This window comes from Lynx canadensis, chromosome D1 (genome assembly GCF_007474595.2).
Source record: "Lynx canadensis isolate LIC74 chromosome D1, mLynCan4.pri.v2, whole genome shotgun sequence".
Classification (NCBI taxonomy): domain Eukaryota; kingdom Metazoa; phylum Chordata; class Mammalia; order Carnivora; family Felidae; genus Lynx; species Lynx canadensis.
The window spans coordinates 101,646,310-101,718,398 of record NC_044312.2 but is presented as its reverse complement, the minus strand read 5'-3'; the positions used below and the strand labels follow the sequence as shown (position 1 = coordinate 101,718,398).

General features: G+C 36.6%; 6 protein-coding genes and 1 pseudogene across 7 annotated transcripts; all 7 read right to left on the bottom strand.

Annotated features, from left to right (window-relative positions):
* Positions 1–3,334: 3,334 nt before the first annotated feature.
* Positions 3,335–10,092, bottom strand: LOC115526395 (olfactory receptor 8K3-like). The gene is made up of 2 exons (XM_030333799.1): positions 9,168–10,092; positions 3,335–3,447 (listed from the first exon to the last, which is right to left on the bottom strand). Exons 1-2 carry the CDS (start codon positions 10,090–10,092, stop codon positions 3,335–3,337), a joined length of 1,038 nt encoding a protein of 345 aa, XP_030189659.1.
* Positions 10,093–25,246: 15,154 nt separating this feature from the next.
* LOC115525567 (olfactory receptor 8K3-like) lies at positions 25,247–26,188 on the bottom strand. Its single transcript, XM_030332803.1, has one exon. The coding sequence runs from the start codon at positions 26,186–26,188 to the stop codon at positions 25,247–25,249; it is 942 nt and encodes a 313-aa protein (XP_030188663.1).
* Positions 26,189–33,659: 7,471 nt separating this feature from the next.
* On the bottom strand, positions 33,660–34,586 carry LOC115525666 (olfactory receptor 8K3-like). Its single transcript, XM_030332955.1, has one exon. The coding sequence runs from the start codon at positions 34,584–34,586 to the stop codon at positions 33,660–33,662; it is 927 nt and encodes a 308-aa protein (XP_030188815.1).
* An 8,938-nt stretch (positions 34,587–43,524) lies between these two features.
* LOC115525745 (olfactory receptor 8K3-like) lies at positions 43,525–44,466 on the bottom strand. Its single transcript, XM_030333106.1, has one exon. It carries the CDS (start codon positions 44,464–44,466, stop codon positions 43,525–43,527), a length of 942 nt encoding a protein of 313 aa, XP_030188966.1.
* A 3,348-nt stretch (positions 44,467–47,814) lies between these two features.
* Positions 47,815–48,685, bottom strand: LOC115525995 (annotated as a pseudogene).
* A 6,454-nt stretch (positions 48,686–55,139) lies between these two features.
* LOC115525672 (olfactory receptor 8K3-like) lies at positions 55,140–56,081 on the bottom strand. The gene has a single exon (XM_030332959.1). It carries the CDS (start codon positions 56,079–56,081, stop codon positions 55,140–55,142), a length of 942 nt encoding a protein of 313 aa, XP_030188819.1.
* Positions 56,082–65,055: 8,974 nt separating this feature from the next.
* LOC115525590 (olfactory receptor 8J2-like) lies at positions 65,056–68,656 on the bottom strand. 2 transcript variants are annotated; one of them, XM_030332835.1, is made up of 2 exons: positions 68,647–68,656; positions 65,056–65,993 (listed from the first exon to the last, which is right to left on the bottom strand). In XM_030332835.1, exons 1-2 carry the CDS (start codon positions 68,654–68,656, stop codon positions 65,056–65,058), a joined length of 948 nt encoding a protein of 315 aa, XP_030188695.1. The 2 variants fall into 2 exon arrangements, with proteins under 2 accessions (XP_030188695.1, XP_030188694.1); XM_030332834.1 differs by lacking the exon at positions 68,647–68,656 and having other exon boundaries at positions 65,056–66,003.
* Positions 68,657–72,089: the final 3,433 nt, after the last annotated feature.

Sequence of the window (72,089 nt, the reverse complement as noted above, 5' to 3'; positions counted from 1 at the left end):
CTTTCTTTATACTCATGAAGGCTTGCTTCTATGCCTTAACTTTCTCTGGAGTGAATAAACCAGTTTCCTGAGTTCCCTGAGCTGCCCTAACAAATGTATCAAGCGTGAGGAATGGGGTCATTGGAACCTCTGATTTGGACTCGGTTGGTCAGAGTCACAATAAACAAACTGGTCATGGAGTTGGCATCTGAAGTGGGGGACGGGAGGGGGGTGGACAGTCTGTGGGACTGAACCCTTAACCCGGAGGATCTGACACTATATCTGGGTAGAGGGAGTCAATATTGAGTTGAATTGCAGGACTCCTCTCTGCTGTTAGAAATTTCTCGCCACTAACATCAACAGAGTTAGGCTGGCCATTGCTGCTGCGTGGACTGCAGCATAAAGAGAACAGTAGGAGGGCTAAAAGGAAAAGAGAGGAAGACAGGCAGCCAAGACTTGTTTGCGCAATGCCAGGGCCTGTTAGTTCTCACCAACACTATGCGGTGTTCTGGCTGGAAATAACATAAAGATTTAACTGAGAAAAAAAATGTGGGAAAACCACACACACACACACACACACACACACACGTGTGCATGTGCACACACACACATGCACACACTGGAATTTGGGTACAGAATCATTAGTGGTACCCCCATACAAATGTAATGAGAACTTTCCACTCCAAAGCTTGACATTTGGTCCATGTTTCTTGTTTTTCTATTTCTTAATCTCTGAAGAGGGAAGCTGGCTGCCCAATGACTACTTTTGAGATGATAACAGGAGCCTCGAGATTTCTGCTTCAGGTGTTTCAGTTCTAGTCCCCAGTGTAGGATCATTTAAAGACTAATTTAGTAGGGGTGCCTGGGTGGCTCAGGTGGCTACGCGTTTGACTTCAGCCTAGGTCATGATCTTGTTGTTCCCGAGTTCAAGCTCCGCATCGGGCTCTGTACTGACAGCTCGGAGCCTGGAGCCTGTTTCAGATTCTCTCTCTCTCTCTGTCTCTGCCCTTCCCCCACTCATGCTCTATCTCTCTCAAAAATAAATAAAACATTAAAAAATTTAAACAAGAGTAATTTAGTAAATTCAAAACCTTCTCTCTTTTTAAGTATCCTCTTTCTCTTCATTCAAGATTTAAAACAAAACAAAAATGCCAAGAAAATACTTCACATGCTGGAATCTTACAATTTAGAAAAATTCCATTGAATACATTTAAAAATCAGGTTCTGTAATTTGACATGCACTTACTGGCTTAGTTCGGTAAGTACTCAGTGATTCGATAGTTTTCCTTCATTTAATAATACCAACATTTACCATTAACAAATAAAAATAAATCTGAGGGAAACATATTTGCATTCACATTAAATTAAATTAAGTACAATTTTGTGTATTTTTGAGTTCTTTAAACATTTCTTTTTAATGTTTATTTTTTTATTTAAAAATTTTTTTACATTTATTTATTTTTTGAGAGATGGAGAGACAGAGTACAAGTTGGGGAGGGGCAGAGAGAGAGAAGGAGACACAGAATCTGAAGCAGGCTCCAGGCTCTGAGCTGTCAGCACAGAACCCAATGCAGGGCTTGAACTCACAAACCATGAGATCATGACCTGAGCCAAAGTCGGATGCTTAACTGACTGAGCCACCCAGGCACCGCAATGTGTATTTATTTTTGAGAAAAAAAGTGCAAGTGATGGAGGGACAGGGAGAAAGATGGACAGGGGATCCAAGACATGTTCTGTGCTGACAGCAGAGAGCCCAGTGCCATGTTCAAACTCATAAATTTTGAGATCATGATCTAAGACAAAGTCGGATGCTTAACCAACTAAGCCACCCAGGTTCTTCAATGTATTTTTGAGTTCTACTACTGTGAAGGTCAGTAGATGCAATCTGGGATTCTCAAAGCCCATGAGTCAGTTGAAAATATATTCCAATGATTTTATTTTTGGTAGTTCATAACTGACAAGCCAGGCATATTCAACTAGTTAACAAAAATCTCTCTACATAAACAGGGAAAAACCCCAGACATTCCTGTTGTAAAAAATACAACTGTAAAATGATCATATTTATAAACAGATTTTGGAATGTATATGATATGGATATGAATTTAAAATATATACTACAATCATTCAGAGGGATAGAAGCCATTTCTATAAAGTTATTTCCAACAATATAATAATTATCATAGTTGTAATATTATTAATAATGCATAATGTCAATGTCTATACAGAACATGCATAACTCATTGAGTTTCACTTTATTGCACTTTGCAAATCCTACTTTTTTTTTTACAACTCAAAGGTTTGTGGCAACCCTGCATCAAGCAAGTGTATTGGCACTATGTTTCCAACAGCCTCTGCTCATTTTGTGTCTGTGTTGCATTTTGGTAATCTCACAATATTTCAGACTTTTTCATTATCATTATATTTGAACTGCTGCAATCTCATAAAAAAAAGTTAATGGAGGTGAGGTGGTTTGAATAGAGAAATGTTGGCTAACTGCAGAAGGAAGAAGGACAAGGAACTGTATCCGGTCAGCATTTCCTTTTGGATTGCCTCATCCTACTACAACTCCTCCCATCCTCAGTGTTGGATGAAGAGTTGCTTCTTCTGGATGAACAAAGAAAGTGGTTTCTTGAGATGGCATCTATTCCTGGTAAAGATGTTGTGAAGATTATTGAAAGGGCAACAATGGATTTAGAATATTAGATAAATGTAGTTGATAAAGTCGGGTCAGGGTTTGAGAGGATCTACTCCAATTTTAAAGTAGTTCTACTGTGGGTAAAATGCTACCAAAAAGAATCGCATGCTACAGAGAAATTCATCTGAGAAAGAAAGAATCAATTGAGGCAGTGAATTTCATTGTCATCTTGCTTTAAAAAAATTGCCTCAGCCACCCCAGCCTTCAGCAACACCACCCCATCAGTCAGCAGCGACCAACATGGAAGCAACACTCTCCATTACCAAAAAGATTACGACTTTCTGGAAGCTCAGATGATGATGGTTAGTGCATTTTTTGAAATTGAGATATGTACATTGTCTTTTAGACATAACGCTATTGCATACTTAATAGACAATAGTATAGTGTAAACACAACTTATATAGGCCCTGGGGAATCAAACCATTCGTTTCTCTCGGTTTAGTGTGATACAGCTTTATTGTGATACTGGCTTTAATGTGGCAGTAATCTGCATTATCTCCAAGGTATGCCCGTACAATATATTGAGTGTTGTCCCAATTCATGTAAACAGCCAAAGGCTGCTGACCACAGTGATTAGACAAATAAAAGGAACAAGGTACAACTCAGGAATATCTATCAACCCCATGAAAAGAACCTTCACGGATCAACCTATACAGTTTGTCATCGAAAGAGCTGCTGAAAACCAGAGACGTCAACAGAGACCGAGTGGGGAATCTGGGCTTCTTTTTTCCCTCTGGCAGTCATGAGGCAGTTCCTCCTTCCTCTGCTAAGCACTATCAGAGAAAGGTTATTAAACAGACAAGATAAAAGATGATTCGTTGACTTGTAATATAAAACTGTTCAAGTTTCAGATCTGTGAAAGACATCAGACCGAAAGGTACACATATTGTATAAATACACTTACAGGAAATGCCCCAATGGATGAAATCAGGGAGGCAGGAAAGAGATTGTTGGTTGCTTGAGGCTGGGGTTTGGAGGTGTTGATGAAGAATGAGGAGTAACTACTAAATACTAATAGGCACGAGGTCTCTTTCTGGGGTAATGAAAATGTCCTAAAATTGATTGTGGTGTTGGTTGTACAACTCTGTGAATATCCTATAATCATTGAATTGTACACTTGGAATGGGTGAATTGTATGGCTTGTAAATTATATCTCAATGAGACTGCCATAAAAACAAAAATAGCAACAAGGGGAAGAAAGTCCATTTATGTGACTATTACTAGATCTGAAATCAGGAGGTTAATCTATGTATAATCCACCTTGCAAGACACAGAAATCACATTTATCTAATAGGTATTAAATTCTTTATGGCAGACAAAACATGTGAAAGTTTAATGACTTTGTAAAAAATTAAAACTTGAAAGAAATCTTTATAATTTTCTATTTCTAAATCAATTTTTTGAAAATAAGTCTCTAATTTTTATGGAATCAAGGTGCACTGTGATGACCAAAGAAAGATTTTATGAAGAGGTAAGTTTTAAAAACGCCAACATTTTCAGGGGTGCTTGGGTGGCTCTGTTGGTTAAACATCTGAATCTTGATTTTGGATCAGGTCATGATCTCATGGTTCATGGTTTTGTGTCTCACGTTGTGCTCTGCACTGACAGTGTGGAGCTTGCTGGGGATTATCTCTCTCCCTCTCTCTCTGTCTCTCCCCTGCTTATGGTCTCTCTCTCTCTCTCTCTCTCTCAAAATAAATAAATAAACTTTAAATAATAATAATACTACTAATAAGCTCTCTCAAAATAAATAAAAAACTTTAAATAATAATAATAACAACAACATAATAATAATAATGCTAAAATTTTCTATGACAGAATAAAATCTGAATTTTTACTTTGTCTACTCTATGGTTGACTGATTTCTATTATTTTGAGCTGTGCATTATATAAATAGGCAGATACCTCTGACCATATATTTTGTTATTATTTCATTTCATGTGCTATTTGATGAAAGTTTGTTGAGATTTAAAGAATATCATCCAAAGTATTTTAATCCTTATCATGAAGGAAACAATCAAGGTAAGACTGAGTGTAAATATAATATGAATTTCTGCTGAAATATAACACAGGAAGGAATAGGAAGGCACACCCTTTGTGCCTTCCAGGGAGTCACTCACACATACTAGAAATTAGAATAGAGTTTCTCCTGTAATATGACTTCTGAGATTTCTCTACCTCATAGCATTCCTGTTCAGCTCTCCAAGTGGTTCCTCTTTCTCCAGGGAATTCTGAGATACGCGTGGCACCAGTTGTCAATTCCCACATCCTTCTTCTTTCCCAGTGGTGCCTTTCTCTAATTAAGGAATCTTATGCAGATACAATTTGACATCTGGGAATATTATGATTATTGTAGGTCATTAGATATTTAATGAATCATAGATCATTCCTTATTCCAAATATAATATCATTTAACTTTCATATGCAAGATTCTCAGTTATCTCTCTCTCTCTCCCTCTCTCTCTTTCTCATATTTTCAGGAGCTCTTTTGATGACAAACTGTGTAGGTTGACTGATAAGGTTTTTTTTTTTCATGAGGTGGATAAAGTTATAGCTTGTTCTTTTTATCTGCATCACCACTGTGCTGAACAGCCTTTGGGTGTTAACATGAATCAGGGCAATATTCAATGTATTCTACTTCATTGGGGAGGTGTTTTTCACATCTTAGTCTATATGAATGGCACACCCGAAAATAACATGGTGCCCAACCTTCACAACTGCAGGTAATGCTCTACCTTTCTCCATTATATCATTTAGGAATGTTTTTCCCATGCATTTAATGGGTCACTCAACAGATCATGGCTCAAGAAAGAGGGCCATGTTTTTCATTAAAAAAAAAAAGTGATGGACTGTTGAACTTAACGGCTTTTCACTAGCTCTGTTGCACAACATCAGAGTCAATATATTCTCTTGTCCTTATGTTAATTTTCCAAATGGGTGAAGCTTGGATAAAATTTCAGCAAAGCCTAAGGAGTAGAAGATGATTGAGAATAAATAGTCCCCTTACAGGCCTCTCCCACCCCCCCCAACTTTTTTTTTTTTTTTTGGAAAGAGTATCTATCTCTTATAGTGTCCCTGGCAGAATTCCTACTACAAATCACTAACAATGACATTTGGCTTTTTTTTTTTTTTTTTTTTTTTTTTTTTTTTTTTTTTTTTTTTTTTTTTTTTGTAATTCTGCTTCTCCTTACCTTTTATTTCTCAAAAGGAGTCAAACTTTGAACATAAATATAAAAATATAAACCTCCTTGTTTATTTCTTTTCAGGAAGTTTCTGATAACTTAATGCTAATTCTTGCCCTCTTTCAATTTATTAGAGATTTGCTCAGGCTTTGTCCTGCATTCACTTTGTTATGGCTGTCTGAGCAAAATCACCCTTACGAGATGCCTGATTAGGAGCAACTGGGTGGCTCAATCAGTTAAACATCCAACTCTTGATTTTGGCTCAGGTCATAATCTCACAGTTTTGTGACATTGACTCCTGCATTGGGGTCTGGGCCTGACAGTGGAGACTATTGGGATTCCTTTACTTCCCCTCTCTCTGCCCCTCCCCCCTCTGTCTCTCTCTCACTCTCTCTCTCTCAAAATGAATAAACATTAAAAAAAACCCAAATGCCTGATTAATTAATTAATTACTGTGAGTCAGTTCATCTATTTGTAATTAACTGATTTTATCGTTCTTGAATTCTTTTTCTGTGCAGACGTGGCTTCCATTATTTTATGAATCTCTCTGCTATTTCTCCTTTTCTAATCTGACATCAGCTTACGGGAAATTTTACTCTCTGTCATCTCTGGGATGACATCAGTGAAGCATAAAAATGACATTAAGAGACAATAAAGGGTATGTCTTAAGGGCATGAAGCCTTAGTAATGAACTAGACCACCCAGCTTTGAAGCCTGGTTCTAACACCTAATGAGTTGTGTACTCTGACAGCTTACTTAACCCCTCTGAATCACCATTTTATAAATTAAAAAATAAAAATTCTAATACAATCTATCTCACAGAGCTGTTGTGAAGACAAAATCCAAGACGCGAAGAATGCCTGTCATACAGTACCCAAAGATGAGATAATACCTACTAGTGTTTATGACCATCACAAAGATTCCTTTTAAGGACATCAACAGTTTGATAAAATTGATCCTCACATGATACTGTATTATGCAATATAGTTTTTTTCTATTTTGAGACTTTATTTTTTATGAGAAGTTTTAGGTTTAGTGTAAACTTAAGAGGGTACAGAGATTTCTCATATATTCCCTGTCCCAACAAATGCATAGCCTCCCCATGTCCCATTATCCACATTCCCCCGTAGAGAGGTACAGTTGTTACATTTGATGAACCTATACTGATACGTCGTTTTCACTGAAACTCTATCATTTATATTACAAATCATCCTTGGGGTTGTACTTTTCTACTGCTTCGGACAAATATATAACATCTCGTATCCGCCATTATACTTTCATACAAAATAGTTTTACTGCCCTAAATTTTTTCTCTCTTTCTCTATTCATCCCTTCTTCTTCCCTAACTCCTGGCAACCACTGATCTTTGCACTGTCTCCATAGTTATGCCTTTTTTCAGAGTGTCGTAGAGCTGGAATCATACTGTGAGTAGTGTTTTCAGATTGGCTTCTTTTACTTAGCAACAGTCATTTATGGTTGCACCATATCTTTCTGTGACTTGATAGATCATTTCTTTTTAGTGCTGAATAATATTCCATTGTCTGCATGTGTCATGGTTTACTTACCCATATACTTACGGAAGGGCATCTTGATTGCTTTGCATTATGTACTTTTTCTTTTTTTTTTTTTACTTTTTAAAAATTTTGGTTCAAGTTTTTATTAAAATCCTAGCTACTTAATATATAGGGTAATATTGGTTGCAGGAGTAGAATTTAGTGATTCATCACTTACATATAACACCCAACGCTTATCACAGCAAGTGCCATGATCATGCACTTCTTAAATTTTATTCCAATGAATTATTTTATTCAATGTCCATTGGCTAAACAGAGACTTTATTGTATCATGGTGACCAAAGCAACTATCATTAACTCCTAACTTCAGTAAAATCCCAGAAATACTAAGAAGAATAAAAGTAAGCAAAGGGGAAATTAAAAATAAGCACATGGGAAAGTGTGGAATGACATAGATTACCTATGCATGAGAGGCAAGATCTGTGTGTCCTTGCCATGTATCCATCCTCATTCACCTTAGAAGTATGACAGAGTTTGGGGCTCCTGGGTGGCTCAGTCGGTTAAGCAGCCGACTTCGGCTCAGGTCATGATCTCACAGTCTGTGAGTTCGAGCCCTGCGTCGGGCTCTGTGCTGACAGTCAGAGCCTGGAGCCTGCTTCCGATTCTGTGTCTCCCTCTCTCTCTGACCCTCCCCTGCTCATGCTCTGTCTCTCTCTCTCTCTGTGTCAAAAATAAATAAACATTAAAAAAAAAAGAAGTACGACAGAGTGCAAAAACAGGATTGTTCATTTCCCTTTGCTTCCCACATGTAAGAGAATCAATCAATGCAGGTAAATGGTGATAGCCCATTAACATATGGTGCATAAAAAGTATTGATAAATTTTGGGAAACATCAATCCAAGAAAAAAGAAGCAATACAATTAATTCATTGTAGAATAGTCCTCTTACTCAAGGATACAAAAACAAGTGGAACATATTTTTTAAACATGGATAATTACTTTTCTTAAAAAAGATAAGGCAATATTATAATATACTAAACCAACAAGCCAGATTACTAAGAACAACCAGTTGAGGGAAAAAGCACAAACCAGGGAGCCCTCAAAACTTTATCTTAATTTGAATATCCTCAGATATCAACCAAAGGGGCTTTGTGAGACAAACCACGGGCCACTCAGATTGCTGGATTACCAAGTATGTTCAGCCAATAGACTCATAAATTGAGGAGAAGAAAGGGGAATCTCAATGCTTGTAATAAAGGTGTTTGAGCGCACTACTGTGACCCAATACTTCAAATCATCAGATATCACAGAAACAACCAGTATTAAAATAATTCCAAAACATACCAGGGAAGAGTTTGAAGGCTAACACAGAAGGAAAAGACTTACACACACACACACACACACACACACACACACACACACAAACATAGGCACTGCATTTTTACAATATATAGGTGAGAAAGACACAGAAATACTTGACAGTTTTGTGTTTATGTGTCTCTCTTTGTGTATATCCATCTAACACATTCTACTGTACTATAATATTTACTTGATTTACATACACAATCCACCTTTCTCTTGGAAGGAAGGTGATATTTTTTACTATTTTGTTCACAAGTCAATTTACAACAGTTAGACGTGCCTAGCATACATAAGACAATCTATAAACTGTCTTCAAATATGTTGAACGCATTTGTGTTTCCTCTTTTCTTCAGAGGCACAGAGAGAAAAATTTAAAGTCCATAAGCTAGTTTATAGGAATCTTGTTAGACAGTGCATTTTAAGAAAAAAAAATTACATATTTTTTTCCACATCCTTTGTCCTGCATATTTTACATCCTTGTTCCTCAAGCTATAGATCAAGGGATTCAACATGGGGATAACAAGGGTGTAAAATATGGACGCCACTTTATCAGTGTCAAAGGAATGACTGGACTCAGGTTGCACATACATAAATATCAGAGTCCCATAGAACACGGTGGCCACTGTCAGGTGGGACCCACAGGTGGAGAAAGCCTTGTGCCTACCCTCAGCTGAGTTCATCCTGACGATGGCTACGAGGATCAGGAGGTAAGACACAATAACTATCAAAAGGGATGAAATCAAATCAAAACCGGCTAAAATCAGAATAATCATTTCAGTTTCATGTGTATTTGAGCAAAGCAAAGATATCAAGGGGAGACTGTCACAGTAGAAATGACTAATGACATTGTAGCCACAGAAGGACGAACTAAAAATCTTTATGGTGACTATAAGAGACACAAATGTGCTGTAGAGATAGAGGATGGCCACCAGCACCTGACACACCCTTTGTGACATGATGACTGGATAGAGCAGAGGGTGACAGATGGCCACATAGCGGTCGTAGGACATTGCTGTTAGAATAAAAAGTTCACTAACAATGAACACAAGAAAGAAAGCGAGCTGTATAGCACAAAAATAATAGGAGATTGTATTTTGATCCACAACAAAGTTGACTAGCATTTTGGGTCCTACAGTTGTTGAATAACCCAGATCAGTGAGAGCCAGGTGTTTGAGGAAGAAGTACATGGGTGTTTGTAGCCTGGAGTCCATCTGGGTGAGGATGATCATGCCCAGGTTGCCCACCACTGAGATCATATAGATGATGAGGAAGAGCCCAAATAATGGAGCCTGCAGCTCAGGACGGCCTGTGATTCCCATGAGAATGAATTCATTGAGCATTGTTAGATTATGTGTTTCCATGCAGACTTATCAGGAAACCTATTCTGGATAGAGATATCAGCATGGTCAGTAGATTTCATGTGCTATCACCTGGGTGAAATTTAGTATGCAAAACTCATGTAAATAAAATACATCCAAACTTTCCAATTTCAGATATTTGAAAATGCAGCCATCTCCCCCAAGGCTAGTATAACATAAACATAGACAGTCAGTGGTCCTCAACTGGAGGTAATTTTATTGTAACTGAATGTCGTTTTATCGATATCTAGAAGACATTTTGGTTGTCACAACTGGAAGGTGGGGCTCTGTGGGCTTGTGATGATTAGAGGTCAGTTTTGTTTCTAAACAGCCTGCAATACCCAATATTCAGTTAGAAATAGCAATAATGCCAAGTTTGAGAGACCAGGATGGTATAGATAGATAAGTAGATAAATAAGAGAGAGAGAAATAGATACTAGGTAGATACAAAAACATATACGTATATAAATATAGATATAGATATAGACATAGGTACACACAGGAAAAATTTTTTTAAATCAAAACTATGTTAAAAATTTGACTGTAACACATAGAAACCATACGGTACAATGTTTTAAAGTTTTCAATTAGTCGTTGATATAATTGCAATTACACAGTGGCATTTATAAATTGTAGTTAATACTATAACTTAATATACACGTCAATATATAATCAATTATACAATTATATAATAAATACAATAAAAATTTAAAATCCCCAATTCTCAAAAATATACAGAACCCACTACTTCGATACATATTCCCATAAAATCCTTTACACCTACAGGTGATACAGGCTGACACGGTTGTCACAACTGGCACTGTGTGTGTGGGCATGTGTATAAATTAAAAAAAAACTATAATGGACTACAGCTGAGAATTATTTGTCTTTGTGGCATAAATATATGAGGTAGATTTATATAGATAAGGTCTGTTATACCTCCACTTATGGCATATATGAGGGCTACTCTGGGCCAGTAATCTAACTTAGCTAAAACTCTTTATTCTCATATACAAAACAATACTTCCTTGCGTAGGGCTCTTGAGAGGGATAAATGAAAATTGAATGATGCAATATGCCGGTGCTACTGGAAAATCATGTACGTAGTGTTTGTTTGCTTGTATTATTTTTTTAAGTTTATTTATTTATTTTGAGACAGGAAGAGATAGAGGAGGGACAGGGAGAAGAAGAGACAGAATGCCAAGGAAGCTTCATGCCATCGGACTAGAACTCTGTGTGGGGCTCAAACTCATGAACTATGAGATCATGACCTGAGCCAAGATCAACAGTTGGACACTTAACCGACTGAGCCACCCAGATGCCCCAGTTTTTTTTTTTTCTTCTTTTTTTTTTTTTTTTTTAATGGTAGCACTAACTTAGCTCAAAGCAGGTCTCATCACATATTTGTATGTAAACTCTTCTGGACTATGAAATATCTTCTTTGTCCATGCTATGAGGATGAACAGGTGCAGAATAGGTCAAGTACGATCAAATGCAGCTTAATGCAGGCCCTACCCTGAGCCCCTTCTCCATAACTACATTGACAGTCAAGGTGATATTTTAATTACTTGTCTTCTAATTTCCTTAACTGTTTTGACAAAATATAAAAATAAGTTTCTTTTGATATAAATTTTCTTAAAAAAAGTAATCTTCCCCAAGGAACATTTTCATGTCAATTATAGTCATGTACTAACATGCACATGACAAATCAAATACACTTCATCATGCGAGAACCCAAAGAGAATGAGGAAATCTGGGCCCATTGGGAGAATGAGCAGCCGTGGGCATTGTTTTCATATAATAAAGATTCATAAAAAAAACTCCCTTTGGATAAAGAGACACTGTACTTTAAAAAACTGTTTAAAGTTCCCATGGAGGTGAATTAAATGCACTAAAGATGAGATATACATGGATTCTTTGATATTCCTTTAAGTTCTTCTAGACCTTAAGGCCACAGGAACTTCTCCAAACTATAATATAACACAAAACACAGATATACATTTTAACCAAATAAAAATGTAACTAAATATCCCTAACAATATACAGATTAGGAATATAACAGTAAGAAGGGGATGGCAGATTAAGGCAAGAGAAGTATTAAATTTAAAATATTGCCAGTATGAATACTTCCTTAAGAAAAAAAAATAGAAATGATACTAGATATAATGAAACATACATTGTGACATAATCGATACATTATAATGTAGTTACATTACATACTTACAGCAGTCTCTGATCTATAAGAAAATAAAAACATACAAGTGTAAATAAAACATTAAATAAAAAATGGGTACATAAAATTTGCGCTTAACTCATTTAAAATATTGCTGCCAATATTGTGACATCCTGATAACCTGCCTTGCCTTGATGCACACACCTTTCTTCCATCATAAAGACGGAAGCATGTATCAGTCGATAGTAATTTTAGAAAAATATCTTCTGCAAATTCAATAAGGAGTGGTATCAATCTTAACTTTTGTTTGTTTTGTTTCATTTTAAAAATATGAAAGACTAAGAAAAAGCATACTTGGTATGTTCCAAGTTTTCTCTAAGGTAAGGAAAGATCAACACGTTTTGTTTTATTTTGTTTTGTTTTTCTCTAAGTTTTAGAGTTCTAGGGAAAGGACCAAATTGTTCACAGTGTAACATTTTTGTTGAATACCAATTGTTATTTTTTTTAAACTGTATTCTTTGAAATAATTATATCTGCTTCCCATTAAATTCCACTCACATTGTAGCACATGCTGAACACCTTATCATTGCCATAAAACGGGGTACCTGAAAGTCTGCAAGTCTCCAAGTAATGCTTTTCACATGTCAGCGTGAGGTAGAATACCCTCTCTCCCTTTCCTGTCTCATCAAGAGATCTGGAAAGAATCATATTTATATTTTTATTTAAATAATCACTAAATCTTAAGTTATATGGAAAGGGTCACAAAAAAGAGCCTGGGGTCACTAAATAACTAAGAGTTTGGAAGGACCTCAAAATGAAAGACGGAGCACCTGCGGCCTCTTAATTTCGCCAAGTTTTAAAAACGAGTATCTCTTTATTTACGCTTCACTTGATCTCTGTTTCTGTCTGCATTGGAGATACAATTAATTCTGTAAAATGAATATTTTGTAAGCAATAGCGTGATGTTTCCATGAATAGTTTGTCGATCCAGGTAAAAATACTCGCACAGTAGGAAGAGAAAAGGGTAGGCATCCTATTCCTGCTTAGGCATTATGGAGTAATAAAAGCAAAAATGAAAACAGAACAGAACAAAATCCCCCCAACCAAACAAAAAATACTAAAACATAAATGGCAACTTGTTGCTACAGCTTTGCTATTGAATTCAAGCCGAACTTTTCCTACGTCACTTGATCATTGTTGGTGTTGGTAACATAAGATACCCCATGAAATCTTCTATCATTTTACCTGGAATGAAGCCTCTGTCTTGACTCCCTCTGCGTTTCTTACATGGCATATTGAGAGCAATTTATGGCTTTTTTTTTTCAGCTTTTGAGACTCTCCCTGAGGAGATTATCCCAAAAGTATTTGTGAGCATAACAAAATGTCTGGAGGTTGTCCTTTAATTATCAGAGAAAATGTGTATTTATTGTCTTTTCTCTCTCTCTTTCTTTTCTTTCTTTTTGACTTCCTTTCTGAATTCCTTCCTTCCTCTCTCCCTCTCTCCTTCCTTCCTTCCTTCCTTCCTTCCTTCCTCCCTTCCTTCCTTCCTTCCTTCCTTCCTTCCTTCCTTCCTTCCATTTTTTTACTCTTGGTTACCTTTCCATTTGTATGCATGGGACTCTTGATTAAAATATCATATCTATAGGGCATCCCAGAAGGAATCTGCATTTTCACAATGGTCTCTTGAAATGAATAGCGCAGCGGAGAAGTGTTTACACACTGTCCTATGACCTTATTTTTAAGTTTTTAGGGTATCAAAAGAATACATTATGCAAATATGAGATGCTGCTTCTTTGATTGGTGGCTCTTATTGTTTTTACTTTTCCCAAAGGGACAGAAATTAGTTACTGTTATTCCTCACTTTATTGCAAATTTCCAACTGTCTGTTCATCGTTCTCTTGTATTTTTGCTTTTTTTCCTTTTACTGCATATTGCACCATTTCAGTGATTCCATTCTGTTAACCCTCAACCTTAAATAGATCTATTCCCTTGCCACAAAATTCCATTCAGCTGTCTCCTTATAGTGACACCTCCCACCTCCACTTCTGCCACTGTTACTAATTCCTGGTAACCAATGATCTCTTTTCCATCCTTATATTTTTATCTTTTATAAATATGTTTTATAAATAATATACCATTTGTGGGGTGCCTGAGGGTCTCAATCTGTTAAGGGTTCCATTCTTGATTCTGGCTTAGGTCATGATCTTTGGGTCATGGGAGGGAGCCCTGCGTGGGGCTCTGCCCAGGGCATGAAGTCTGCTTTAAGATTCTCTCTCTCCCTCTGCCCCTCTCCCACTCATGCACACTCTCATGCTCCTTCTCTAAAATAAAAAAAATCCATTTGTAATTTTGTAAAAAAATGTTCATTCATTTTTTAGAGAGAGAGAGAGAGAGAGAGAATATGTGAGGGGGGCAGAAAAAGAGGGGGCAGAGGATCCAAAGCAGGCTCTGAGCTGACAGCAGCAAGCTGGAGGCAGTGCTCGAACCCACCAACCGTGAGATCATGACCTGAGCCAAAGTTGGATGCTCAACAAACAGACCCCCAGGTGCCCCTACCATTTTTAATCTTTTTAGATTGAATTTTTTAACTCACCAGAATTCTCTTGAGATTCACTTGTATTTTGTGTATATAAATCATTTGTTCCTTTCTTGTTACTGAGCAGTATTGCACAGTATTGATTAATTTAATCATTCATTCACTGAAAGGCATTTGAGTTCTTTCCAGTTTTCAACTATTAAGAGTAAAACATCTGTAAATGTTCACTTAAACATGATTATGTGAACACAGATTTTCATTCCCTTGGGATGGGTATTCAAGAGTGAGATTTATAGGTTGTTTTAATTTGGATCAAGTCCAGTTTACCAGTACAGTAAAACCTTGGATTTCAAGTAACCTGTTCTGCGAGTGTTCTCCAAGAAGAGCAAACATTTTAAATAAATTTTCACTTGATAAATGAGTGATGTCTTGCATAACAAGTAGTACATGATGCCAAACATCACATGATCACAATTGAGCCAATGGTTCCTGTCTCTCTCTCTCTCTCTATCTCTATCTCTATCTTTATCTCTTGCTGTAGGATTGTGGGTGATCATCTTCCATGCTTGGATGTTCAATCTTAGGCCGTGGTGTTTGGCAGAACATTGGTGATTTTTCAGAACATTGGAAGGTGCCCACAACTGGCTCTAGTGCATTTATTCTCACTTCAAAGAACCTATGGGAAGTTCTTTGCTTTTCCATACAAGGGTAATCTTAGGAATGCTTTGCCTCCTTCTAGGTCAGGCTGACTGCAGACCCTTTCCTCTGCTGCCTTACTGACAGTTATATTAGATACAGTATATGACAAGAGTTTATAAATACCATACTGTAGTCAATAATTGTGCAAGAGTATACAATAGTCCCCATGCAGAAAAAGTTGAAAAGAAAGGTGGTGAGAAGAAGGAGAAGATCAAGGTGGAAGTTAAGAAGAAAATCATGGAGAAGTACAAATGAGGTATGTGAGTGGCCGAAACTACAAGATTTTATAAGTCTATGTTGACCACTTGCACAATATTAAAGAAGAAAGAAGAAACAAGGGGGCTAGATGCCACAAAAGGAGTCATGAGAATATTAAAGCAATGTCGATGTGTTCTGGAAGATGTAGAAAAGTCGCTCCTGGTTTGGATGAACAAGAAGTAACTGGCAAGTGATACTATGACTGAGAACTTTATCTGCAGGAAGGCAAAGGCCTTGTACACCAACCTCGTGAGTAAACTGCCACGCACATCAACAGAAAACAAAGAAGACTTCAAGGCAAGCAGGGGATGGTTTGGTAATTTTAGAGAGGTGGCATCCATATTGTTGTGAAGCATGGACAGGCTGTCAGTTCAGATGCTGAGGAAGCTGAGGTGTTTGCTACTGAATTCCACAGGTTCATAGTTTCTGAGTGTTACCTGCCGGGGAAAGTTTTTAACTGAAATGAGATGGGGCTTTTTTGGAAAAAGATGCCAAAGAGGACTGACCTTACAGAAGAAGAAAATACAGTGCCTGGTCACAAGCCCGTGGAAGACCATCTCACCCTCTTGCTCTGTGCTAAGGCAAGCAGGGATTTCAAAGTCAACCCCCGACTCATGTATCATTCTGAGAATCCATGAAGCTTCAAGAAATGCAAGGTGCAGAAGAGCCAGTTAAACGTGATGTGGAGGTCCAACAGCAAGGCCTGGGTCATTGCCATCTTGTTTGCTGAGTGGATCAATGAGGTCTTCAGTCCTTCAGGGAAGAAATACTTTTTAGAAAAGAATCTGCTGCTCAAAGCCTTGCTGGTTATGGATAATGCTCCTGCTCATTCTCCAGACTTGGATGATGTCTTCCTGGAGGAATTCGATTCATTAATGTCAAGTTCCTTCCTCCCAACCCCACTCCAATCCTCCAGCCCATGGATCAGCGGGTCATTTTGAACTTTAAAAAGCTTTATACCAAAGCACTATTTCAGCAGTGCTTTGAGGCGACCCAAGGAGCAAACCTAACCCTCTGAGAGTTTTGGAAAAATCATTTCCACATTGCAAACTACCTCAAGATCATCGAAAAAGCCTGGGATGGGGCCACCAAGAACCCTCAGTTCTACTTGGAGAAAACTGGCCTGATTGTGTTCTCGGACATGTCTTAGAGGGGCCTTGCTCATGAATAAGAGCCACCTGTTGTCAGTGACATTGTGTCCTTGGAGAAGACCAGGGGACTGGAGGTGAATGAGGACGATATTCAGGAGCTGGTGGAGGAACATGGCCAGGAGCTGACCACCGGCGAACTGATGGATCTGCATTGGGAGCAACCAGAAGAGGTTACGGAGGAGATCTCGTCTGCAGAGGAGGAGGAGAAAAAGGCGGAGGAATCCCTTGCTTCTAATGAGATTAGGGAGTTGGGTAAAATGTGGGAAAGGCTTCAAAATTTTGTAGAAAAGCACCACCTGAATAAGGCTGTAGCAGTGCAAGTGATGGATCTGTTTAATGACAGGGCAATGCCATATTTCCGTGAAATCCTCAAAAGGAGGCAAAAGCAAGTGTCATTGCATAGGTTCATTGTTAAAGTTGCACAAAAAGAAAAAGATTCCATTGAGCCAATAGACAGCAGGGATTCCAGCAGTGATAGGAAATGTCATCCTGCACAATAACCTTCCCCTCCCTTGTCTCCCTCACACCAGCCACAAAGGTTTTCAAAAGTAAGTACAGGTTAATTTGTTTATTTTTCTTTACATTTTGTATTTTATTATTTTGTATTATGTTACAGTATGGTAGTCATTTTTATATGAATATTTTTGGGTTCTGGAATGAGTCATCTGAGTTTCCATTATTTCTTATGGGGAAATTCACTTTGATATACAAGTGCTTTGGAATACAAGCATGTTTCCAGAAAGAATTATGCTTGCAAACCAAGGCTTTACTGTCTTTATAGTTTATGCTTTTGATGTCATGTCTATAAGCTCTTCACTGGCCTGAGGTCCCGAATACAGGTTTTCCCCTACGTTTTTATCTAAACGTTTTATAGTTTGCCATTTTCCATTTAACTTGCTATTCATTTTTTTGTTAAATTTTTGTATAAGGTTTAAGTTAACATTATTTGTTTATTTTTTGCCTCTGTATTCCCAAATACAGCACCACTATTTTTTTAAGACTATTCACTTCTTTTGAACAACCTTTGTATCTTTATAAAATTTTAGCTGAACTTTTGCATCTTTATAAAATTTTAGTTGAACTGTTTAGTTGACAGAATAGAGGTCTAGTTCTGTCCATTTATGTGAGATTCATTTATGTGGTGGTATCTCCACCAAAGTCCCACGGACTTGATTATTGTGGCTATGTAGTAAATCTCTACATGGAGTGGATTGTTTTCTTTCTCATTATGCTACATTTTATTTTATTTTATAGTTATTTTTTAAATGTTTACTTATTTTCAGAAAAAGCGAGAGGGGGGGAAGGAGGGAGAGAGAATCCTAAGCAGGCTCCATGCTGCCAGGGCAAACCTCATCGCAGGGCTCTATCTCACAAACCATGAGATCATGACCTGAGCCAAAATCAAGGGTTAGTTTCTTAACTGACTAAGCCACGCAGAAGACCCTCATTATGCTCCGTTTTAAAATGTGTTTCATCTCTGCTAGGTCCTTAAACTGTCATGTAAATTTCAGTATAAGTTGCTACTACAAAAATCTTGCTAAGTTTACATTAAATCTATAGATTGGTTTGTAAAGAATTGATATTTTTACTGTATTGAGTCTTCTAATCTCTGAACTCAATGTGCCTTCTAATTTATTCAGAACTTTTTTTGATTTCTTTAATTACTACTTTGTACTTTTCTGCATATAGATCTTGTACATGATTTGCTTGTTTCTAATTACATATTTCAGTATACGTGATGAATTTTGAATGTTTTATTTTTTATTTAGTTTGGAATATATGTAAATTATAATACTTATTGTATATAATATATAGTATTATATAATATATAATATTATATAGTATATATAATACTATATATAATATTTGTTCATTAATCATGTATCATGTTACCTTACTGAACTCACAGTTGTTTTAAACTTTTGTTTTTCAGATTCGTGGAGATTTTTTTCATTAGATAACATATCATTTGCATGTAAGGATCATTTCATTTTTTTTGTTGTTTTGATTTCCAAGTTGTAAATATTCTATGTGTTTTTCTTGCACTTTCTGGGAATTGTTTGATCTGCTTTATGTAAATATAGGTGATTTTGCATTTTTAGATTTTTTTTGTAAACGTAATTGTAAATTATTTAGCCTTTTTGTTTTGCCATCTTTTACTCAGCAGAAGTATTCTGAGATCATCCATATTTTTGGATGTACCAATAATTTATTACTTTTTAAAAAAATTTAAATGTTAGTTAGCATGCAGTGCAATATTGGTTTCAGGAGTTGAATTCAGTGATTCATCTCTTATACACAATACCCAGTACTCATCACAACAAGTGCTCTCCTTAATTCCCATCCCTCATCTAGCCCATCTCCAGCCCCCGCCCCCCCCCCCATCAATTCTTAGTTTGTTCTCTATTTTTAAGAGTCTCTTGTGGTTTGTTTCCTTCCTTCTCTTCACTGAGAGTAGCATTCACTTGCTTGGATATCCTACGGTCCATTCTCATGGACATTTGGCTTGTTTCTAGTTTGAGGCCATTACAAATAAAACTTAAAAACTGAAGGGGAAGAAAAACTTCTCGTTTACCACCTTAACGTTTCCACCTTGGCCTGAGATCTAACTGACACAAGAGATAATAGGACACAAGCATACAGATTTTGTTTAGTAAATTTTTACATGTATGTGGGAGTCTTCACAAGAAGTATGAAAACCCAGCGAACTGGCAGGATCAAGTATTTATCTACTAAGTTAAACAAAGAGTGGCATTTGTAGGGGCGGGTACCTGGGTTGCTCAGTTGGTCTGACTCTTGGTTTCAGGTCGGTCATGATCAATTGTTTGTGGATTTGAGCCCGGCATGAGGCTGCGCACTGACAGTGCGAATCTGCTTGGGATCTTCTCTCTCTCTCTCTCTCTCTCTCTCTCTCCAAATAAATAAACATTAAAAAACATAGTGGCAAGGAGTCTGGGTGGCTCAGTTGGCTGAGTGTCTGACTTCAGCTCAGGTCATGATCTCACGTCCTGTGAGTTCGAGCCCCGCATCAGGCTCTTTGCTGACAGCTCAGAGCCTGGAGCCTGCTTCGGATTCTGTGTCTCCACCTCTCTCTGCCTCTCCCTGCTCATGTCTCTCTCTGTGTGTCTTGCCCTCTCAAAAGTAAATAAATACCAAAACTTAAAAAAATAATAAAATAAATGGAAAAAATAGTGGCTATTGTAGAAGATTAAAATATTTAGGGGGACTAAAAACAGGTAAGAATTATTTTATCAGGCTCTGCACAGGTTTCTTCTGGCTTCGAGCCTCCGTCTCTGGTGATGAGAATGGTTTTCCTTCTGGTATAAGGTGGTCATCGTTGACATGGGAATTTCATTTTCTGCTTTCAGAGGGAAAAAGGAAGTTCAGAGTGCCCGTCTTGCGCTACCTGTGTTTTCTGCATCTTTAGCTCAAAGTAATCAATACGCCAAAGCAACACATTTGGAAGTGACATGTTCTGAATCTTCCAGTTGCTATGGGCATTTGGATACAAGTCTTATAAGATGTGTTGCCATTTCTCTTGTAGAAAAAGCGTGAGAGTGGAAAGTCTCAATAATGTTTTAAATTTATGTTTAAGACACTGATGCTTAAAACAAACTATTTTCAAATATTGATACTATTTTACTTTTCCATCAAAACTGCATGAAAGATTTTACTTTTCTGTATACTCACCAACATCTTGGTATTCTAATAGATCTAGACTGTTATCTCATTGAGGTTTTAAATTTTTTTGTTGATGTTTATTTATTTTTGAGAGGGAGAGAGAAGAGACTGAGAGGGGTAGGGGCAGAGAGAGAGGGAGACAGAATCTGAAGTAGGCTCCAGTCTCTGAGCTGTCAGCACTCAGCCTGTTGCATGGCTCGAAGTCACAAACTGCAAGATCACGACCTGAGCCAATGCTTAACCGACTGAGCCACCCAGGTGCTATTTGGTGAAGTATTTTCCAAATGTTTTGCCCATTCAGGAAGTCTATTATTATTACCATTGAGTTTTGAGATCTCTGTGTATGTTGTGGAATGAGTCTTTTACAAAATACGTTACTTGAAACTCTTATCTTCCAGAACATAAATTGGTTTTACACCCTCTTAAGAGTATCTTTTGAAGAGTAGATTTCATTTTCATGTTGTACAATGTATCAAAATTCTATTTTGTTGGTTTTACTTTGGGTGTTGTATCTAAGAAATCTTCACGCAACCCAAAATCACGAATATTTTCTACTATGTTTTCTCCTGAAATTTTTAGATTTTAGGTATTATATTTATATCTGTGATCCATGTTAGGTGAATCTTTATATGAATTATGGGTCAACATTCAATATTTTGTGTATATATAGTTTATATATATATATGCATGTATATATATGATGTATATATATACATATATTTTACATATATATTTAAAATATATTTTATATATGTATATATATATTCTAGATATGCACATATACAAGTATACACATGTATATATATATATGTATATATAAAATTAGTCCATCATCATTTGTTGAAAGATCTGTTCTTTCTTCAACAAATGGCCTTTATCTTTGACCTTGTGGAAAATTTGTTGTTCACATATGCATGGGTCCTTTTCTGGTCTATCAGTTTTGTTTCATTGATCTAATCATCAATTTTTATACCAGTGCCAAACCCTTTTGACAACTGTAGCTTTGGAATGAGGCTTGCAATCAGTTGGTGTTTTTCATAATGTTTATATTACAACTCTGTCTCTTTTTTTAAGTCAATTCAGCTATTCTAGGTCTTTGCATTTCTTTCTGTATTTTAGTTTCAGCTTCCCAGTGCTTACCAAAAAATAATGCCTGCTTGGGTTTTTGTTGGAGTTGCCTTGAATCTATAGATACATTTGAGAAATTTTTTCAACAACATTGAATATTCCAGAAAATAAACATAGCTTCTCTCTCACTTACTTACATATTCTTTAGTGGCTTATAAGGATTATTTTTAGTTATGTGTACAAATATTTTTTTTCATGTTTATCTTTAAGTATTTTATAGTTTTGATATGTTCGTAGCAGGTATTTGAAATTCCATTTCTACTTTTTCCTGGGTAGTCTATAGAAATTAACCATTATTTTGCATACTGATCCTCTTTTTTGAAACCACAATAAATTCACTTTTCAGTTCTATTACTTTTTTTCTGTAGGCTCCATTAGATTTCTACCTGTACAATCCTGTCGTTTGCTAATAAACAAAGGAAGTTTTGCTTCCTCCTTTCCAATCTGTAGACTCTCTATTATGTATTTATTTTTTCCTTGCCATGTTGTGTTGAACATGAAGTCCGACACAATGTTGAACAGAATCAGAAAGAAGAGTCCTCCTTGTCTTGTTTGTGTTCTTATGGAAATGTATTTCATTCTTTTAATATGCGATATACTGGTTTATGTATATGTAGGTCTATGTAGGTTTTTCATCAGTGCTCCTTATCAGTTTTAAGAAGTCCCATTTAACACTAGCATGGCCAAAGTTTTTATTTTTAACAAACATTAAAACCCCACTGAATACTAGTATGGTCAAAGTTTGTATTTTTAATGGATATTGAAACTTTAAAATGTTTTGCTGCATTTATTGAGATGCCAACTTTTTTTCCTCTTCTCATTTTTAATATGGTGATTTTATTTTCGACTGTCAAATCATCTGTACATTTCTGGGGTAAGCCTAATTCTGCGCATGATTGTTTTTACCTACTGCTAGATTCCATTTGCTGGAACTCTTGGAACCATTGCGTAAGCAATCATAACTTATATTGTTCTGTTGTTTTCTTTCCTTATGATGTTTTTTGCTTTTAATATTAAGGGAAAGCACTCCTCAAAGAAAATTGACTTTTCACTTCAGTTTTCTAGAAGAAAATGTATGGTAATTGGTTATTCGTTTTACCTAACATTTAGTAGAGTTTCCCAGTCGACTCCTGGGCTTGATTTTGGACTGGTGACAGTTATTTTTCATAAATATTTCCATATTGAGATTCCTTTCATCCTGAATTTTTTAATACAGTATTTCTTAGGGTCCATAAATATGAAAATATATAACACACCTATTCTTAATATCCTAACCTAAAACACAGATTTTTTAAAGACACCCATAGTGTCTCTAAATTTTTTGTACCTTTTATATTCTAAATTTTGTCAATCTTTCTGAATCATCTTTGATTAATATGTAAATTTGTAACATTCTTCATAATATCATATGCAAATTTCAGTTATGTACCAATCATTGATTTTTTAATTTTTCCATTTTATGGAAAATATTATACTTCCTGAAATTATTTATAGGTGTACTTAATAGTAAAATATAGACTAACTTCTAAAATAAAATATATCATTAAAATTTGTAAATCTCAATGTATTTTGTTCTGTTTCTGGTTTATCATTTGAGGGAATATGAAAGGTACAAGATTTGTTTTAGATGTGGGATAGCAGGTTATGTAGAGTTAGCTTATAGTTTTCAAATTCAGGTATTGGAGACTTTTACCTTCTTCTATTTCAAAAGTTATAATCATTTACTAAGGATAATATGGGGAAATATATAACCAAAAATATCAGTGTAAGCATTTTCATAATCTTGGCAGCCACCAATAATGAGTTTTTGCCTCTAGGAAACAAAATATTTCCATGTATTTATATTCCAGAATTCATGATCAGTGCATATTTCTTCTTAATAAATTAAAAAAAATAATGACATAAATTCTTTAGTGTATCCTCAGATAAAGATATACATATAGTGGAGTTTTTTGTTCCAAAGAGTTATTTTGATTCAAATTTGACTGACTATATAGAATATTTTATTCCATGATGGAGGACAGAGAAAACAGCCCAATCTCTCTGTGATGTAAGTAAATTTCCATGAGTGATAAAAATGCTAGAAGTAAACAAAAGGTGGAAATTCAGAATGGTTAGGAGGAAGTTTTCCAGGATGTGTAACCTATACTATATAAGTTGTTTCATACCTTACTAAACTTTCACTAGAAATATAGTATAGGCCAAATTATGGAATTATCTCTTTGTGCTTCTTAGCTAGGGATCATCAAATCAATGCAGTGAAACAGTGGATCCCAATAAAAATATATCACAAGCTTATAAGAACCAATACCAAAAAAGTTATCCCATGAAAAAGGCAGCAAACCTAATTCAACATAGAATAGACTTCTTATGCAAAGACACAAAACCAATTAGAAAATGAATTTTAAGCTATAAGTATTTTTATTTTTCAGAGATAAGAAAGTGTAACAACCTCATTAGACAAACACAGCACTTAGAGATCAAGACCCCAATAAACCATAAAATAAAAAAATTGGAAGCTTCTATGGGAGACCTCAAGAAATTTATCTTTCTTTTCTCCAGCTTTATTGAGGTATAAAGGACATATAACATTGTGTAAGTTTAAGATGTACAGTGTGTTGATACACTTATGTGCTGAAATATGACTAAAATTTAACATTGGCTGAAGTCTCCAGCATGTCACATGAGTACCATTTGTTTTTTGCATGGATAATATTTAAGATTTACTCTCTTAGCATCTTTAAAGTATGGAGTGTTTTTAACTATAATCAAGAAAATTGATCTTAATTTGTATATCTACTGGTATAGAGAAATGGACTGATTAAGACATGAAATGCGGCACTGATGTTGTGAGTTACTACATATCTAAGTATGTTGAGTCAATAGACTTTCTAGGGCTTATCTATAGAAACAACTGCAACTGATGAGAAGAGCAGGACCTCGAAATCCCCCACGTGGTGCTGGGGCGTTTGAGCGAATTCACATGACTGATGACTTCCAATCATAGTGCTACTTTGAGCCTCCTTGAAGCCTTGAAGTTTGATTTCAACACATGCCATAAGAAGAGTATAAAGGCTAAAGGAGAAGAATTTGCTTACACAAACACACAAGCACAAACACAAACACACACACTGGGAGATTCATTCTATTGGTTGAGAACAACACAAGAATCATTTGAACTCTCTTTTTGTGCCTCCTCTTCTTCCTCACTCCTGCATGGCATACCCACTATCTTACCTGCATGGAAGACCATATCCTATGGTATATGGAGTCTTGACAAATTCCACTATACTATAAATTGTACCTAATTATTATATTTATAATGCATCTCTCTCTCTCAAGGAAGGCAACTATTTTTTCTGTTTGTATGCTAACGTATTTACAACACATAGAAGTGTGATTGGCACTTAGAACACAACTTCCAAATGTATGTTGAACACATTTGTGCTTCCTATGATTCCTTCTAGTGACATACAGAACAAAGTTTGAAGCCCATATCCTAACTTACGGGGATAATATTGTATCTAAACTTTAAGAAAAAAGATTACATAGCTTTTTCCACATTGTTTGTACTGCACATTTTACATCTTTGTTCCTCAAGCTATAGATCAAAGGATTCAACATGGGGATAACAAGGGTGTAAAATATGGACGCCACTTTATCAGTGTCAAAGGAATGACTGGACTCAGGTTGCACATACATAAATATCAGAGTCCCATAGAACACTGTGGCCACTGTCAGGTGGGACCCGCAGGTGGAGAAGGCCTTGTGCCTACCCTCAGCAGAGTTCATCCTGACGATGGCTACGAGGATCAGGAGGTAAGACACAAAAACTATCAAAAGGGAAAAAATCAAATTAAAGCCTGCTAAGATCAGAATAATCAGTTCAATTTCATGTGTATTTGAGCAAAGCAAAGATATCAAGGGGAGACTGTCACAGTAGAAATGACTAATGACATTGTAGCCACAGAAGGATGAACTAAAAATCTTCATGGTGACTATAAGAGACACAAATGCACTGTAGAGATAGGGGATTGCCACCAGCACCTGACACACACTTTGTGACATGACGACTGGGTAGAGCAGAGGGTTACAGATGGCCACATAGCGATCATAAGACATCGCTGACAGAATGAAAAGTTCACTAATGATGAACACAAGAAAGAAAGAGAGCTGTATAGCACAAAAATAATAGGAGATTGTATTTTGATCCACAACAAAATTGACTAGCATTTTGGGTCCTACAGTTGTTGAATAACCCAGATCAGTGAGAGCCAGGTGTTTGAGGAAGAAGTACATGGGTGTTTGTAGCCTGGAGTCCATCTTGGTGAGGATGATCATGCCCAGGTTGCCCACCACTGAGATCATATAGATGATGAGGAAGAGCCCAAATAATGGAGCCTGCAGCTCAGGACGGTCTGTGATTCCCATGAGAATGAATTCATTCAGCTCTGTTAGATTATGTTTTTCCATGCAGGTTTAGTAGAAAATCTATTCTGGATGGATACATCATAAGAGTCAATAGATTTCATGTATTATCTCCTTGGAGAGGTTTTAGTATGCCAAATTAGTATAAATAAGATACATCCAAACTATTCAATTTAGGATATTTGAAAATAAACTCATCTGTCACAAAGACTACTATGCATACTTAGAGAAAGAAAGGGAAATGGAAATAGATGAATGGTTCTCATTCCATTCACGTTTTATTCCACAATGAATACTTTCCATTGTCTAGAGACATTTTGGTTGTCACATCTGGGAGTTAGGATTCTACCAGCTTCTAATGGCTAGACACAAGTTAAGCTGCTAAATATCTTAATATATCCAATACCTAGGCCATAACAATATTCAGTCAGGAATAACAACAGTAACAAAATTAAGAAACTCTGATGATATAATTAAATAGATAGATGAGAGAGAGAGAGAACGAGAGAGAGAAATGATAAATAGGTAGATGATAGATGATAGATAATAGATAATAGATAGATGGATAGATAGATAGGTTGATAGATAGAAGTACATAAATATGAATACTAAGGCAAAAATAAAAATCAAGTTAAAAATTTAGGGATCAAAGATATAGGTGATTAGTTTACTATTCTTTAAAGTATCATTATTTCTATGATTTATAGGATACAATCACAAGATGACATTTATAAAATACATCAATGATACGGCCTAATACGTATGTCAATTATATAATAAAATTTTTAAACCACAAATTTCCAAAATGCATAAAACCCACTACTTAAAACATGAAAGGTATTATTATGAAACTGGCTGGAACGTTAACACACTTGACAGATATTTGACAAGCGTATGAATAAGAAAAGTATGACAGATCACAGTGGGAATTATTTTTTATGTGGTGAAACATGCCAGGAGATATATGAGAATAAAAGTCTATATGACAATAAAACTCTCATACATAAAATTGACATTTCCTTGAAGAGCTTTTGTGTAGACAATGGAAATAGTTGGAAATAATTCTCAAATATCAAGTACACTGTGGGTTTCTGTTTGTTTGCTTGTGTTTTTAAAAAATTTTTTCAGTTTATTTTTATTTATTTTGAGAGACACAGCATGTCAGGGAAGGGGCAGAAAGAGAGGGAGACAGAGAATCCCAAGGAAGCTCTGCAGTCACAGCACAGAGCCCCAGATGGGGCTTGAACTCTCAAAACCAGGATATCATGACATGAGCCAAGCTGAGAGTTGGACACTTAATCGATTGAGCTACCCAGGTACCCCAGCTGGTGTTTTTTTTTTTTTTTTTTCAACATTTTTTATTTATTTTTGGGACAGAGAGAGACAGAGCATGAACGGGGGAGGGGCAGAGAGAGAGGGAGACACAGAATCGGAAACAGGCTCCAGGCTCCGAGCCATCAGCCCAGAGCCGGATGTGGGGCTCGAACTCACGGACCGCAAGATCGTGACCTGGCTGAAGTCGGACGCTTAACTGACTGCGCCACCCAGGCGCCCCCTTTTTTTTTTTTTTTTTTTTTCAACGTTTTTTATCCAGCTGGTGTTTTTTCTTTTTTTTTCTTTTTTTTTTTTTTTTTAACGTTTATTTATTTTTGAGACAGAGACAGACAGAGCATGAACGGGGGAGGGGCAGAGAGAGAGGGAGACACAGAATCGGAAGCAGGCTCCAGGCTCTGAGCCATCAGCTCAGAGCCTGACGCGGGGCTCGAACTCATGGACCACGAGATCGTGACCTGAGTCGAAGTCGGACACTCAACCGACTGAGCTACCCAGGCGCCCCCCAGCTGGTGTTTTTAAGAGTGATAGCAACTTACCTGAAATGTTTCTACTTTCCTGACTTATATACCTGTGCATTCTCTGGCCTGGGACTGAAGTTCTTTGTCAAGGCTATCGTAGGAAGAGGTGAGGAACTGTTTAAGCAAGACATACCTCACCACTCTTCCATGACAATATTTGAATAATCGTGTTGTGACTCCTTGGGTTACTTATCTTTTAATTTCTGTATCAATTTTAGTAGTGTCTTAATATAAGTTATTTGGGTATGAATTTGCTTAAAATATTATTCTTCCTCTGGGGCACCGGGATAGCCCAGTCGGTTGAGTGTTCAACTCTTGATCTCAGTTCAGGTCACGATCCCAGGGTCTTGGAATGAAGCCCCATGTCCAGCTCCCCACTAGGTGTGGAGCCTGTTTGGAGTCTCTCTCTCTCTCCCTCTTTCTCCCCCTCCAACCCCCAGCTCATGCTGTCTCTCTCTCACTCTCTGTCTAAAAACCAAACAACTATTTTCTTTATGGCATTCCCATTAAAATATAGATATACTAACTTGTATGTGATAAATCATATATACTTTACCAAGCAAGAAAGTTAGGGAACATGGTGGAATTGGGAGGAGAAAAAAAGTTCATGGCAGAAGGTTCGCATAAAGAAGTTTTATGAAAAATCCCTTTGAATTAAAGGGTAGAATGCTTTAAAGAAAAAATGTTGAAAGTCACTGTGATACACAATACCATAGAAACAAAATACAATACACTAAAGGTGAGATATACGTGGATCCCTGGATGTGATTTGAAATCCTTCTCTACATTAAGTCCACAGAAAACCCTTCGAACTATCATAGAGCACACAATGCAGATACACCTGTATATAATCACAAAAAAATGTATCTAAATATCCTAAACACCCACAGATAAGAAGTTATGTCAGAGTGGGAAGCAGATGGCACGTTAAGGTAAGAGAATGAGTTTTGGTTAAAAAAATTGTGGGCATCAGTGCTCCTGTTTGAAGGAAAAAAAAAAAGGAAACTATATTGTTTGCAATAAAATTGCAAGGCAGAAGTCCCTGAGTGACCTAGAAGCAGACAAAAACATTCAATTTCACAACATAAAATACAAAGGTAATTATATGTAATTTCCCCTTAACTTACCTGAGTCTTCCTTATACCTTTGTGACCTCTTGACACTCTCCACTACACCGATTCACACACCTTTTTTCTGACGGGAATATGATAATGGGTATCAGTAAATGACCATATTAGACATATATTCAGTAAATGCAGTCCAAATGCAGTATACATCTTGGGTTTTGCTTGTTAGTTTTTTTCTGCTTTTTTTTGTTTCCTTTACAATCATGGAAGCCTAAAAAAAAAATAATTAGCGCTTTTTAAGTACCAATTTTTCTATGAGGTGGCGGAAGTTAAAAACATTTCCTCTCACCAGCTTTAGAATTCTATAAAAAGAATCAAATAGGAGTAGCAGTGTGGCTCAGTCAGTTAAGAACCCCACTCTCGATATCACCTCAGGTCATGACCTACAGGTGGAGGATCAAGCTCCGAGTTGGGTTCTGTGCTGAGCAGGGAGCCTGCTTGGGACTCTCTCTCTCTCTCTCTCTCTCTCTCTCTCTCTCTCTCCGTCTATCATTCACATACACACACTGTCTCTCAAAATAAACATTTTCAAAAAAGAATCAAATTGCTCTTTCATAGTTTATGATCTCTGCTGAATTTTATTTATTTATTTATTTATTTATTTATTTATTTATTTATCATCTTTATGTTAGATAGAGAGAAGGAGAGAGAGCGTGAGCTGGGGAGAGAGGAGAGAGACAGACAGAATCCTAAACAGGCTCTGCAGGGAGCATGATATGGGGTTGGATCTCATGATCCCAGGATCTTGACCTGAGCTGAAATCAAGCATTAGATGCCCAACCAACTGAACCATCCGGGTGCCTGATATTTATTTTTTTACAGTTATATTATTTGAGATAATTATACCCAAACAAAATCAGACAAAGCAAACAAAATCAGACATAGTTACATTTTGTTAGGGCTTTGCCAAGGAGTTAAAATGGAACTTACCAAACATCACTGAAACATTGTGGATATTTGGCAGTATGAGATGGCACACAGTTTTCTGTCATTTTTTCCTGTAGAGAAGCCTCTGTCTTGACTCTCATATGTATTTCTTACCATAGCATATTGAGAACAATTTATGGGTTCTCTTCACCTTTTGAGACTCTCCCTCAGGAGATGATGAGCAAGTTGTTTACGATGGCTAAAGCATATGAAGGCATTAAAAACTTCCTGGAGCTTGTCCATTAATAGGCAGGGACAATTCATACTCACAGCTGAATAAAATTATCATTTATCTATCTATCATCTATCTATCTATCTATCATCTATCTAATCTATCTATACATCCATCTATTATCTATATATCCATTATTTGTCTATGTAACTATCATCTATCTATCTATCTATCTATCATCTATCTAATCTATGCATCCATCTATTATCTATCTATCTATCCATTATTTGTCTATGTAACTATCATCTATCTATCTATCTATCATCTATTTATCATCTACCTAAAATATATCATCTATATTTATTTATCCATCTATCACCTATTTATTTACTTATTTATTTATTACTTCACTCTTATTTTTCACTAATACTTAACTTTTCATTTCACTGCATAGGACTCTTGATTAAAATGTCATATATTTAAGGCTGGCTCACCAGGAGTCCCCATTTCCACAGAGGTCTCCTCAGATTGGTGACATGGTAGATAATTGATAACTTCTGTTGTATTACATTGTTTTAAAATTGTACATGGATAAGTATCCTGCATTAAGCAACTGTGACATGCTATTTCCTTGATTTTCATTTTTGTTTTCAGTTATCCTTCTTTTCAAGGCAGACATTTGCTATGTATCCATCCTTCTCATTGCATAGTCAGTTGCTGTTACTGACCAGTAACCACTTGTTTTGATTTTGTTTTTCTCTTTAATTTCACGGTGCCGTATTTTATTTATTCCTTGTGTCCAAATCATTTCAATGTTTCTTTCCCACCTTGAAGCATGCTATTTTGTACTTGATATATGCCTAATTTATCAAGTTATTCTTGAAAAAATATAATATTTTACATATGCACAACTATGTATATGTGTTATATTTCTATAAATGTCATTGTTGCATTTGTCACTTTATAGATGCTATGCATAGATGATATCACACTTTTTTCTTCTTCCTGTATTATAATCCATGATACAAATTAAACAAATTTCACTTATTTTTTTATTGATATATGTGTGTCTAACCCTCAGCTATCATTAACAACATCATTACAGTATCCAGCCTCAATGAACAGCCCTGAGTTTGTTCCCTTAAAAGTTATATATATGGAAAGCCTAGGTGGCTCAGGAGGTTAAGACTGTGACTCGATCTCAGCTCAGGTCATGATCTCACCATTCATGACATCGAGCCCCATGTCAGCCTCTGTGCTAACAGTGCAAAGCCTGCTTGGGATTCTCTCTCTCCCTCTGCCCCTTTTCTCCCCTTGTTTGTGTGTGTGTGTGTGTATGTGTGTGTGTATACATACATATATGTGTGTATATATATTCCTGAAAAGGAAAAGAATAGACTCATTGCTTTTCCCAAATATTTCAGATATATTATCCTAACATATTCTTTTATTAATAAATGTAAGACATATCTTGGATCTTCCCTTTTGTGTCAGGTGCATAAATTATACCTTTTTCTTAATTGTACATACATAGCATTATCAGCATCTTTTATATAATTTATTATACTGCTTCTTCCCTTTTCTTTACAAGTTTGATTTCATCCTCACTGATTTGGATGTCTTTTATTTCTTTTTTGATGTCTGATTGCTGAGGCTAAGACTCTCAGTACTATGTTAAATATTAGTGGTGAGAGTGGACATCCCTGTCTTTTTCCTGACCTTAGAGGGAAATCTCAGTTTTTCCCCATTGGACCTCTACATCTCCAGTCTTTGAACCCTTCTGGTTACAAAAACTCATGGAAATCAGCCCCTCTCATTTTTCCCAGCCTATGACTTTGGGGAAATATTCTCCTTGTATGTATACATAGTGTTCTCAGCTCTTGCTCACCTCGCTGGGACCAGGGATTCCTCCCTTCTGCAGCACCTATGATCTGTTTCTTCCCCAAACCATGCCTCAGCACTGCATACCTCCCATGATATGGCCTCCTTTTTCCTCTAGCTGTGCAATTTGTTCTGTCAGTCCTCAGGTCAATCTCTTGGATATTCAGAAAGATTTGATGGTCATCTAGTTGTGTTTAAGGGACAAAAAAAGCCTAAGGTCTTCCTACTACTCCACCATCTTCCAAAATGAATATTTTAAAAATGTTATCCTTTTATTTTATTATCCTTTTATTATCCTATTTTTATCCTATTGTCCTATTATCCTATTGTTATCTTTTTATTTTATTTAATTTACTGAATTAAATTTTGTACCTTCATGAAAAATTAGTTTCACTTTTTGTAAGTCTATTTTTGAGTTCTGTATTTTGTTCCTTTTCTTTACATGTCTTTTCTTCCCCCAAAGCTACACAGTTTTGATTGTTATAGTTATATGACAAAACTTAACATGAAATGGAATGTTTTCTTCTATGTTATTCTACATTTTTACATGTATTTTAGCTAGGTTAAATCCTTCATCTTTTATACACGTTTTAGTGTAAAGACAACTATATCTATAAAATACCTGGGTGGGATTTTGTTTGGGTTGCATTACCTATAGATCTGTTTGGGAAGGATTGATACATTTAGTAGGTTGAGTTTTCTAATCTATGAACTCAGTGTGTCCTGAAATTTATTCAGATATTATTTGATTTCCTTAATCAGCATTTTTTTCAGCATTCAGATCCTGCACATATTTCCTGGGTTTTGTTCTAGGTATATTTCATTATACTTGTGTGATTGCAAATGATAATTATAATTAGGTGCTGTGCTGATCTTCTGGATTGTTGAAATGCCAAGTGTGTGTAGTCAATAGACTTTTTGAGGCTCCTAAGTGAAAGTAATGGCATTCATGAGGAAAGACCAGGACATAGACCCCCCTCATGGAATGGAGAGATTGGAGCACATTCAGATGACTGATGACTTCAAGTTAAGGCAATACACTGAACCTGCCTAAAACTATAATCAACTGTGTTTTAGACACCCCATAGAAACCTGTGTAGGCTACATAGAAAGAACATACTTACAGAGAAACTCACCTATATACACAATACATGGAAATGGGAAAGTTTATTCTGATAGTTGAGAATGACACAGGAGTTATTTTAACTCTTCCTGTTCCAGGTATTCTTCTTCACTCCCACACAGCATTCCCACACTCCTTGCTTGGTGTTAGAATTATAGGCCCATAACCATTCTATTGTACTAACATATTACCTAATTATGATGCTTATAACTCTTGTCTTTACCTCAAGAATGGAATGTATATGTATTATTTATTCACAGTGTATTTAGAACACTTCAGAGTATGACTGGTACATAGAAGTCAATGTCTAGATACGTATCTTGAACTCATTTATCCTTGATTTTCCCTCTGAAGAAAGGAAAAGAAATGTTTAATGTTGATAATGTAATTCATAGGAACCACGCAGTATGTAATAAACTTAAGAAAAGGTACCTCATAACTTTTTCCATATCCTATGGAAAGCACATTTTACGTCTTTGTTCCTCAGACTATAGATCATGGGATTCAACATGGGGATAACAAGGGTGTAAAATATGGATGCCATTTTATCAGTGTCAAAGGAATGACTGGACTCAGGTTGTGCATACATAAATATCATAGTCCCATAAAACACTGTGGCCACTGTCAGGTGGGACCCACATGTAGAAAAGGCTTTGTGCCTACCCTCAGCTGAGTTCATCCTGACTATGGCTAGTAGGATCAGCAGGTAAGACATAACAACCATCAGAAGGGAGGACATCAAATTAAAAACTGAGAAAGCCAAAATCATCAATTCAATTTCATGCGTGTTTGAGCAGAGCAAGGATAACAAGGGAAGACAGTCACAGTAGAAATGGCTGATGACATTGTAACCACAGAAGGATGAACTAAAAATCTTTATGGTGACCAGAAGAGACACAAATGTGCTGTAGAGATAGAGGATTGCCACCAGCACCTGACACACCCTTTGTGACATGATGACTGGATAGTGCAGAGGGTTACAGATGGCCACGTAGCGGTCATAGGACATAGCCGACAGAAGGAAAAGCTCGCTAATGATGAACATAATGTAGAATGCTCCCTGTGTGGCACACAAATGATAGGAAATTGTGTTTTCTTCCACAACAAAACTTGCTAACATTTTGGGTCCCACAGTTGTTGAATAACCCAGATCAGTGAGAGCCAGGTGTTTGAGGAAGAAGTACATGGGTGTTTGTAGCCTGGAGTCCATCTTGGTGAGGATGATCATGCCCAGGTTGCCCACCACTGAGATCATATAGATGATGAAGAAGAGCCCAAATAATGGAGCCTGCAGCTCAGGACGGTCTGTGATTCCCATGAGAATGAATTCATTCAGCCCTGTTAGATTATGTTTTTCCATGCAGGTTTAGTAGAAAATCTATTCTGGATGGATACATCATAAGAGTCAATAGATTTCATGTATTATCTCCTTGGAGAGGTTTTAGTATGCCAAATTAGTATAAATAAGATACATCCAAACTATTCAGTTTAGGATATTTGAAAACAAACCCAAATCCCACGTAGACCACTATATATGCATAAAGAAATCGAAATAGGTGGTTCTCAACTGGAGGCATTTTACTCCATAAAGAATATATTTCAATGTCTAGAGACAGTTTGAATGTCATATCCAAGAGTCGGGATGCTACTGATTTCCAATTGTTAGACACAAGTTAAGCTGCTAAATACCTTAATATATCTAATATCTAGGCCATGACAATATTCAGTCAGGAATAACAGCAGTAACAATGTTAAAAAACCCTGGTGATATAATTAGGTGGATAGATAATAGACTTATTTATTGATAGACGGAAAATAAATACATAAAGGTAAGTAGATATGGATGCTAAAGCAGAAACAAAAAAAATGAAAACTTCAGGGATTAGATATATAGGTGTTTATTTTACTATTCTTTAAATTATTCTTTCTACCATATATGATACAATCACAAAATGACATTTATAAGATACGTAAATCATATGACCTAATACATATGTCTATTATATATTATAATTTTTTAATGTTTACTTATTTATTTTGAGACAGAGAGAGGGTCAGAGAGAGCGGGAGAGAGAGAATGTCAAGCAGGCTCCGCCCTGTCAGTGCAGAGCTCACTGCAGGGCTCGATGCCACAAACCATGAGAACGTGACCTGAGTCGAAATCAGGAGTTGGACACTTAACCACCTGAAGCATAGGTGCCCGCATAATAAAAATGTTAAACCAGAAGTTCCCCAATTGCATAAAGCCCACTACTCAAGCATGGTCCTACAAAAGGTATGCCTACATGTGAAACTGACTGGAAAGTTAGCATACTTGACAGATATTTGACACATGTATGAATAAGAAAAGTGTAACACATCAGAATGGGAATTATTTTGGGGGACATGGTGAAACATACCAGGAGATAAATGTATGGAGATATACTTTCAGCTGTATTTCAGTTTATAGTATATCCAAAGATTTGATTTGGGCAAAAAAATGTGATTTATCTAAAAGTCTATATTCTCGTATATAAAGCTGATGTTTCCTTGATGAGTTTTAGATAGGATAAATGAAGTTTCGATACTTTAATGTGTCTATGTTACCTGGAAATAGTTCTCAAATATTAAGTACACTATGGGTTTTTATTTGCTTGTTTGTTTGCTTGTTTGTGTGTTTTTGAAAGAGTGATAGGAACTTACCTGAAATGTTTCTACTTTCCTGACTTATATACCTGTGCATTCTCTGGCCTGGGACTGAAGTTCTTTGTCAAGGCTATCATAGGAAGAGGTGAGGAACTGTTTAAGCAAGACATACCTCACCACTCTTCCATGACAACATTTGAATAATCGTGTTGCGACTCCTTGGGTTACCTATCTTCTAATTTTCTTATCAGTTTTAGTATCATTTCAGATAAGTTATTCTGATATAAACTTACTTAAAACGTTATTCTTCCCCTTGTGGCATTTTTACTAAAATAGAGATATACTAACTCAAATGTAGCAAATCAGATGCACTTTCTCGAGCAAGAAACTAAGGGAACATGGTAAATTTGGAGGAAGAATAGGTTACTGGCAGAGGTTTGACATAATGAAGTTTCACAAGAATTCCCTTTGGATTAGCGGAAATCACACTTTAAGGACAAATAAAAGTTGAAAGTCACTGTGATACACAATAGCTTAAAGACAAAATGCAATACACTGAAGACGAGATATATGTGGGTCCCTGGACGGGATTTGAAATTCTTCTCTACATTAAGCCCACAAAACCCCTTCAAACTATGATGTAGCACATAATGCAGACAAACATGTATATAATCACATGACATGTATCTAAATATCCTAAACACTCACAGATAAAAATTATTCCAGAGTGGGAGGTGGATGGCAGGTTAACGTAAGAGAAGTATTTTTGGTTTAAAAAGTCGTGGGCATCAATGCTTCTATTTAAAAAAGGAAAAGGGAAATAATACTGTCTGCAATGAAATTACAGGTCAAGTCAGAAGTCGCCGAGTGAGCTCTAAGCAGACAAAAACATACAACTCCACAACATTCTATATAAAGGTAATTATGTGTAACTTCCCTTTAACTTACCTGAGTCTTAGGTTTGTCACCTCTTGATATGCTCCTCTGCTCTGATGCACACACCTTTCTTATAACAGAAATATGATAATGTGTATCAGTAGGAGAGAATATTAGAGAAATATTCCGTAAATGCAATAAAAACAGTATAAATTTTGAGTTTTGCTTGTTTCTTTCCACTTTGTTTTGTTTTCCTTTGCAATCATGGAAAGCTGAACAAATAAATAGTACTTTTTGAGTACCAAGTTTTCTGTGAGGTGAAGAAAGATAAAAGCATTTCCTCTCACTAGTTTTGGAGTTCTATAAAAAGAATCACATTGCTTTTTCATAGTTTACTGTCTCTGTTGGATGTTTGAATGTAATTGTTTAAAGCTATATCCTTTGAGATAATTCTTCCCGCTTTCTGTCAGATCCTACTGGAAAATGAAGAATACTCTACATCATTCCATTTCCATAAAACTTGCTACTTAAAGGTCTCCAAATGTCCAAATAAGGCTTTGCACACCTCATTGTGAGGTGACCACCCTTTTTTTCCTTATCAAGACCTCAGAGGATAATTGTATTGATATGTTTATTTAAACAATCATTAAATACTAAATTACTTTTGAGAGAATCACAAAAAGTGTCCAGAGTCACTAAATAAACATTTGGAAAGACATCAAAATGACAGATACTACCTGCAGTTTCTTAACTTTGTTAACTCAGAAAATTTCATGTCTCTTTGGCTGTGTACCATTTGCTTTTATATTGCTCTCCGTTTGAGGTAAAACTATTCATATTAAATGGAAGTATTGCATAACTATATAAAAATGAAGTTTCAAAGAGTCGCAGAAGCATTAGCCTCTCCACCATGTGAAATCATTCAAAAAATTAATAAGAAGGAAAAAACGAGGTAATTCCTACTCCTGCTCAGGCATTATGGTTATGGGAAAGCAAAGCAAACAAAATCAGAAATGGTCACATTTTGCTAGAGCTTTGCCATGAAGTTAAAGTGGAACTTACCAAACATCACCGAAACATCGTGGATATTTGGTAATATGAGATACCACACAAATTTTCTGTCATTTTTACCTGTAATGGACCCTCTGTCTTGACTCCCATATGTGTTTCTTAACATGGCATATGGAGAACAATTTATGGGTTCTCTTCACCTTTTGAAGACTCTCCCTCAGGAGATGCTGAGCAATTTGTTTAATGATGGCTCAAGCATATGAGGGCATTAAAAAATGTCTGGAAGTTGTCCATTAACAGGCAAGGGCAATTTGTATTCACCAGAGAATAAATTATCTATCGGTTGATCTATCACCTATTATCTATCTATCTATCTATCTATCACCTATCATCATCATTGTCATCTACATTCAATCGCCCATCTCTCTATCATCAACATCTATATTCAAACATCTATTATCTCTATCATTATCTATCATCTATCATCATCATCATCTATATTCAATCACCTATTTATAAATCCATCTATCATCTATTTAGCTTTCTTTCTTCTTTCTTTCTTTCTTTCTTTCTTTCTTTCTTTCTTTCTTTCTTTCCTCTTTCTTTCTTTCTCTCCTATTTTCGCCCTTACTTAACTTTTCATTTACACCACATAGGACCCTTTTTAAAATTTTTTTAAATGTTCATTTATTTTCGAGAGAGAGACAGACAGAGTGCAAGCGAGAGAAAGGCAGAGAGACAGGGAGACACAGAACCGGAAGCAGTCTCCAGGCTCTGAGCTGTCAGCACAGAGGCCAACAGGGGCTCGAAGTCACAAGCCATGAGACCACAACATGAGCCGAAGTCAGATGCTTAACTGACTGAGCCACCCCGGTGCCCCAGCACTACATAGGACTCTTGATAAAAATGTCATATATTTAGGGCAAGTTCATCAGCGTTTCCATTTCCATAGAGGTCTCCTCAAATTGGTGACACAGTGGAGAGTTGATAAATTCTGTTCTATTAAATTATTTTAAAATTATATATGGAATAGGGCACCTGATGGCTCAGTTGGTTAAGCGCCCGACTTCGGCTCAAGTCATGATCTCACAGCTTCTGCATCTGAGTCCCACATGGGCCTCTGTGCTGACAGCTTGGAGCCTGGTACCTGCTTCGGATTCTGTGTCTCTCTCTCTCTCCCCCTCTGCCCCTCCACTGCATGCTCTGCCTCACTCAGTCTCTCAAAAATAAACAAACATTAAAAACTTAATAGATTGTGCATTGAATAAAATTCATACATTAAGCAAATATGGTGTGTTGTTTCCTTGAATTTATATCCTTCTTTCCAAGGCAGAAGTTTGCTATGCGTCCTTCTCATTGCATAGCGAGTTGCCGTCACTGACTGGTTACCACTTCTGCTTTGATTTTGTTTTTCTCTTTAATTTCACAGTGCGGTATTTTATTCTTTTATGCCCAAATCATTTCAATTTTTCTTTTCTACCTTGAACCATGCTCTGTTGTACTTAATATATACCTAGATTATCAAGTTATCCTTGCAAAACTCTCATATGTTACATATGCGTAACTATGTATATGTGTTATATTTCTATAAATTTCACTGCTGCATTTGTCACTTTAATTGCTTGTTGTGCACAGATGATATGACACTTTGTGCTTCTTTCTGTATTAGAGTCCATGATACAAATTTCCCAATTTTCATTTATTGTTTTATTGACAGATGTCGTATGTCCAACCCTCAGCTATCACCATTACATCATTATGGTATCCAGCCTCAGTGAACAGCCCTGAATTTGTCCCCTTAAAATATTTATATATATATAATGTGTTCTTGATAAGAAGGAGCTGAATATACTCATTAATTTTCCTAACTATTTCAGATATATTATCTCTATATACTCTTCAATAAACGCAAGACATATCCTCTTCCCTTTCATGTTACCTAATTATATCCTTCTTGTTAAATGTGCATTTATAGTATTATAAGTATCTTTCATGTAATTTATTAGACTGTGTCTTCCCTTTTATTTTCAAGTTACCCAATAGCAGACATTTCATTTAAGTAGTACTGGTCTACTACTTTCTATTGCCAATTGTCAATTTTCCTTTGTTTTTGGATATAGAATAAGCTTATATACACATACACATACATGTATATATGTTTGTATATATACATATACACATATATGTGCACATATATACAGCACAAAATTTGATAAGCTTTGCATATGTATATACCGATGGAGCTGTAAAAACTTTCAAGGCAACAAACATGTCCATCACTTCAGAAGTCTTAGCATTCACACATGTTAAACCCGTTCTACTCTTCCTGCCTCTTAATCCAAGTCAACTTCAATTTACCATTTTCAAAAACTTTTTATGTTCAAATAATTATAAATTAACAGGAAGTTGTAAAAAAAAAAAAGCATGCAGAGATGTCTTGTGTAATCTGCACCCAGTACCCCGAAGAGTTCGTCTTGCTACACTGTAGTAAGATTTCATGACTAGGAAACTGACATTGGTACAACACCCATTGTTCAGATTTCACCAGTTTGGGGTTATTCTTTCATGTATTGGTATACCTTACTGCTCTGCGTTTTATCCCATTTTCGCATTGTTTCAACCACCACCACAGTCAAATTGTAGAACTATTCTGTCCCCCGGAACTTTTCTTTTGCTATCCCTTTAAAGCTACACTGTCTTCCCACCTCTTGGGCAACTGTTCCTAACCATTGGTGACCACTAATATTTTTTGCATCAGCATAATTTTGTCACTTGAACAAGGTTTTATAAATAGTCCACAATTTGTAATCTTTTGGGATAGCTTCACTCTTTTGAGGTCCATCCTCGTTTTTGTGTGTGGATACCCTTTTCTTTAAGGTGGCTGAATGGTATTTGTACTACAGAGGGTCTCGTTTCTTCCTTTCCAAGCTCTATTCCTCTTATGCCATTTCCTTGCACTGTTTGGAATTTGTCATATTATCTGTTTTGTGCAACTTTAGATGAATCTGCATTTGAGATTTTTAATTTTTTTAAAAAATTTAATGTTATATTGTTTACACTTTTAAGTCTGATCTCCTTTACTCTGCATAATAATTTTGAGAGTCATCCATATTTTTGTGCATACCAATAATTTATTGCTTTTTATAGCTGAATGGTATTCATTTGCTTGGATATTCCATAATTTGTTTATCCATTCTCAAGTGGAAGAACATTTGAATTATTTCCAGTCTAACTATTATAAATAAACTTTATGTGGACATTCACATAGAATATTTGCAATGGAATGTGATGTCTTTTCTCTCTCACATGGCAGTGGAAGGCCTAAATATATTAGCTGCTTTTTTACTTTCTAAGATGGTGAATCTTAAACCAGATGTTTTTTAAATATTTATTACCATTTTAATTTTCCACCAACAATGTATGAGTTTTCATTCCTCCATATACTCACCAACAACTAGATATTACCCTTGGTTTATGGTGTTGTCTCATTGAAGTTTAAATTGAAATGCATAAATGAAAGTAATGCTGAGCAACCTTTTCTGTTGGTAGCAGTACCTGATGTAAAATTAGGAGCCCGATGCATGGCTTGAACTCAAGAAGGTGAAATAATGACCTGACCCAAAGTTGGATGCTTAACCAACTGAGCCACCCAAGCACCCCAAGAATATAATACTTTCTGATATGTGTAATATATATACCTAGTAATGAAATAAAGATTTTTTTGGGGGGAGAGAGGGCGCAAGTGAGTGAGGGGTCAGAGAGGAGAGAGAGAATTCCATGGTGGGCAGAGAGAGAAGGAGAAAAAGAGAGAAACGGGGCTCACTCAAAGTGGAGCTCACGTTTTTACTCGAAGCGGGGCTCCTGTTCACCCAAAGGGGCTCGAGCTCACCTGATGTGGGACCCAGACTCACTAACCGTGATATCATGACCTGAGCCAAAGTCAGATTCTTAACCAACCGAGCCACCCAGGCACCAAATAGAGACTAATTTTTAAGCGAATGAAACATATTATTGAAATTTATAAGTCTTAATACTTTATTTTTCTCTTTTTGGCTTGTATTCTGAGGGCTAATCAAAGCACTCCAATATTTATTTTAGGAGTGGGATATTGTGTTATATTTACTTATCATTTGTTTTTTCAAATCCCTGTATTATTAACATTTCACCGTAATGCTGTCCTAACTACGTCACCTAAGAAACATGTATTTCTTTATATTTGTACAGGCATAGCTCATACCTAGGTGTATAATTTTTTAATATAAAAAATAAGCCATAAAGGCCCTATTAATTATTTGCACATGACTCTCTCTCCCTCTGTGTGTGTGTGTGTGTGTGTATTCTTATTAATTACTTTTATTCAAATTTTATTGGCTTCACAGTTAATTTTATTCCATGATGGTGGACTCAGAAAAGAGTTCAGTCTCTCCATGATGCAAATACGTTTTTGAATGTTAAAAAAATAAAAGTAAACAAAAAATAGGGTATTTGGCAAGTGTTATGTAGGAAGTATGTCCAAAAAGCACACCAAGTATATATGTTTGACATCACATTTATTCACAGTCCAAACCATAGAATTTTCTTCTTTTGTTTTCTCCAGGCAGGGGCAGGGTCATCCAATCAATGTAGTCGAACAATTTACCCTGTTCAAAATATAGTACACACTCATTTGAAACAAATTTGTGGAAAGAGTCAACACTGTTATTTATGATAGAATAGATTTCATATGCAACCATACAAAAAAAAAACTAGAAAATGACTTTTACACAAGAATTATCCTTGTTCTTTAGAGAGATAAAGCATAACTTCATTAGACAAAAATAAGCATTTAAGATTCAAAATTAGGGCACATGGGTGGCTTCGTGGGTTAAGCGTCCAATTCTTGATTTCAGATCTCAGAAGTCCTGGGATCAAGCCCCTCACTGGGCTCTGTGCTGACAGTATGGAGCCTGCTTGGGATTCCTTCTCTCCCTCTCTCTCTCTGCCCCTCCCTCATGCTCTCTCTCTCTAAATATAGACTTTAAAAAATTTTTTTAAAAAGGAATCAAGATCAAGCTGGCAAGAGAAATTTACAAATCCAAAAATGTGTATGGCAGACCCCATGAAATTTAATTCAATTGCTATGTCCACTATTATAGACAAATGGACACATTTAGACAAAATTAGATGCTGTGGTGATCTTCTGGATTGTTGAAATGCCAAGTGTGTGTAGTCGATAGACTCTCTGGGGCTTCAGTCATGAAAATAATGAAAATAATGGCGCTCGTGAAGAAAGACCAGGACACAAAGACCCCTCATGGAATGGAGAGATTGGAGCACATTCAGATGACTGATGACTTCAAGTTAAAGCAATACACTGAACCTGCTTAAAACTACAATCAACTGTGTTGTAGACACCCCATAGAAACCTATGTAGGTTAAACAGAAAGAATGTACTTACAGAAAAACATACCTACAGGTACCTTTCTGTTCCAGGTATTCTTCACTCGCCCAGAGCATTCCCACACTCCTTGCTTGGTGTTGAGTCTACAGACTAGTAACCATTCTACTGTACTAACACATTGCCTAATTATGATGCTCATAACTCTTGTCTTTCCCTCAAGAATGGAAATATATTCGTTATTTATTCACAGTGTGTTTAGAGCACTTAAACCTATGACTGATGCATAGAAGTCAATCTCTAGATATATGTTGAACTCACTTATCCTTGACCTTTCCTCCGAAAGAACAAATAGAAATGTTTAATGTTGACAATCTAATTCACAGGAACCACATTGTATACAACGAACTTAAGAAAAGGTACTACATAACTTTTTCCATATCCTATGGAAAGCATATTTTACATCTACGTTCCTCAAGCTATAAATCAAGGGATTCAACATGGGGATGATGAGGGTGTAAAATATGGATGCCACTTTATCGGCATCAAAGGAATGACCGGACTCGGGTTGCACATACATAAATATCAGAGTCCCATAGAACACTGTGACTACTGTCAGGTGGGACCCGCAGGTGGAAAAGGCCTTGTGCCTACCCTCAGCTGAGTTCATCCTGATGATGGCTGCCAGTATCAGCAGGTAAGACACAACGATTACAAGAAGGGATGACATCAAATCAAAAACTGAGAAAATCAAAGTTATCAATTCAATTTCATGGGTATTTGAACAGAGCAAGGACAACAAGGGAAGACTGTCACAGTAGAAATGGCTGATGACATTGTAACCACAGAAGGATGAACTAAAAATCTTTATGGTGACCAGAAGAGACACAAATGTACTGTAGAGATAGGGGATTGTCACCAGCATCTGACACACCCTTTGTGACATGATGACTGGATAGAGCAAAGGATTACAGATGGCCACGTAGCGGTCATAGGACATAGCCGACAGAATGAAAAGCTCACTAATGATGAACATAATGTAGAATGCTCCCTGCGTGGCACACAAATGATAGGAAATTGTGTTTTCTTCCACAACAAAACTTGCTAACATTTTGGGTCCCACAGTTGTTGAATAACCCAGATCAGTGAGAGCCAGGTGTTTGAGGAAGAAGTACATGGGTGTTTGTAGCCTGGAGTCCACCTTGGCGAGGATGATCAGGCCCAGGTTGCCCACCACTGAGATCACATAGATGATGAGGAAGAGCCCAAATAATGGAGCCTGCAGCTCAGGACGGTGTGTGATTCCCATGAGAATGAATTCTTTCACCACTGTCAGGTTGTGTTTTTCCATGCAGGTTTACTGGAAAATCTATCCTGAATAAATAATCAGCACAGTAAATAGCTTTCATGTTATATCATCTGAATATAAGTGTGTTTTATCCTGAATATAAGTAAAATAACAGTGTCAAGAGTCTAAGAAAGCAACAGAAATATGCAGTATTGTAATATTATATTATAAACACATTCATAGAAAATCCACACTTACAGCACATAAGACATTGCTTATAAGATGGGTGAGCTTCTGATAAACTGCTTGTTACCAAGTACACACCTTCTTCGGTGAGAAATACTGAATTTGAATCACTTTAAGAAAAACTGTTACGTGAACAGGAGAAACAATATAGTGTTGTTTGGGTGCAGTGGTGAACGGTGAAAGAAAAAAATGACATTGCTGGTGCTGATTTCCTGTGAGATAAGGGAGAAGGGCTTTTGCTCTTGAGCTTGACATCTAGGCTTTCTTTCTTGAGTTCAGCAAAATACAATTTTTTTTTTCACAGTTTACTATCTGTTTAGATGATCAGATCCTTGTTTTTTGAAGTTATACTCTTTGAGAAAACTATATTTGCTTTCTGTCAGATTCCGCTGGTAACTGAACATGCTGTATATTTACCATCACCAAAAAACTGGATACTAAAAGTCTCCTAGGCTCCAAATATTAGTTTTCTCACCTCAGTATGAGGTGGAGTTTCTCTCTTTTTTTTTTTAATTTTTTTTTCAACGTTTTTTATTTTTATTTTTGGGACAGAGAGAGACAGAGCATGAACGGGGGAGGGGCAGAGAGAGAGGGAGACACAGAATCGGAAGCAGGCTCCAGGCTCCAAGCCATCAGCCCAGAGTCTGACGCGGGGCTCGAACTCACGGACCGCGAGATCGTGACCTGGCTGAAGTCGGACGCTTAACCGCCTGCGCCACCCAGGCGCCCCATGATGGACTTTCTCTTATTGCTCATTAAAAAGTAGAAAAAAATTCACATTTATAAATTGATTTAAATAACTATCACAATATTTTTGAGAAGGGGATAAGAAGAATCTAGTCCCTAATGACTGATAATTTAGATATCAAGTGAACACCTGAACACCTACAGTTTCAGAATTCTGCCATACATTTTATTCTTTATTTTTTTAACAATTTTTTAAATATTTATTTATTTTTGAGAGAGAGAAAGAGAGAGAGCAAACGGAAGGTGTAGAGAGAGAGGGAATCGCAAGCAGTCTGCACACTGTCAGCACAGAGACAGATGCAAAGCTAGAACTCACAAACTGTGAGATCATGACTGGAACGGACACCGAGAGTCCAACGCTTAGCCAACTGGGTCACCCAGGTGCCCCTATTCTTTATTCTTGACACTTTAGTTGGGCTTTATGGTAGCTCAGTTTTGACCTGTATTATTTGTATGATCAAGTATTTACATGAAACATACATTTACATAAGCAATATGGCAGTGACATTTCAAAAATGCTTATTAGCCTTTGTGAAGATACTTGAACAAGTAATCTGAAGAGAAAGAAGAACATTCTTATTCTGTCACGCACTATCAATTGCGGAACACAGAAGCGAACCAGAAATCCTAATGTTTTGCTATGCTTTGACAATGGAATAAAACTGTTACCTTGCAAATGTCACCAAAACTATTTGGATATTGGTATAATACAGCATTACATGAAATATTCTGTTTACCTGTGATCTAACTTCTGTCTTGACTTCCCCATGTGCTTCATAATACGTGAGATCATTTTATGGATTCTTTTTCACCCTCTGAGACTCTCCCTGAGGATATGCCGAGCAATTTCTTGATCATCCCTGAAGCATTTGAAAGCTTTGCCGAATACAAGGGGGGTGTTTATTAATTGTGTAGAATACTTTGTATTCACCAGTGACTTAGTTTTTTTTGTTAGTTTGTGTATTACATTCATACATTTTACTCCTGATTAGCTCTTTTTCCTCCATGCTTTGATGGTTAATTTTATGTGTCCACTTGGCTAAGCTGTGGTGCCCAGTTGATTAGTCAAATATTAGTCTCGATGTTCTTGTAAAGGTAGTTTTTACATGTGATTAAAATTTAAATTAATAGACTTTGAATATAGTCATGTACCCTCCGGAATGTAGGTGGACCTCATCCAATCATTTGAAAACCTTAAGGAACAAAAAATGAGGTCCCCCAAAGAAATTATACTCCAGACAGCAATATAGAAAATCTACCTCAGTTTCCCCTCTTTGTACTCAAGACTGCAATATCAACTCTTATAATGCTGGGCTACTCCGCAGATTTTGCCTTGCCAATCCCAACAATTATATGTGTTAATTGCTCAAAATCTCCTCTCTCTCTCTCTCAAAGCTGTATTATCATATATTGTATACAGTTATATATGTATTTGTATGTTATATAAAAATATTTTACACATATAAAATATGACATATTCATATATGTGTGTATATGTACGTATGTGTATGAAACCTTCTTTTGATTTCATTCCTCTGAAGTACCTTTACCAAAACAAACATATAGGGAAATTGATTAACATATGTTATCTACACCCCTAGCTTGCCAGTATTCCTTCAGTTCTACAATGGTGTCCTTAGGTGGATGACACACGGACTCATTTTTAAACACCGTCCTATTGTATTGTTTAAAATGATTAAGTGAGTTACAAGTGATAATATATTGTGTATATAAGGTGTGCCCTTAGCCTTTTTTTATTCATGTTTTAAATTTTTTTTGAATTTTGTGAAAGGAATGTATAGAGTCTCTGGTTTATAAAAATAAGTGTTTAGTAGAAGAGACAGGCAAATAAGCTATGTGCAAGAATATGTAGGAATGGCACCTGATCTGGAATTGAGACTAATTGAGGCTAATATCTGAAGTATGAACAAGAATCAGAGGGGCACCTGGGTAGATCAGTCAGTTGAGCGTCTGACTTCAGCTTAGGTCATGATCTCACAGTTCGTGGGTTTGAGCCCTACATTGGGCTCTGTGTTGACGGCTCAGAACCCGTAACCTGCTTCGGATTCTATGTCTCTCTCTTTCTCTCTCTCTGCCCCTCTCCTTCTTGCTCTCTCTCTGTCTCAAAAATAAATAAATAAAAATTAAAAAAAAATTTAAAAAATCAACAATCTGTTAGAGGATTGTTCTCACTTGAAATTTCAAAATAATGAAAAATTTTATTTATTTCCATGCTTATCACATATTGATTGTTGCCCATCTCCTGGAAACAACAGTACAAGACTCCCGCAGAGTTATAGTTTACATTGGTTAATACATACTTTATTGTTAGTGTATCTTACAATGAACTTTAAATACCACAGTTGCAAATATCCTGCAGGTCCTATTAAGAGCATTTTGTTTTTACCTCTTTGTTCCTCAAGCGTGGATCATTGGATTCAGCATGGGTATAAGTAAACTGTAATGTGAAATAAAGAAGTTATTTTATCAGTGTCAAATGAATGGCTGGATTTGGGCCACACATACATAAAAGATACAGTACTGTAGTATATGACTATCACCGTCAGATGGATCCACAGGTGGAGAAAGCCTTGTGCCTGCCTTCTTCAGAGTTCATTCTGAGGATGGCAACAAGGATCAGAATGTAGGACACAAGGACTATCAGAAGAGATGACACTAATTTAAAAGTTGAAAAGATCGGAGTTATCAATCTAATTTCATAGGTCCCTGAGCAGAAGAAAGTTATCAATGGAGACTATCATAGCAGAAATGCCTGATGACATTATAGCTGCCAAATTATGAAAGGAAAATCCTTATAATATTTAGCAAAGACAAAATGGTGCTGTACAGATAGGGTCTCAAGCAACTGACAATCTTTGTGACATGACGACTATGTAGAACAGAGGGTTACAGATGGCTACATAGCAGTCATAAGCCATTGCCAACAAAATAAAACTTCGCCAGTAATAAACATACTGAAGCAAGTGAATTGGGTAGCACCTTAGTTATACAAGATGGTAGGTTGAGCTACAGGAGAATTTACTAACATTTTGGGTCCTGCAGCTGTAGAATAATCAAGATCAGTGAAATCCTGGTGTCTGAGGAAGAAGTACATGGGTGTTTGTAGCCTAGTGTCTATCTTGGTGAGGATGATCAAACCCAGATTACCCACGACTGAGACCAGGTAAACAGTGAGGAACAGTCCAAATAATGGAGCCTGCAGCTCAGGGAGTCCTGTGATTCCCATTAGAATGAATTCTTTCAACAGTGTTAGATTGTGTTTGTCCATGCAGGCCATTCGGGAAACCTATACTGGGAATAAATATAAAAATAATCATTAACTTTCATGATATGATGGAGATGACTGTTGTAATAAGTGATTAAAGGCCTAAATCTTTCATTATGGCCTGTGGCCTTCATTGGCTGTTCTGACACCCAACAGCTCAATTCTTTCTCTCCCAGTCCAGCTGAGCTCTTTACAGCTTTTTATTATGTAATACCAAAGACACAAACAAGAAAAGTAAAAACAGATAAATGGACTTTATCAGAAGTTAGAAAGCAAATTTTTGTGCATCAAAGGACACTATCAAAGAACGAAAAGACCCACATGATGGAGGAAATTTTAATTCATGTATCTCCTAAGGCTCTATTATCTAAAATATATAAAGGATTTTTCAACTCAACAAGAAAAAAAAAAACACAAATAATCCAAATTAGAAAACAGGCTAAAGACTTGAAGACACATTTCTCATGGAAAATATAGAAATGGCCAATAAACACATGAAGAAATGTTTAACACATAAGAAATGCAAACAAAAACCACAATGAGATATCATAGAATGGTTATTGAAAAAGAAAAAGACAAATACAAACACTGACAAAGGTGTGGAGACATTAGGACCTTTGTGTATTGTTTTTGGCAACGTGAAATGGTACAATTTGATGGTTATTCAATAAGTGAAACAGAGGATTACCATTATAACCCAGCAAATCTATTTCTAGATATATATCCCAAGGTTTTGAAAACCACAGGTGCTCATACCAAAAAGTGTAGGTAAATACTCAGAGCAGCTTTATTCACAATAGTTGAAAAGTAGAAACATCTTAAATGTCCATCAGCGGGTCCATCAACTGGTGAATGGATACCAGATGTGCTATCCATACAATGGGATATTAGTAAGCCGTACAACGAAAAGAAGTATTAATATATGCTAGAGCATGTATGAACCTTTAAAACATTATGCTAAGTGAAAGAGTATAAAAGCTCACATATTGTAGATACTGTACAATTCCATTACATGAAATATCCAGAATAGGTAAATCCATGGAGACAGCAGATTAGTTGTTGTTTGTTCAGGAACACTGAATTAGTTCTGAAGACACAATACCTTTAGGGACATATTTTTAGTGGGTATTAAAAAGCATTCTACATTTCCTGGAATAAATGAGAGTTTTATTTTTATTTTTTTTAAACAGGTGCAAATATTTTTTTCAATGTTTATTTATTTTTGAGAGACAGAGAGAGACACACACACACACACAGTGTGAGCAGGGGAGGGGCAGAGAAAGGGGGAGACAACAGAATCCGAAGCAGGCTCCAGGCTCTGAGCTGTCAGCACAGAGCCCGTTGCGGGGCTCGAACCCATGACCCATGAGATCATGTCCTGAGCCGAAGTCGGACGCTTAACTGACCGAGCCACCCAGGTCCCCCATAAATGAGAGTTTTAAAAATGTGTTCTTTTTTTCTGAATCCGTGCTAGTAAATATGAGTCTTCCTATATGTGAAGACAGATATGAGATATTTTTTTCACTGTCTTTATACTTCTATATAATGCACTAAACTCTTCTCTGTCCCCGTGGTTTATTTATATTTATATTATATTATATTATATTATATTATATTATTGGAAATAATCTACTTTGGACCATTGAAATTGTTATTTTTTTCCTGCTTAAGACACTACAAACATGTAAAAACAATACAATGGGCAGAGATTTAGCATTGAATCTTCACTATAAAACTGCTCTATGAATAGAAATGAGAATTAAACCAACCCCATCCCTGCCCCATCCCCCTGCCAAGTAGAGCATTCAACATTAAAAAGAACGACCATAAAGGTATACTATGATTATAGATAAATAAAATATGCATTTAAATACATATATTTAAAAACCGAAATAACTTTTGAGGGGGAATAAAGGGAGTTTTAGAAAGAGCTACTAAATAAATGAGTGGCAAATTCACTTTATTTTATGTATGTATGTATGTATGTATTTATTTATATTTATTTATTTTTTTGCTTTTAGTTAAGTGCTTTCTTTTCTTTCTTTCGTTCTTTTGTTCTTTCGTTCTTTTGTTCTTTCTTATTTTTCCTTCCTTCCTTCCTTCCTTCCTTCCTTCCTTCCTTCCTTCTTATTATTTAAATCCAGATTAGTTAACTTACACTGTAATAATGATTTCAGGAAAAGAATTTAGTGATTCATCACTTCCATATAGCACCCAGTGCTCATCCCAGCAAGTGCCCTCCTTAACTCCCATCATCCATTTATCCCATCAGCCTACCCAACACCCCTTCAGCAACTGTCAGTTTGTTTTGTTTTTAAGAGTCTCTGACGGTTTGTCTCCCTCTCTGTGTTTATCCTATTTTTGCTTCCCTTCCCCTATATTCATCTGTTTTGTTTCTTAACTTCCACATATGAGTGACATTATGTGATGTTTGTCTTTCTCTAACTGACCATTATTTCACTTAACATAATACACTCTAGTTTATCCATGTTGTTGCAAATAGCAAGATTTCATTCCTTTTCATTGCTGAGTAATATTCATATATATATATATATGTATATACACACACACACACTACACCTTCTTTATTCATTTATCAGTCGATGGGGATTTGGGTTTTTTCTATAATTGGACTATTGTTGATAGTGCAGCTGTAAACATTGGATGCATGTGCCTGTTTGAATCAGTCTGTTCAGCAAATGGTGTTGGGAAAACTGGACAGAGGCATGCAGAAGAATGAACATGGACCACTTTCTTGTATCATACACCAAAATAAAATGGATTAAAGACCTCAACCTAAGTCAGAAAACCAACAAAATCCTAGAGGAGAAAACAGGTAACAACTTCTTTGACCTGGGCTGCAGCAACTTCTGACTTGACTTGTCTCTGCAGACAAGGAAAACAAAATACAAAATGAACTACTGAGATCTCATCAAGATGAAAAGCTTCTGCACAGTGAAGGAAACAAGCAGCAAAACTAAAAGGCAACCAACAGAAAAGGAGAAGATATTTGCAAATAATGTATCAGATAAAGGGTTAGTATCCAAAATCTACAGAGAACTTATCAAACTCAACACCCCAAAACAAAGAATCCAGTGAAGAAATGGGCAGAAGACATGAATAAACACTTTTCCAAAGAAGATATCCAGATGTCCCACAGAAACATGAAAAGATGCTCCATATCACTCCTCATCAGGGAAGTACAAATCAAAACTACATTGAGATATCACCCCACACCGGTCAGAGTGGCTAAAATGAACAAATCAGGAGACTATAGATGCTGGTGAGGATGTGGAGAAACGGGAACCCTCTTGCACTGTTGGTGGGAATGCAAACTGGTGCAGCCACTCTGGAAAATGGTGTGGAGGTTCCTCAAAAAATTAAAAATAGAACTACCCTATGACCCAGCAATAGCACTGCTAGGAATCTACCCAAAGAATACAAAAGATACAGGAGTGCTGATGCATAGGGTCACATGTACCCCAATGTTTATAGCAACTCTTTCAACAATAGCCAAACTATGGAAAGAGGCTAAATGTCCATCAACTGACGAATGGATAAAGAAGATGTGGCTTGGGGCGCCTGGGTGGCGCAGTCGGTTAAGCGTCCGACTTCAGCCAGGTCACGATCTCGTGGTCCGTGAGTTCGAGCCCTGCGTCAGGCTCTGGGCTGATGGCTCAGAGCCTGGAGCCTGTTTCGGATTCTGTGTCTCCCTCTCTCTCTGCCCCTCTCCCGTTCATGCTCTGTCTTTCTCTGTCCCAAAAATAAATAAACGTTGAAAAAAAAATAAAAAAAAAAAAGATGTGGCTTATATATACAACGGAATATTACTTGGCAATGGAAAGAATGAAATATTTTTTCCTTTTTTAAAAATTTTATTTAATTATTTATTTATTTTATTACATTATTTAGTGTAATAATGGTTTCATGAATTAGAATTTAGTGATATATCACATACATTGTTCAAACAAACTTTTGAATTTTAGCTATCACAGCTGAAATTAGTGACAGAGTATATTCCTTATTTACATTTATCTAATGAAGAATTAAAAAAAAAATTTTTTTTTCAATGTTTATTTATTTTTGGGACAGAGAGAGACAGAGCATGAACGGGGGAGGGGCAGAGAAAGAGGGAGACACAGAATCGGAAACAGGCTCCAGGCTCTGAGCCATCAGCCCAGAGCCTGACGCGGGGCTCGAACTCCCGGACCGCGAGATCGTGACCTGGCTGAAGTCGGATGCTTAACCAACTGCGCCACCCAGGCGCCCCATGAAGAATTTTTTTAATGCACTTATATATTTTTGGCTGTTTTGATATCCTCTTTTGTAAAATGTTTCTTCAGGTTTCTTGCACCTGCAAACCCACCTGTCTTATTCACTCTCAATAGGTTGACTGTGTTGATCATCCTCATTCTAGGAGTTAGGCAATTTGTTGTTTTGTTTTGTTTTGTTTTGTTTTACAAGTTACTTTGAAAGGGTGTGTATATTTTTTTAAAGATGTTTTTAATGTTTATTTATTTTTGAGAGACAGAACGTGAGTGGGGGAGGAGCAGAGAGAGAGAGAGACACAGAATCCAAAGCAGGTTCTATCCAGGCTCTGAGCTGTCAGCACAGAGCCCGATGTGGGGCTTGAACTCACGAACCGTGAGATCATGACCTGAGCCATGTCAGATGCTTAACGACTGAGCCACCCAGGCATCCCAAAAGGGTGTGTATATTTGAAATGAGGTCTCTGTGGATATTTTTTCCACTTTTTATGGTATATATTTATTAATACAAATTTTCATTCTAAATAGAGTATATTTATCAGTGTTATTATTTTTTTGTACCCTGCTTAAGGAATCTTTGCTGATCCCATCATGAAGATATTATTTTACTTTACTTTAAGAACCTTTTTCGGTTTCAGTTTTCATATTCACATTCATAACAGAACTCAATTAATTTTTACATGCAGTGTATAAATGACCAAAATTCATGTTTTACATAGGAACCTAATTGAATAGGTTAATCTACTGAGAAGCCCTATTTTCCCCATTACTTTGCAGCAGGGCTTTTGTTTTAAAACAAGTGTTTGAAAACACACTACTCTACATGTGAGTATTTTTGGACCTTATTTTATTGATCTCTCTGTAAACAAGTGCACTAAATACACATTTAAAAAACTAATCTAGCTTCAGTAAAGGAATTGATATCTGTTATTAGAAGTCCTTTGACCTCTTCCTTCTTCTCATATATTGCCCTGGCTATTCTAGATCCTTCGTATTTCCACGTAATTTTTTATATCAACTTAAGCATTAAAAACTACGGCTGGAATTTTTATTGTAGCTGTGTTAAACCTATAGGAAAATTTATTTATTTATTTTTTAATATATGAAATTTATTGTCAAATTGGTTTCCATGCAACACCCAGTGCTCATCCCAAAAGATGCCCTCTTCAGTGCCCATCACCTACCCTTTCCTCCCTCCCACCCCCCCATCAACCCTCAGTTTGTTCTCAGTTTTTAAGAGTCTCTTATACTGTGGCTCTCTCCCACTCTAAATCTATAGGAAAATTTAGATAGCACTGCCTTCATCAAAACATTTATATCTTCCAACCAATGGATGTGGTATATATTAACATTTATCTCTCCTTTAATAACTCTGTAACATTTTTTGGAGCGTCTAGCAATGAAATTATGCAAATTATTCATTAGGATTTTCTGAATTGTTAGATTTTTTTTCTAGTGTAGTCAATAGTTTCAAATTTCAATTTTACCTGTTTTTTTGTTAGTGGATAGCAAAGTAATTGTTCTTTAATACGCTGACCCTATATCCAACGATCTTGTAAAATTCACTTATTATTTCTAACAGATTTTTAAAATACACAATTATGTCACTTGAAAATAGTCAAACTTTTATTTCTGCTTCTCTATGCATATATGTGTTCACATATCATTATGTAACAGAAATCTAAAATGTCACCCACCACAGGAAAATAGAGTTAAAGTGTCATTAAGGCAGATATTGTTGATTAGTCATTGATATATCTATATGCCTAGCAACAAAAACCAATACAGGCCATCTTTTATATGTCAATATGCCAATGTTGTGGGCTCTAGGCCACACACAAAATATTTAATAAAAGACATAAGAAAGCCTTTTAAAAATTATCTAATGGCAGATGTATTAAAACAGACTTCTCTTAAGTTGAAACATGAGTACTTGGCAGTGTGAGAATAGAAATCAGACCTCAGTGTTTTACAGTAATACTTAAGGACAAATTAAAGTTGATAACAGAAGGATGATCACTACTTGAACACCTACAAGTTGAAAACAGGAAACACATTTCTAGTTTCCCATGACTTTTACACAATACTCCTTTCTAAGGCCTATGGCATATAAAGACAGTAGTCTATAGCCTAATTTATTATATATTTATTATTATTTTATATATGAAATAATGCATACTCATGATAATCTACATAGGCAGTTTGTGCAGATTTTTCCATATCCTACGCAAGGCACCTTTTACCTCTTTGTTCCTCAAGCTGTAGATCATGGGATTCAACATAGGTATTATCAACGTGTAAAATGCAGACGCAATTTTATCAGTATCAAAGGAATGACTGGATTTGGGTTGCATGTACATAAAGAAGAGAGTGGCATATAATACAACGACCACTGTCAGGTGGGATCCACAGGTGGAGAAGGCTTTGTGCCTGCCCTGTGCAGAATTCATCTTGAGGATGGCCATCAGGATCAGGATGTAGGAGACAAGCACTATCAGAAGAGATGACACCAAATTAAATGCTGAAAAGATCAGTATTATCAACTCAATGTCACGTGTGCTAGAGCACAGCAAAGTTAACAAGGGAAGACTGTCACAGTAAAAGTGTTTAATGATGTTATGGTCACAAAAGGATGACATAAAAATCTTTATGGTGGTTATCAGAGAAAGAAAGGCACTGTAGACATAGGGGACAGCCACCAGCACCCAGCACACCTTTTGTGACATAATAACCGTATAAAGCAGAGGATGACAGATGGCCACATAGCGGTCATAGGCCATTGCTGACAGAATGAAAAGCTCGCTGATGATGAACAAGATGAAGAAAGCCAGCTGTGTGGCGCACCAGTTATAGGGGATTGTGTTTTGATTAGCTATGAAATTGACTAACATTTTGGGCCCCACAGCTGTTGAATAACCAAGATCAATGAAAGCCAGGTGTCTGAGGAAGAAGTACATGGGTGTTTGTAGCCTGGAGTCCACCTTGGTGAGGATGATCATGCCCAGGTTGCCCACCACTGAGATCACATAGATGCTGAGGAAGAGTCCAAAGAAGGGAGCCTGCAGCTCAGGCCGGTCTGTGATTCCCATTAGGATGAATTCTGTTAGCACTGTTTGATTTGGTTGGTTCATCCAGGCCATTAGGAAAAATTGCTGTGGGAAGAATCATCACGTGAGTCACTGGCATTCAGAAGATGACATCTGTTAACTTATTTAGTATGCAAAGCCATTGTGATTAAGAGAAATCCAAGTTTTAAATGTTTTTTCATGTTTATTTATTTTGAGAGAGAGAGACAGAGTGGGCAGGGGCGGGTAGAGAAAGAGGGATAGATAAGCCCAAGCAAGCTCCATACTGTCAGCGCGAAGCCCAATGTAGGGCTCAAACTCACGAATTGTGAGATCATGACCGGAGCAGAAACCAAGAGTCAGATGCTTAACTAACTGAGCCACCCGGGCACCCTGAAATCCAATTTTTTTTAATTTAAATTTTATTTCAATAAATATCTATTTTTTTTTACTTAAAATACTTATAATTTGTTAAACACATCATACTTTAGAAGGAATTATAATAAAAGGAACAGCTCTCTGCTTCCAGACCTGGCAACTTTAGTCCCAACTTTCAAGGAAAATCATGATTAACTCATTTAGTAGACTTTGATTTAATTCTATGTATTTAATGATATTCCTGTTCCATTACCCATTTGATTTTTTAAATTGTATGCTTATTCCACTTTACTTCATGAGTTTTAAATATTGTTTAATGATTTTTATGATGATAGTTAATCATTTAACTTGAAGAAGTCCCCCCCACACCCACTGTAGTGCATATAAATAAATGTTATTTTCTCTAGAATAGTGTGTCTGAATATTCAGCACTTGCCTGTGGTTTTTTAAGTTTCTGATTTTTGTTATGTTGCACACCAAGTAAGGCCTGCATCTATAAGTTATTCAATATAAAAAAGAAGTATTAGCAAACATTTCCACTTTTGCTTTGACTTTAGCATTAACATCTCTGAAATGATGGGTTTCATGGTGTAGTTGTATTTCCTAGCACATATTAAAACAAGTAAAAATTATTAAAACATATTTGTTAATGTACGACCTAAAAGCATCCAGTAAGTTGCTATAAATATCCACCCAAAAAGGAGAAGCCCCTTCAAAATAGGGGCTGCTATCTCAAATGTCTTAGAGACCTGTTTCAATGTACGTGAACCAGGATGAATGGTGTTTTGATCCACATAAAGCCAAGTGGACATGATATCAATAGAAATGGAGTACATTTACTATATTTTAATTTGAACACAATTCTTACACGTTTATGTCATCTTCCATCAAGAATACCTAGAAGGTTTTGGTTAACACCTTTTAGTTAAGGATTACACTTCATCTTCCTCTACTTCTCCAACTCCTTTCTCCTTCAGATTGTTTTTAAGGCAGGTGTTTCCAAACTATTGAAAAAAAAATCCTCATCCGTATTTCTTACAATTCCAAAGTGCAAAAATGAGAACCCCATTGCAATTCATCCTAGGACACAAAATTATGTTTTGTTATATTTTTTTTTAAGTTCATCCATTTATTTTGAGAGAGTGAATAAAGAGCACAAGTAGGGGAGGGGCAGAGAGAGAGCGAAAGAGAGAGAATCCCAAGAAAGCTGTGCTACATCAGTGCAGAGCCTATTGAGGGGCTTGAACCCACAAACCGTGAGATCACGACCTGAGACGAACCCAGGAGTCAAACGCTTAGCCGACTGAGCCACCCAGGAGCCCCACAAAATTGTGATTTTAAAAAAGAAAGATATAAAAAATTTTAATTAAAAAATAATAAAGTTATAATAATAAAAGGAACCCACAATATATTCAAGCTTATGGGATGCCTGAATGGCTCAATCAGTTTAGCTTATGACTCTTGATCTCAGCTCAAGTCATGATCTCAAGGTTTGTGGGATCAAGTCCCGAGCCCTGTGGTGATGACAGCGTGCAGGCTGCCTGGGATTCTCTCTCTCCTCTCTCTCTCTGCCTCTGTCTGTTCATGGTCTCTCTCTCTCTCTCTCTCTCTCTCTCTCAAAATAACTAACTAAATAAACAAATAAGCATTTAAAATTATATTCAGGATTATAATTTCATATATATATATATATATATATATATATATATACATACATACATGTCATTGATATATATTTAAAAAATGTGTAAGAATTACAGGACAGTTGTCCAAACTGCACTGATCCCATGTTTGGCTGGATGGTTTAATTTTGGAAGCTGTAATTAGAATTCATCACATTATCAGAGTGAATTAGAAACAAATTGAGCATTTGAAGAAATGAAGAATTAATACCATTTAGAATGGACAAAGGCAAAGAAAAATTAAGAAGAAAAGGGAAATTCCATGATGATGGAATATCTTATAAAAACTAGACTGAACCTACCTTAAAAGGTGAAAAGTTAAAACTTCTTTGGGAAACAGTATAGAAATCATACATAAATCGGATAAACACTATATTCCTGGATTGGGCAACTTAGCGTTATAAAAATGTCAATTCTGTACAAATTAATCTTATTTGAACAATGCCTTTACAATCAAAATCTCTGTAAGGGAATTTGTACCATTTGACACGGATTTAAAATATATTTTAAGAATGCAAAGTATAAAGAATAAGACATTTTGAAAAGACATGTGCTACCAGATAATAAAACTTATAAAACAGGGTTACGGAGACAATATGGCTTACAACAATGGGATAGAATAGGGATCTCAGAAAAAGACCCAATGCATAGAACTAAAGTGTGTGATAGCAGTAGGATGTTAGGACAAGCATGCATAAATGATCCACTCCGTAGATCTGGGGAAAATGATTATCTTTATAGAAGATGATGAAACTGGATGTTTAGTTCATCCTATAAGAATCAACCCTAGACTGGTCAAGGACTTAACGTGGTAAGAAAATGTTAAAATTTTCTGACCTTAAAAACTAGAACCTCTGCTTGTCCTTAAAAAGAAATTTCAAAAATATAGAATAGAAATTCATGTTTAATTTGGCAGATAAAATTTCTTTGCAAAATCTGCTCTATTAAAAGATCTATGCAAATTAACAAAATATTTACAGCAAAACAATAACAATCACTCATTAGCAGCAACCAAACAGATGACAAAGTCTAAAGCCTTAAGCTGCAAAAATTGGACCCAGAGACAGGACTATTTCGTAGCAGTTCGTACAGTTTGGCAAACCTCCTCATCCCATCACCTGAATATTTAGGTGACCCGCCTTCCCACCAGCCCTACCCAAGCACTGCCTGGAAAGAAACAAGGAAATTGAGCATTACACCTGACTCTTATCAGATGGAAGCAGAAACTCCAGAGCTGTACCAGCACCAGGGGGACGGGCATGAAGTCCCAGGATGTCCTCTTATGCAAATGTAAGCGCCCCATCTCAACTCAATATTCTATAACATTTTCCAATAGCCCCAATTGAAATAAATGGGTTGGTCAAATTGAGAGCATCGCTCTCCCATGTAAAGGGGGGAGGGAAAGAGAGAGGGAAGGTAGGAGGGAGGGGAGTTCTAACTGAGCTTGCAAAAATGCTGACACCCCCTTCATGATGTTTATCATCTATAGTCTCAAAATAAATGTAGAAATAATGACACATATAAATGAGGTTCCTTACCACGTTCAAAGAAAATAATAATAGTGGTAAAAATACACTATTACTCTGGAGAACCTAGTTATGAAAAAAGATTATGAGTACACACCATATAATGTACTGAGTTTGGCATTGGTGACTCTTATTGGTAATTTTTATCGGAGACGGTCATCAAAAATCATCACTGCAGCTAATCACATAATCATTATAATCAGTGCCTCCTATTCCTCTTAAATGAGGACTGACTTCTTGCTCCCCCATGTGATTACTAATCTAACTGCTGTTAAAAGAATTTATGAGTGTCCCCTCCCTTTGAGACATCCCCTGGGAGCTTGAATGTCATTCTTGGTTATTCCCAAAGCATCTGAAAATGAGAAATGGTGCCACTGTCTTTGCTAATTATCCAGAGTTACTTTGATTTCCCTCTTGAAGAAATGGGCGTTTCTTTATATAGAGAAGTCGCCTACTTTAGTTGCTATTTTCATTGCGTTCGCTCAAATATCTGGATTTAAGTAGATTATTTTTTAGATACACGTTTTAATCATCTACAGATTACATAAACTTTCAGCATTTTCCACAAAGACTTCTTCCATGTTTAATACCTGAAGATAAAGGCAAAACTATTTACACATGACCAAAGTGTGTTAAAAGTTCAGAAGGAATAAAAATTATGAATATGTGGTAAAGTTATTGTATATATTTTTTTAATCTAAGGGACTAAATTGAATAAATGATACCCTAATTCCACATCCCTTCTGTCAGTTTCCTTTCCTACACAGGTACCCCCTCTGCAAAAGTTGATGTATGTTCTGGAAAAGAAATGCAACTCTATAAAATGAAGATAGCATACGTTTTAAAGTGTACAAAAATGTTATAAAACTTCTTTTGATACTTCAAGGTTCTCATTCAACTGTGTGTTTTTGAATTGCATTCATTTTCTACATACACACCGATGTTTTGCTGGCTTCTGTTGAATAAAATTGCTATAATCTGTCTCTACCCTCATTTACCAGAAGTTTGCTCCCATAGTGACAGTCATTTAGTTAGTTACCAACCTCTGACTTCTACATGGATTACCATAATCAACAACGCTGTGTGTGTGGTCCCCATTGACCCAAGAATGAACGATTCTGAACTATCTTCCTGGGCCCTGTTTTGGGGAGTACATGAACACGTTTAATTTATTTAAACCAGGATGGATCTTTTTCAAGATTTCTTTTACTGTATACATTCTGCCATCATACATTGCACTTCAGACTGTGGACCTCCATCTTATCAATACGGGCCACGTGTATGAAGTATGAATGATGAAGATTGCAACAAACAATTAAAACAGATTTAACTTTCCAGAACTAAACCTATTTTTCCTTGATTTAACACCTTATTTTTTTAAAGAAATCCAGATAGTAGTCTAGATTTGAGACAGAAAAGTGCACTAAATATAATCCATACCAACAAAGAAATTCAGAAATGATCACCACGAGAGAGACAAGTTAATTTTAATTTAATCTTACTATTTGAATGTCTACAACAGTGATAATGCCGATAATGTAGTTATTGGGGTGACAAAACCCTGACACATATCTTGAGGCAGAGGTTGGGGGATGACCTCCAAATCTTGCTTTTCCTCCTGGGCACCCAGCTGGCGGGATCTCAGCCTCCTGGCAGTTAGGAGTGGAGAAGTGGCCGAGTTGTAGCCTGACTCACCTGTGGTAACAGAGCATCTCCCTGTCTGCAGCCAATATCTCCACCACTGTGCACTTGTCCTCACTGCACTTGTCCTGAATGCTTCCCACAGCCCTTTCTGTCTCAGAGATTGTAGTTCCTTCTGGTGGAGCATGAAATGAGGATAAAATCCTGGAAACTGTGAGAGAGGAAGCCAACAAAGAGAAAAGTGATTACAATATAAGAGAAGATGCCGCAGCTATTAAGGAAGTGTTTGCATTCATATTGACTATTCATTGATCTAAAGGCAATATTTTAAGCATCCATATAAGTAAAAAAAAAAAAAAAAGTGCTTGGAAATTCTCCCAATATGGAAGTTTTCACTTATAGATTTCATAAGGGTTTTAAATTGATATTAATCTTCTGAGTCCATGTCTTAAATTAACGATGTTGACATTAATAATAATTATCATTCGGGGCACCTAGGTGGTAGCTCAGTTGGTTAAGCGTCCAGCTTTGGCTCAGGTCATGACCTTGTGGTTTGTGAGTTTGAGCCCCACGTTGGGCTCTGTGCTGACAGCTCAGAGCCTGGATCCTGCTTCAGATTCTGTGTTTCTCTCTCTCTGCCCCTCCCCCTGCTCACACTCTGTCTCTCTCTCTCTCACAAAAATAAACAAGCATTAAAAAAATATAAAAAATAAAAACTAATCATTATCATTCAGTAATCTTTCAGTTCTTTAAAATATTAATTTTAGTGTTTTCTAAAATCATTACTTACCTTTTCTGTCAACTATAGCTCACATTGGTTATGTGGCTCCATGTTTTTAAGAAGTAGGTTTTTGATAATATTTACATTTTAGGTAACCCCAAATCATGTACATTTTGTGAGACAAGATAAGAGTTTGTGTTCCAAGATGTTTTGTCAACAGAATTTCTCCAACCTGGATAATGGATGTTGTTTACAAAAGTACGTTTATGTAGACATTTGATGAAGGTTTATGCACTTCTGGGGAGATGGTATTAGCAGCTCGAACCAAAATTATCTAGGATGTAAGTGACAAGAATTCCCCACGAGAAGACTTAGAATTCCTCAATTTAACTTTTGAATTAAAAAAAAAATCAGAATCATCTTAGATTTTTGATACAGTAGAAAATATTTATCACTAGACATATGTCTCGGGACATAAGTAAAACATCAAAGTGTGTGATCCGCGTACTTCAAAAGAAAATGAACTGCTGTGAAAATCGTCCTTCAGGAAGTTTTTGGGTTTGAATCTCTGAAGTGGCACTTGCTCTGCTGAATTTGGGAGAGTTTGATGGTTTTTCTTATTTTCATGGTCTCGAGAAGATTCAGGGTGGGCCACCCAAGATTTACGCACTTGAGATGCTCTCTGCCTAGAGCATCCCTACCTATGGCGGCAGGTCAGTCGACTACCTCTGCGGCAGCTGCAGAATGCGGAGCCCTGTGGTGTCATTTGAAGTCTGTCCTAAGTTTACAGGTGGTCAGACCTTGTCTTATGACTGTCTTGCATCTTCTCTCCCCCCTCACCGCTAGGGGGATTTTATTGTCTCTGGACACAGGGGCCATGGAGACTCCAGAGCAGTTAGGTAGGGAGAGGCTGGAAACACAGGTGACTTAACACCTCACAGAGTGAGCCTTGATCGACTAGAGATCAAAGCTGACATAAATTATTTTCCCGATCTTACTCCATGAAAAACCGGTGCTGGGCCGATGTGCCTGCCTGGTTGGTTGATTATGTTGGCTCACCATTCCTGATAAATGCGTCCAAGTGATATGTGAGTGCCTGTGTGTGCGTGAATGTGTTGTTTCAAGCCAGGGAGTCAGTGGTGATTTGTCACCGTAGCGCTGGGAAACTAATACCACTGACAGCACAATTATTTTTAGAAAATAAATGTATGTAAGCCAAGTCAAAGGGTAGAAAACGCTACAGTTTTCATTCTTGACTTTGATTTCTCAATAAAATGCATAGGATTGGTAGAAGTGCAAGTCTGAGGTTAGCCCTTCTGTTCCAATTCTGTTCACTTAACTAGACTCAAAGAGAATGGCTTTCTGCTGGGAAAGGTACTGCTCCATTGTACGTACGTAGCTTGGTGCAGCAAATCCGGCCATAGGAAAACACACACGCCTATACACACATGCACAGAAAAACACAAAATCAATTCTGTATATTATATAGTTTTATATATTTATAAAGAAGAAAGCCTAAAGTCTGAAAGCCTAATGCCATCAAGCTCTTGCCAATTTTGTAAAGACTAGGAATATCTAGGAATATCTAGGTATCTAGATATCTAGGAATATCTAGGAATATCCTAGATATCTAGGAATATCTACCAACCGGTGTGACTTTTCTGTTTTCAGCTAGCTATTCTTACTTAAAGTAAAAGTAAGGAATTAGCCTATGAAACTGAGTGTCACAGTTCCTGTTTTTGGCTTATTTCTGACTTCTTGGAAAATGTCATCAATCTACTTTATTTCCAGGCATTGCCTTACCTCACAACCCACGCCCCTGCTTCCTCAGGACATTGTTAGCAGATTTTGCATGCAAAGGCAGAGATAGGGCACAGAATGACTATTAATGTGTATTTATTTATTTATTTATTTATTTATTTTTATTATTATTATTATTTTTCTTTATTGGCCATGGTGCCCTTGAGGCTTGGTGTCACTTAAGGCCAATGATTTTTTGGGAGGGTCTGGATGGCTCAGTTGGTTAAGTGTCCGACTTCAGCTCAGGTCATGATCTCATGGTTTGTGAGTTTGAGCCCCTCATGGGGCTCTGTGCTGACAGCTCAGAGCCTGGATGCTGCTTCAGATTTTGTGTTTCCCCCCTCTCTCTTTCTGCCCCTCCCCAGCTCGCACTCTGTCTTTCTGTCTCTCTCTCTCAAAAATAAATAAACCTTAAAAATTAAAAAAAAAAAAAAAAATGACAGTGACTTTTTCTTTTTTTCTTTTTTTTTTTTTTTGGTGGTGTACTAACATTTTATCCCCAAACACTAAACAATAATCCTCAAAGAAATGCTATCTGTTGTTATGATTTTGTAACACTGATGAGTAATTCTACACAAGTTTTTGCTAAGAGAATATGATATGCAGAACCTTAATTTTATTAATTTTATATCATACCAAGATAAATACCAACATTTTGTTTCATGTACATGCACCAAATGAGAGGGATAAAAAAATGGAATCGCCTTTCATACATTTTCTTTTGCTTTGCCACATGTCCTATTTCCATGTATATCTAAGCATTTTTTTGTTTAGTTTTTATTTTATCCTAAAGGTTTTTTTCCTGTGATATAAATTTACATAAGTGCAAGATACAAATGGATTCAAAAATTTTCAGAAGTGGCAAGACAAAATACTGCAAAAAAGTAAAAATAAAACTTTAATTGTTCAACAAAGCATACATATAGCAATGAAGAGGACCCGACTCTTTACCATATTCTAAGAAATGGTTCTCACACATCTTCTCCAGCTCCCAGAATTTCTCTTCTTTGATTAGAAATTACAAAAACCCAGTAGCCAACTTATGTTACACTGTAAAATGTGTTTATATTGAAATCACTGTTTACTACTTAAATACGTGTACTTTTTTGTGGTAACTAACACATCTTTGTATTAGGGAAAGCTCAGTATTTGAGGTTGGGAATAGAAAAGCTTAAGATAGTCCCATGGAAAGCCATGGGATTTTTAACTATTTATTGCCTCTGCACTTAGCAGAGATTAGCTTTTCAGGAGCAAATAAAAACCCTTACAAGAAGACATCTGTAATTTTAAATTTACATGAATTTGAAAGACTGACATGGCTTATTTAGGAAACTCTTCAATGCATCCTTCACATCCTTGTTCCTTAGGCTGTAAATGAGGGGATTCAGCATGGGTATCACCAGGGTGTAGAAGACAGAGGCCATTTTATCAGTATCCAATGAGTGGTTGCTCCTTGGTTGCAAATACATGAAGAGAAGGGTCCCGTAGAACACAGTGACAGCCATCATGTGGGAGGCACAGGTGGAAAAGGCTTTTTGTCGACCCTCTGAGGAACGTATCCTCAAAATGGCAAAGATGATGTTGAAGTAGGATATTAGAACAATAATCATAGAGAAAAGCAAATTGATCCCTGCAGAGGTAAACACTACTGTTTCTGGAATATGGGTATTGGAACAGGACAATGCCAACAAGGGGACATTATCACAGTAAAAATGGTTGATTATGTTAGAAGAGCAGTATGACACAGAGAACACACAGGAGGTGACGGTCAGTGCTGTGGTCAGACTGTAGAGGTATGTGAGGGATACCAGCAGCAGACAGATCTGTGGAGATACCACAACCATGTAGAGCAGGGGATTGCAAATAGCCACGTAGCGGTCATAGGCCATTACAGCTAGCATGAAAATCTCAGCCACAATAAAGACTAAGAACCCACCCAGTTGGGCTGCACATCCATAGTAGGATATGGTCTTCTTTGAAGCCAAGAAGTTAACCAGCATTTTCGGGGCAATGACAGTAGAATCACCAAGATTGATGATAGCCAAGTGCCTGAGGAAGAAGTACATGGGGGTTTGAAGCTGAGAGTCAACACTGGTGAGGGTGATGATGCCCAGGTTCCCTGCCACGGTCAACCCATAGATCACCAGGAAAACAAAGAAGAGTGGAATCTGGAGCTCTGGGCGGTCTGAGACTCCCATGAGAATGAACTCAGTCACCAAGGTGAGATTCTCTGGGGCCATGTATTCAGTGGCTTTCATCTTCTAAAGGAGAAAATGGAAGGAGATTAGTAGATGGTAAAATCAGGTTTTCTGGTAGATGCTAGATTGTAAACTGTTTCATTTAAGTTGAATTTCTTTTTTGTTTACAGTGAAAGATGTCAGAGTTTAATTTTATTTCTCCTAATGTTTTAACAAAATTCAGATATTTAAACTCTCTAAAGACCAATTTCAAGTTGTTAGAACTGTTGTACCAAGCTATTAATTTTTCAGTTCTGTGTTGTATATAATTTATATTAGATGAATATACATTAATCTACTGTATTACATGTCTTAATATTCATAGGCATATTTAAAAATATTAATTATAACATTGCATAAATATATATTTACATATACATGCATATGCCTCTGTATACGTGTATGTTTCCAACGATAAAAGATAACTACCTATAAGAAGTTGACGACCCAGAGTGATTCGCAGTTATTTTTTCCTTACCTGCCACTGGCTTTCTCTTCAGCTCGTAATGTGTCATCATCTTTGGGATTTCAATATTTCTGCAGGAAATATTTTGACTGTGTTGGTTTTTCCTTATCAGTTTCTATCTAACCACACTGCTTCAGCTGTCCACCAACAGACTACACCTCAGTAGTGTTCTTTCTTCGTGCCATTCAGAAAGCGAATTTTTTAAATTTAATCACATTTCCTTTCTTCTGCCAAATAAACTAGTCCTTTGTATCACCCCGACCTCTACCTGCGATGACACTTCTGTATTATTGCCTTCTGGAAGCCCTTTCTTGTTTTCTAGCTCATGCCTCTTTCCTTCACATCGTTCAAAGCCTGTTTTGATGTTTGGAAAAAGTATCATTTGTAGGCTTGGTTTGCTCAAGTTTGATAACTTTGTTTTACTTGTACAGAGAAATGATTGGAGAAGCATGCTAACATTATTCAGTATGTAGTGTACTATGGGCCCAGAGCTATGCTAGCCATTTCAAAATAATGCTCTCGTTATTCGGCAGGACTGTCCTAGGAGGTGGATGAAATTATTTCCATGTCTGATGAGACGGTTGAGGCTCAATGAGCTTAAGTCACGCAAAGAGACTGTGTTGAGTACTGATTAATGCTTTGGTTTTGTGGTTTTGTTTTACATGTTGGTTTGGTTGATTGGTTGGATGTTAGTCCACCAATTTCTAGCTGTGTGGTTTTTGCCAAGTATTCATACCTGCGTTGTGTGAATGTCATGAGGTAATACACATATGCAAGTTAGTACAGAGCCTGATAACAATGAAGGCAAAAAAAAAATAGTACCAGCAGTTATTGTTATTAGCATATTTTGAATGATTTTCTAATGTGATTTCCTGCTTGTGTCCCTGTAATCCATTCTACCTCACTGAGGAGTTTTTTAGTTAAAATAGGAATAGCAACGGATGCCTCAGTGGCTCAGTCGGTTAAGCGTCCAACTCTTGGTTTTGGCTCAGGTCAAGATCTCATGTTTAGTGAGTTCGAGACCCGCTTGGGCTTGGTGCTGACAGCAGGGAGACTGCTTGGGATTCTGTCTCCCTCGCTCTCTGCCCCTCCCCCGCTGACTCTCCATTTCTCTCTCCAAATAAATAAAAATAAACTTAAAAGAAATAGGAATAGCAAGTGGATTATAATTTTGCATATCCAAGCAACTGGGGCACGTGATATCTAGCTACACATTTAACAAACAAATCAGTTATGTTGTTTCACTACTTGTGTTCTCTCACAACTTGCTTCTCTATTAAAAGTGTGGTGTGTGTTTGTTTAGTCAAAGATACTTTAGGGACACCAGCCTTGCTCAGTCAGTAGAGCATGAGACCCTTGATGTCAGGGTTGTGAATTCTACCTCATGGTGGGTATAGAGATTACATAAAAATAAGATCTTTAACAAAAAAAAGATACTTCATTCCACAAATCAAATATATGTTTGATGAGCTTATACAACTGTGTTGCACTAAACATCCCATGTCTCTTGTCCTACCACTGCATCTGAAAAGAAATACACAGGTAAGTTTCTGATGAAAATCACTGTGGCAACACTCACTTTAGGCAAAGCGTTTCCTGAACAAAAACAACTCAGTGCATGTTTCACTCTGGGTTATCATATATTCAATAATTGTATCCTTAATTTAACAACAACAAAAAAAGGCACCAACAACAGTAATTGTGGACTGGTTACAATGAATTCATGCGATTATCTTTTGAAAATAACATATTTGCATATACTCTTAGCTCTTTTGAATTCATTTTTAATGAAGTATTACTAATGGCAAGTTGTTTTTTTATTTCGGTAAGTATATCTCAAAATAAAAGATATTTTGACTTGTACATGCCGTGTTTCTCAAGTGTGTTTCTGAAAAGAAATATTTTATAGCTCTACCAAAATATTGAATTCTCAGTAAAAAAACAAACAAAAAAAAACCCTTTGAAAATATACTTAATGTTAATCATTCGATGGTACAATGTGGCTGAGAAATAACATTGCATATTAGTTTCTAAATAGCTTCTGAAATGATTTCAAGAGCACAGTCCATTCTTCCCCAATTTGTCTGAAAGTGACTTATACATGGGCTGTGTTAAGGGCAAAGTGCATCTTCTGCTGAATTCTCAGTGTCCACCAGCAACGTACAGACTGTTGGGTCCACGTCTTTCCATCATATGGTCTATCACCCTGGGCAATGTGGAAAACAGGGAGAGGAAAAACTAGGTTTTTTGTTTGTTTGTTTTTGTTTTGTTTTATGTTAGGCAATCTAGTAGGTCTTTCTTGGAGAAGAAATCTTATCTTTTAAATACACTTAGGAAGCTCCCTATCTGGCGTAAATGCCTTCTAAAACATCTCTTCTGCCGGCTCTGAGGCAGAAAGAATTCCTCCTCATCCTAAGTTGAAATGGACTCCTTGCAATGTCTATTGGTTATTCTGTAGAAGTGCTCACACTTTTGAATTTATCAGTGGGGGGCCTGGACACCTTTGTTTGAGTCGTCTCCCTGTCCCTTCCACCTGGCCATCAGGGGGCAGAGATTTGAGTCCTCAGAAGAAGAGAACAGAGCAGATATTTCAGTCCTGAGTCTGATTTGAATTGGTAAACCTCCCCGAGTACTTCGGTCGTCACACCCAGAATGAGCGGTTCGTAAATCATTGGGTTGAACCTACCTGTGCACAGAGGTCTGCTGAGACCCACTTCTAAGGTTCCGCAGGAGGTCTTTTGAAGAGTGTTACAAGTGTCTGAAGTCCCTGTAGACCCACACACCGAACTAAGCTGGTTTATGGCTCCAGTTCCCACATGTGCACCCAGGAATTCCCAGGTAAAGTTCTGATTCCCCGGGGACGGGAAGACCAATTACTCAAGTCTCCACACAACAACTGCACCCCAGAGTGAAGATGTGGGGTTAACCTAGGGACACAGGCGGGCGATCATACTGAGTAACCATCACGTGCATTGAGTTCACCCTTTGTGTGTGTGTTTTGATTCGTCCCTTGTATTGGTTGGGCGGTGTGGCTGCTGGTCCTGGGGTGAAGCAAATCCAACAGTTGGAAAGCCCAGGATTCTGGCCCCAATGCTCCATTTTACTCTGAACACTGGGGACAAAACTGAATGCAAAGCTTCCATTCGGGGGTGAGGAACAAGCCTGATATATTTGCCATAAAAATCAGATGATATACAGCATGCGTTTGAAATGCGCATCACTCTAAGAAGACTAAGTATGAATTGTTCTATTCAAATTCAGAAAGCACCCATCATATACCTGATCCTGTTGCCGGTGTTTTATTAAAATTATTCGATGGAAATTGCATTTTTCAGAAAACCTTGTGATCTCTTATCAAGCATTTAAAATGTTACAAGTAAATATTGATAACATTTTTACTTTCCTGTTTGGGGCTTTCTAGTCTGTATGCTTTATAAATGAAAATAGTACATCTAAATGCCTTTGTATTAATAGCTTCTAAAATAGTGCCCAGGAAAGAGTAGGTGTTCAAAAGATTTTTACTGACTACTGACTGATAAATGATAAAAAGTGAATGAGTGAATATAATAACCATCTTAGAATTCTGAAATAAAATAGGAAGGCTTTTTAAGTGCTTATACTCTATCTTTAATATGATTTTCACTTTGGTGAAGAAACAGTGACAACTTGCATATCATTCTCTAAAATATTCACTACTTCTGTCAGGATACACTGTTTCTTCTTCATCTTGGCCCATTCTAGGCTCCATAACCACTGAAGTAACAGACAACTTGCAGACCATAAAGAGGAAATAAAGATTTTTACAAATCTCAAGTTACTCATGACAATGAATTTAAACCCTTGAGGTTCTTTCCAGAGTCCAAGTACCCACAAGAGGGTTGTGTTGTTGCTTCCTCTCCGATGACATTTGCCGATTGTCTGTCATGTGACCACAGAGAGTCGGTACCCCGCTCAGTTAACCGTACTTTCACTCCCTCATCAGCTCTGCCAACACCCCCCCCATCTAATTAGCATTCCCACAACGTTGTAAAATTAAAAAAAATAGTTACTTTTGCATTTTTCATTGTTATTGATGCTTTGTTTTACACTTTGATCTCTTATTTAAAATGTTTGTTGCATAGGAGGTGTTGTCCCTTTCCTAAGTTGTGAGTACCATATATAAACTTACTTTGGTCAAGCAAATAAAGTTCTAGGATAAGACAGGACCATTGTGAATCACAAAATTTCACCTTTCAACATATTTATAAGAAACATTGCACACATCTACATATGCATACACATACCTATATGTTCAGGAAATTATAGTACAGACACCATACTTCTATCCCTCACCTTAAAGAATAGTTCTCTCATACAGAATTCATTATTTATTTTATTAAGTTTATTTATTTTGAGAGAGAGAGCATAAGCAGGAGAGGGGCAGAGAAAGAGGGAGAGAGAGAATCCCAGGCAGACTCCTACAGTCAGCGCAGAGCCTGGCACCGGGCTTAATCCCACAAACCAGGAAATCGTGACCTGAGCCAAAATCAAAAGTCAGAGACGCTTAACCCTGAGCCACGCATGCGTTTCTATGATTCATTATTTTAAGGTAATGCTTTAATTACATATAAGCTGAATATGCACTAATCCATTATCCCCATTCACATTCCCTCCGCCCCATCTACAGACAAAGTTAGTAACTATACACAACCTTTTTCTCTTTTTTCCAAATCTTTTTATTTATATTTTATTGTGATCAGAAAACTTAAAACTTCATAGGAGCTCTACACTCTTGACCAATATTTAAGTGCACAACACAGTCATGGTGATCATAGGCGCAATGTTTTATAACAAATCTCTAGAATTTAATCATCTTGCATAACTGAAACTTGATACCTGTTGCTTATCAACTATTTCTCCCTTCCTCCAGTCCCTGACGGCCACCATTCCACTCTCTGATTCTATGTATTTAATTATTTCTATACTTCACATAGATGGCCTCATGCAGTACTGTGACTAGCTTATTTCACTTAGTATAATGTCTTCAAGATTCATCTATATTGTCTTTTGCAAAATAAAGAATGTATTTTCTGTTATAGTTTTGAATACATAAAGTATACATAGTATCGCCAGCTATGTGGTTTTACAATTTACGGAAGTGAATTCAAGATGTTTCCCTCATTGTGATTGGTACATACACGTGTAATTTAATTTGTATGTATTATTGATAATAAATTTTGTCTATTACATGAAATAAAATAATACCTTTCCAATTTCTTTATGACATCTTTTATACCATTTTAAATTTGGTGCAGTCACATTAGCTGTGTTTGCAAATTACCTAACTTGAATAAAATTAATTAATTCTGGGGAGTAATTTTAAAATGCTCTGAAAATATTAACAATGTAACTATGTGTTTTCCTAAATTAAAACATATTTGCTGTTCATAATAAATATTAAATAGGAATACAGTTGACTTTACATAGTCACAGTCATTTTATTTACTTTTATCACAAAAATGCCTTTTCTTATAAAATTGAATCTTCTTTGATACCCCTTCATTTTTCTATTAATCTTGGCCCTGATCATATCACATTATCTGCTTTGCCACAGGTAAATCTTATCTGCACGTTGTCATTCATA

Excerpts from the sequence above, each read along its gene's own strand:
- LOC115526395 (XM_030333799.1), bottom strand. The coding sequence starts at position 10,092 with ATGGAAACACATAATCTAACAATGCTCAATGAATTCATTCTCATGGGA. Across the intron at positions 3,448-9,167 it reads AAGGATGTGGAAAAAAATAT|TGCTTAGCAGAGGAAGGAGG; the intron begins GTAATTTTTTTT and ends TTTCTCTGATAG.
- LOC115525567 (XM_030332803.1), bottom strand. The coding sequence starts at position 26,188 with ATGGAAAAACATAATCTAACAGAGCTGAATGAATTCATTCTCATGGGA.
- LOC115525666 (XM_030332955.1), bottom strand. The coding sequence starts at position 34,586 with ATGGAAAAACATAATCTAACAGGGCTGAATGAATTCATTCTCATGGGA.
- LOC115525745 (XM_030333106.1), bottom strand. The coding sequence starts at position 44,466 with ATGGAAAAACACAACCTGACAGTGGTGAAAGAATTCATTCTCATGGGA.
- LOC115525672 (XM_030332959.1), bottom strand. The coding sequence starts at position 56,081 with ATGAACCAACCAAATCAAACAGTGCTAACAGAATTCATCCTAATGGGA.